Genomic DNA, 72,089 nt, shown 5'->3' with positions numbered 1-72,089 from the left:
ACATTTGTAGCATTTGTGACGGAGTGTTACTTTGCCAGGTACTCTCGAATTTCAATATTCTATTCTTCACTGGAGGCAATGCATTTTCCACTAATTTTGTCACAAATAAATGTGGATATGAGTCACTACTTGCTTTTATACCACTGTTTATACCAAAACATTTTTCAAATCGAGCATAATAATCGCTTGTGTCTTCATCTTGCTTTTGTTTGCAGGCTGTGATTGCACCCCAATCTTCCTTTTTTGTAGTTAATAGACGTGGCAGTACCTGTACTAGTAAACCTGGTAACAGTTTAACTTTATCCCCGAGCCCTGAACCTGCAGTTCGGGCCCTTTCTTCCTCTGCTAATGCTGTCCAGTCTATCTTTTGGTCTCCCACTTCCCACTCTTTTTCTTTCAGTTTTTCATAGATGCCAGCAGGCAAAAGCACCTTTAATATCGTCATAATATCAGGAAAGGTGTACTCTCCCATTAGTAACATGTCTTTAATTTCTCGGTGGAAACCCGCTGGGTCTTTGTCATGACTAGGTACTACTTTCTTCATTTCTAATAATTCCATTTTTGATATGGGTGTGTAAACAAATACACGGTGAAACTCATTATCTTCGCCTTTTATTGGGTGCACTTCTCGTAAAGGATTTTGTCTATCCATATAGTACGGCGTTCTTTCTCTGTGGGGCAGCGAGAGAGAATCCGGATTTACAAAAAGGACATACTGTTTACGTGACACTAATATCTCTTTAATTAGCTTGTTACTAGAACCTCTCCATCTGTTCGTGAGTAGTTCCGTTAATATATCAGGTAAAGGACCAGGGTCAGCATGTTGGCTCTTATATAATATAAGGAGTTGCTGAATCATATAGATTCCAGCTAAACGTTGTTCATCTGCACTGAGATTAAAAAACGTGTGTGCTACGGTCTCATCACCGTATATTTCAGGACTGTCAATCCAGTGAACAGCTGATCTGGCTAATTCTTGCTCATCCATGGAATCGAGGAGGTGGTAACCCCTTCGTTCTCGTAGTATTTTATCTGCGGCTTGAAACAAATGTTCAGGAGACTTCAGATTTATTACAGGCGTCGGATACGTTCTGCTATTATTTGGGCATACAGAGTGTATGGGATCAGAAAAACATCTAGCATTATTACAGGATCTTCCTCTGCCTACATAGGCTATGGTCTCTGACTGTCTTGCGGAATTCCCTGATTCGGACACTTCATCTTGCTCGAACTCGTCTGTTCCCAATCTTTCTTCATGAATACGCTCTATTTCTCTACGGATTTTTCGGCACATGGCTATTATACAATTTTGCTTATCGTGTCTCCCTTCTGATATATTCTGGCTCCATCTTGTAAGAATAAGCATTGCATTCGGGTCTACCCCCGGACGGTCTTGATTTCTGATCACACAGTTTATGAGGAAACGTAACAGTTCCCCCTGTATCTCTACTTTCTGGAATTCCATAGCTCTGTTAATACATCCTGGATCTCGTCCTGTTTGAACAAAATGGTATATGTTATCTAGATGCGTAGTCATTCCTGGTAACCTTGCTAAATACTCTGCGGCTCGCCTGATGCGTAATGATGCCAGGACCATTTCGTCCTCTTTACCAACCACCGGGTCATATCTACAATTTACAAGGAGTTCCTTTAACGTACGTTCACTTACGAATTTAGGTGTACGTGAATGCGCTGATTCTTGAAAGACAAGTTTATTTATTCTGGGTGGTGTAAAGGTATTGCTAGCACCTCCCGTGGCCCCATCTGGGGCATCGGGTGTGAATGGGTTCGTTGAACGTGACACAGCAACTATGGGTGTCGATACCACTGTAGAATCGACTGCGGGGACAGATGTGCTTGCCGAAGCTTGTATCGGGACTTGCTGTTGCACGGGGTCGGATACCTGATCCTGACGTTGAACCCCTCCGCCAGACGGTCTATGTAGTGTGGCGTTAGCATACTCGGGAGCTGTGTCGTCTAGATATGAGGAAAGAAAAACATCTTCTGCGGTTCTGGGATGCCCTTTTTGATGTACCTTAATTGGAAATAACGGGGGTGGCAAGTCTTTTGGCATCCCTGGAACAGCCTTTGGTAGTCCTTCGGTTAGAAGGGGATACATACCATTCATAAGAGCATTTCTTTGTCTATTTACTTGTTCTGACTTCACTCGGATACCTTCCTCAATTAATAGATCTTCTTGAACTTTATTTGAACTTTCTTTACTCCTCTCTTCTTGTCTACGTGCTTTTTCTGTACGTCTATGAGATTCTTTACGCCATAACTCAACAGCGTCTTTCTGTGACTGTCTGACCTTTCTTTTCCATAACTCTTCCTCCACTTTCATGATGCACTCTGCATCCCAGGTTCCCGCTGCGGGCCACCTTTGACTTTCCGGCAATCCCTTGGTATAATCTACCCATAGATCAAGAAACAATATGGCATCTAAGCCATGCTTGTGGTACATAAAATGCCCTGGAGTGTCCCTAGGAGGAATAGGAACTGCTTCTTCAAGCACCCCTTTTCTGGTAGTAATCTGTCTTAACTTCGAGAAGAGCGGCATATTGACAACTGATCTGATACTTACTCTTGAATTCACTTAATACGAAAAACACAATAATGAACAGCGAACAAAGAACAATCATTCATACCACAATATGCAAGACATTTGAACACTTTTAAACATTAAACATTAAACATTTTAACAATAACCGACAATGATGACAGTCTGCCTAACTAATCACCACGCTGAATTCTTGACAATAACTGAATACTTCGGAATACTTGATATACTGCTAAACAGTACATATACACTGCTAAACAGTGCCGACCGGATTTGTGTACCCAAATCCGTCTTGACCGGCACAACCTATGTGCGCGTCAACACGCCTCCTCGGCGATGGTACTCACCGAGTAGCTCCTTGAAACGGAAGGCCTCAGAGAATGGACAGGACTCGATAACTGCGGATAGCGGACCCTCTGGACATCGGGATTTCGAAAAACCTGGTGGGCTTCTGTATACCTCGGATCTTGCTCTCTCAGCTAGGCTCTGGTCGGGATACTTCGCACTTCTCACCGCCTCGTCTGGGTTGATCGCAGCCTCAGTCGCCCCCGCTTGACCGGAGGGAGCTTACAGGAAATCCTGCTGGTACGCGTTTATGGTCCGTCCAGCTGTGGCAGGAGACCGGGCCTGCAACGCACCGCCGGCGCGTGAGATGAGAAAGTGTCCCTATTCGGGCGCCATTATGTGGTAAATATTCTTTTTACCGAAACTGAATTTCATACGGAATCCTTAAAATAAAGTAAAATAGCTCAGAATAACAAGAGGCAGAAATCCGTGGTATAAGAGGTTTCTAAATGGGCTTTATTCCATCCAAAATGGCCGACTCGAGTCGCGGCCTTCAGGTTCCGTCACCACGAGGGTTCAGGAAGTGAAGTACAATACTTTATTGACAAGAAGTAACTTTTATAGGTCATACATTTACAATGAAACAAGTGCAAAAAGGCGTAACAATTGATAAGATAAATTAACATAGTGATACGTAATTGAAACTAGGCGTAATAAGGAGCAAAAAGAAACATGATTGGCTCTCATTATCTTACATAGGTGGATCTATACGATAATACTTAACATGGATGCGTGCGCAGCAGCATGACGTGTGATTGACGTGCAACTAGGGGGTGAAGGGGACTTGATATTTAGCTCTACATGTGGAGACGAGAAGTCTAGGGGGTCATGTCAACCTAATCCCAAATCATATCTAACATCCTATGTTTAGAGAACTATGTTATCCACAAGGAAGGACTCTCGGACAGAATCTATTCTATACTAACTGTATGTGCGTGTACAAGCGTCTAAGTGTCTATATGAGAAGCGAGGGGCAGAAAACTTTCCATGGCAACAGGGCTATGAATCACTTGCAGGAGGACGGAAAGGCTGAGTCCTTTGCTTGTGAGCTAAAGGAAATGTTTACCTAAATCACTAGACAGGAATGCATCGGCTGAAGAGCAAAATAGATAATTCGAAGGTGAAATACAGCTTCTTGGCAGGCAGGCGAAAACTGGCCGAGGCAGGCACCGTTAGCTGCACAGGGAGTAGGACAAAGTTCATGGATACAGATGCGAGCTCAAGCTGAAACTGTCAGAGACAGAGAGCAGGGAAAGGCTTTGAGGAAAGAATCGGGCCTACTTGCCTGAACTGTAAAAATGGAGTACCTTAGCCATATAAAGTCGGTGGCTTTTCATACTTAGGAATTGAATATCCAGCCCATTGATGGCGGATCTGACAGAGAACATGTCGACGGTAGACACACATATGTTTGCGTCTTGGAAACTGGAACTGGAGGGAACATACATGTACTTGTGACATGCACATAGAATCGTTGGGGTCCAAGATAGGGGACATAACTGATCAGGAAAATCCACATTTCCACATTCCCTCCTTGTCCCCTACTTGCCCTTCAAGAGATATCAATCTTCATTATTCCATCGATTTGCTCATGGAGCATCATTTCTTCTTCCTTCTTTTTCCGGTATTTTGAACGAGAACTTTGATATGGAATGCATGATGTGGCACACAGACCACAAATCGCTGGTCCACATTGCAGGCATAAACAACAACTAAAGAGCATAAGAAGGCCAATACCTAGGAAGGATAGAACTCTCCATCCCCAGGCTGATATCACACTCCAAAACCACCCGGACCACGTCCAAGTGCCTGGATTCTCGTGTATCTGGCTTACAATCTTATGAAGGCGTGTTATAGCTTTATATACAGATGGCGAATTTTCTGGTATGAATATGCAGCAGCTGGATCCGATGACCCTGCAAGCTCCGCCCCTATCGGCCAGGATGACGTCAAGGACAAGACGATTCTGGAGAACAACAATTCTCATCACTGATTGTTCCTCTGTCAGATTGCCTAGGGCGGTTATAGTCTCGTTTACTACAGCTTCAAGAGTCTTGGTGAGTCTGCGTATCAGCTTACTATTTGATATAGTACCTATATAGGGAAAGATACCTTTATTGAAATCTACATACTTGTCCCATGCCGTCTCAGTATAATCGACAACTGGGAGATCTCTACGCTCTCTTTTGTGTACTAAATGAACATTTCGATAATAATCAGGGGGAGCTAGGAAAACAGGTGGCAAAAGGAATGCTATGTAACAGGTACCATCCCAATCTAGAGGCAGACGCATATATGCCGTCTGACCACATATAAAGTAAGAATGGCGAGAAGCTCTAAATGAAGATTTCCCTTGATCACTATATTCTACTGTAGTAACGCATTTGCTATGGCCCATGTGTATGGAACCAACTTTTCTCACACATAATTCACCCTTAACTGGAAATACTGACATAGTGGGCAGAATTAATTCAACTTCGGATTTGACGTTCAAAATCATGAGGTTAGGCGTAAAATTACCTAATTTATACACTTCATTTTCTAAATCAGTTCCTGTTCTACTGGGGTGACCTTCCTTATTAGGGTGACAGACTTTGAATAAAACTAGATTCAGATTTCCCCATATCCAATGTTGTTGATAAACTGCTGTGTCTGGGTCTATGGAATTTAGTAAACTAAACCATGCTCCACAGGAGCCATTGTGTGTGAACGGATGTGGAAAGAAAGGCAGAACTCCTTTGTTATTCTGATAGGGAGGGAGTCGGCCACACACCCAACAATTGGTGGCATTACTAGTCTGATGGGAATGATGTAACATACTAATGAAGGTGTTATTGCGCAGCGCAAGTCTATAAGATAGTTCATGTGGCGGTAGGTCACTAAAAGAATGTTCAGCAGTAATATTATAAACATGTCTAGAAATAGGATGATATATGTGCAAAATCACACTCGTAATGATTATTAAAACACTCAATAAAAACAGAATTAATAATGTCCTCACACAGTAGCTACGCAGTGATTTACAATACGCCTGTCGTTTCAACATTTCTCTGGTATTTTCTCTACTCAGGTCCAAGGGATACATGTCAGAGACAATTCAACCGCTTCACCTTGGAGAGGACTTAAACAATCAAATTGCTCGACTGTTTGGGCCTAAGTTTTAATTTATAGTTCTGAGAGTCATTCCTTTCAACAAAGGGAAGTTTTGAATCAGTCTGTGAGGGAGTGCAGGGCACAGTGTCTATATCCGAGGATAGTCCATGAAATTTCTTAACGTGACTGGAATGTATCCATCCTTTGCGGCCCTCCACTTTCACGGCTGTTCTTGTGGTCAGCAGGACTAGCTTCGGTGTTTTCCACCTGGGCTCCAATTGGGTTTTCCGATCGAAATTCCTCACAAACACCAGATCCCCCGGAGCAACGTCATGGGGTTTCACCTCAGTGTTGTCAGGAAAAGCTGCGGCTACCTGTGAACGACAAGATCGTAGTGCAGACATCAAGGAAGCCAGGTAATCTGTCAGCATATTACAATTAACATCAGTTATTTTACGTGGTACAGGCGTCCCCCACATATTTGGTGGCCTTCCGAAGATCACCTCATACGGGGATAGCCCTGTTCGAGAGTGTGCTACCATTCTTATGTAAAATAGTGCAACTGGTAAGGCTACTATCCAGTCAACACCTTTCTCCTTACATATTTTAGACAATCTGATTTTCAAAATTTGATTATGTCGTTCCACGAGACCTGCTGCCTCGGGGTGTCGGACACAGTGGAACTTCCACTGATATCCCAACAAAAGTGAGACATGTTTCATTAATTCGGATGAGAAAGGCTGGCCGTTATCTGAATATACAACACGTGGTAGCCCGTACCGTGGGAAGAATTCTCGAACTAACTGTTTGGCAGTAGTCGGGCCGTGTAATCTGATACTGGGTACGCCTCAGTCCATCGGGAGAGAGCGCAGACAACTACAAGAACATATTTGAATCCTCAACATCGTTCCATCTGGATATAATCCATTTGGAGCACTTCAAAAGGATGATCAGGAGTCTGGAATCCACCCTGTTCTACGGGAACACTTTTTCCCGGGTTGAACTGACAACATATCATACAGGTACGGACCTTTTGTTTAGCTGCTGCTCGTAAATGTTTATTGAACCAAATGTGTTGAATGCTATCTAGCATAGCTTTTTCTCCTAAATGCGCCGGGCTGTGAATTGTAGCTATAATGGCTTGGACCATAGAGTCAGGAAGAAACCATACAGATTTCTCCTTCGTCATCCATCCCTGATCTGTCTGGATCCCTCCTAGTTCAGTCCATTTCTTTAATTCTTCTGCAGTAGCATGTGTCTGTATGTCAATTACGTCAAGTGCGGGATCCTTAATTGTCATACACTGTGTTGGTGTCTGAACTATTGGCTTTGTCATGTCTAATGTGCGATTCTGAGCAGTCTGTTTAGCTGTTCTGTCAGCTAAATCATTGCCTTGAGAAATGATATCAGTAACCTTCGTGTGTGCTTTACATTTCATAATCGATATAGCAGTGGGTAGATGTATTGCGTCTAACAAGGCATGAATGAGGGGTCCGTGCTGAATGTGGGCACCATGGGAGGTTAAATAACCTCTCTCTCGCCACAGTACGCCGAAGTCGTGTACAACTCCGAATGCATAACGTGAGTCAGTGTATACATTAACTTTCTTATTTGTGGCTTGAATACAGGCTTGTGTTAGAGCAATAAGTTCTGCTGCTTGGGCTGACAAAGTATCTATACAATTTGTCTCAATAACTTCAGTGTCTGTTGTGACTGCATACGCGGCCACTAAATCTCCTGTACTTGTTCTCATGCACGATCCGTCTACATACAACGTCAGGTCTGGATCTAACAATGGAACGTCTGTCAAGTCTTGTCTAGGTTTCGTCTTTATTTCAATGATTTCAACACAATCATGAGCTAGTGGGTCTGTTCCAATTACAGGTAATAGTGTAGCAGGATTCAATGTATTACACCGTCGGATCTCTATGTGTGGTTGAAACAATGTCAGTTCATAACCGGTAAGTCTTGCTATGGTCAAGTGTTGTGTTTGTGTTCGGTTCACAAGAACCTCTACTGCATGTGGTACTTGTACTGTCAATGGATGTCCTAATACTATGGCATCGCTTTGTCTGATTGCTAAAGCTGTCGCCGCCACTGATTTCAGGCATGCAGGCAAAGCCTGAGCTACGGGATCTAATGTACTGGAAAAATAAGCACATGGCTTGCGTGATCCTGCTTGATCCTGAGTGAGTACTGACAAGGCAGTACCTTCACGTTCTGTAACAAAAAGTGTAAAATGTTTGCTATAACATGGTGTTGCTAAAACAGGTGCTTGACATAAAGCTTCCTTTAGGCTTTCAAAAGCTTGTGTATGTTCCTGAGTCCAAGGGAGAACAGTCGATGTGGCTGCCTCCTGTGTGGTTAGCTGAATGAGTGGTTTTGCTAGAAATGCGTACTGAGGGATCCACTGCCTACAATATGAAGTGAGGCCTATAAAAGCCCGCACTTCCTTTTGTGTCTGGGGTATTGACATGTTAGCAATTAACTGGATGCGATCTGGTGTAAGCTGCCTTCCCTCCTTGGACAGCGAGTGACCAAGATAAATAACTCGCTGGACACAGAATTGCAGCTTAGAAGGAGACACCTTGTGCCCCTTGTCGGCTAGAAAATGTAAAACTGTCAGAGAAGCCTTTTCACATTCACGTTCGCTTCTCGCGGTGATCAGTAGATCATCGACATATTGAAGCAGTGCAGTATTGACTGGCATGTGGATACTGTCAAGTTCTCGTTTCAGTGCTTGGCTGTAGATGCTGGGGCTTTCTGTGAATCCTTGGGGAGCGCGTGAGAATTTAAAGCTGCGCCCATTTAAACTGAATCCGAACAAATATTGGCTTTCCGGATCTATTGGGACGCTGAAAAAGGCATTCTTGAGATCAATTACAGTAAAGAATGTTGCTTCGGAATCAATTGCTGTCAATAATGATGATATATCAGGGACCACAGGAAATTGTGGTACAATGCACTTGTTTAGTTCACGCAAATCAATAACCAATCGGTATACTGGTGGGGCAGTAGGATCAGTTCGTTTAAGAATCGGAATTATCGGTGAATTACATACATTGCAGTCTGTTTCTACAACTACTCCCTGGGCAATTAGCTCATCAATAATTTTCAGCAAAGCCACTACAGCATCATGTGGCAACTTGTATTGTCGCATTCGTGGTAGTACCACTCCTGCTTTCAATGTGACTCGGTATGGTGTAATGTTCATGCAGCCAACATCCGTAGGGCCTTGTGCCCATAGATGTACTGGTAAAGTCTGTAGTCGGGGATCCATGTCCCTAGACACATAGTGACCTTTAAAATCACGTAGAAACAACCTTACTCCTTCCGGAGAACAACATATTATGGCTCCTAGTGCTTTCAGAGTTTTAATTCCTAACAGATTTTCTGGGCATGATTTAGTAAGCAATAAATCTGTAGTTCGTGTCAAAGGTCCTATCGTAAGTGGGAGAGGCTGTGATACTTCATTAACAATAGGTTTTCCTGAAAAACCAAGGGAAACATTTTGAGAGCCTGAGAGGGGTGCCCCTGGAACTTCACTACGTTTTATAGTTGTTCGACTTGCCCCTGTATCGAGTAAGAATTTTCTATCTTGACCTAACAATTCACTATGTACATACGGTCCTTCTTGATCTACAGGAATCTCGATGAGCGGTAAGTCAACTTCCCTCTCTAGGCTTGTTCATGCGTAACGCTGATACTCAGGATATTCATATTGTGCAGTCTGATACATTTGTCGTGTTGTGGTTTGTGTGGCAGTAGCAGGCAACGGTGGTGCAGCTGGCACAAACTGTATGGGCTGCTGTGAGGCTGGCATGGACTGTTGCTGAACTGGCATGGACTGTTGCTGAACTGGCATGGACTGTCCATGCTGCATAGCTCCTTGTTCATTCTGATCTTGTCTAACTAATCGTGGTCTCTCTTTTGCAATACCTGTAGCTATATTACGTTTCAGGACTGGACAATCGTGTACATAATGGCCTAGTTGCTTACAGTAATTGCAGGTTCCTTTTACGGGAGCTGCAGAATCACCAGAATGTGTCACACCCTTTTTGTGACCCTCTGCTGGTACTGTCTGAGAAACTAGCATTTTCATTTTTGTATCCTTCATGCGTCTATGCTCGTGTTCTTGTTCATCCCTAATTCTATTGTGATGATACTGTAACATTTGTAGCATTTGTGACGGAGTGTTACTTTGCCAGGTACTCTCGAATTTCAATATTCTATTCTTCACTGGAGGCAATGCATTTTCCACTAATTTTGTCACAAATAAATGTGGATATGAGTCACTACTTGCTTTTATACCACTGTTTATACCAAAACATTTTTCAAATCGAGCATAATAATCGCTTGTGTCTTCATCTTGCTTTTGTTTGCAGGCTGTGATTGCACCCCAATCTTCCTTTTTTGTAGTTAATAGACGTGGCAGTACCTGTACTAGTAAACCTGGTAACAGTTTAACTTTATCCCCGAGCCCTGAACCTGCAGTTCGGGCCCTTTCTTCCTCTGCTAATGCTGTCCAGTCTATCTTTTGGTCTCCCACTTCCCACTCTTTTTCTTTCAGTTTTTCATAGATGCCAGCAGGCAAAAGCACCTTTAATATCGTCATAATATCAGGAAAGGTGTACTCTCCCATTAGTAACATGTCTTTAATTTCTCGGTGGAAACCCGCTGGGTCTTTGTCATGACTAGGTACTACTTTCTTCATTTCTAATAATTCCATTTTTGATATGGGTGTGTAAACAAATACACGGTGAAACTCATTATCTTCGCCTTTTATTGGGTGCACTTCTCGTAAAGGATTTTGTCTATCCATATAGTACGGCGTTCTTTCTCTGTGGGGCAGCGAGAGAGAATCCGGATTTACAAAAAGGACATACTGTTTACGTGACACTAATATCTCTTTAATTAGCTTGTTACTAGAACCTCTCCATCTGTTCGTGAGTAGTTCCGTTAATATATCAGGTAAAGGACCAGGGTCAGCATGTTGGCTCTTATATAATATAAGGAGTTGCTGAATCATATAGATTCCAGCTAAACGTTGTTCATCTGCACTGAGATTAAAAAACGTGTGTGCTACGGTCTCATCACCGTATATTTCAGGACTGTCAATCCAGTGAACAGCTGATCTGGCTAATTCTTGCTCATCCATGGAATCGAGGAGGTGGTAACCCCTTCGTTCTCGTAGTATTTTATCTGCGGCTTGAAACAAATGTTCAGGAGACTTCAGATTTATTACAGGCGTCGGATACGTTCTGCTATTATTTGGGCATACAGAGTGTATGGGATCAAAAAAACATCTAGCATTATTACAGGATCTTCCTCTGCCTACATAGGCTATGGTCTCTGACTGTCTTGCGGAATTCCCTGATTCGGACACTTCATCTTGCTCGAACTCGTCTGTTCCCAATCTTTCTTCATGAATACGCTCTATTTCTCTACGGATTTTTCGGCACATGGCTATTATACAATTTTGCTTATCGTGTCTCCCTTCTGATATATTCTGGCTCCATCTTGTAAGAATAAGCATTGCATTCGGGTCTACCCCCGGACGGTCTTGATTTCTGATCACACAGTTTATGAGGAAACGTAACAGTTCCCCCTGTATCTCTACTTTCTGGAATTCCATAGCTCTGTTAATACATCCTGGATCTCGTCCTGTTTGAACAAAATGGTATATGTTATCTAGATGCGTAGTCATTCCTGGTAACCTTGCTAAATACTCTGCGGCTCGCCTGATGCGTAATGATGCCAGGACCATTTCGTCCTCTTTACCAACCACCGGGTCATATCTACAATTTACAAGGAGTTCCTTTAACGTACGTTCACTTACGAATTTAGGTGTACGTGAATGCGCTGATTCTTGAAAGACAAGTTTATTTATTCTGGGTGGTGTAAAGGTATTGCTAGCACCTCCCGTGGCCCCATCTGGGGCATCGGGTGTGAATGGGTTCGTTGAACGTGACACAGCAACTATGGGTGTCGATACCACTGTAGAATCGACTGCGGGGACAGATGTGCTTGCCGAAGCTTGTATCGGGACTTGCTGTTGCACGGGGTCGGATACCTGATCCTGACGTTGAACCCCTCCGCCAGACGGTCTATGTAGTGTGGCGTTAGCATACTCGGGAGCTGTGTCGTCTAGATATGAGGAAAGAAAAACATCTTCTGCGGTTCTGGGATGCCCTTTTTGATGTACCTTAATTGGAAATAACGGGGGTGGCAAGTCTTTTGGCATCCCTGGAACAGCCTTTGGTAGTCCTTCGGTTAGAAGGGGATACATACCATTCATAAGAGCATTTCTTTGTCTATTTACTTGTTCTGACTTCACTCGGATACCTTCCTCAATTAATAGATCTTCTTGAACTTTATTTGAACTTTCTTTACTCCTCTCTTCTTGTCTACGTGCTTTTTCTGTACGTCTATGAGATTCTTTACGCCATAACTCAACAGCGTCTTTCTGTGACTGTCTGACCTTTCTTTTCCATAACTCTTCCTCCACTTTCATGATGCACTCTGCATCCCAGGTTCCCGCTGCGGGCCACCTTTGACTTTCCGGCAATCCCTTGGTATAATCTACCCATAGATCAAGAAACAATATGGCATCTAAGCCATGCTTGTGGTACATAAAATGCCCTGGAGTGTCCCTAGGAGGAATAGGAACTGCTTCTTCAAGCACCCCTTTTCTGGTAGTAATCTGTCTTAACTTCGAGAAGAGCGGCATATTGACAACTGATCTGATACTTACTCTTGAATTCACTTAATACGAAAAACACAATAATGAACAGCGAACAAAGAACAATCATTCATACCACAATATGCAAGACATTTGAACACTTTTAAACATTAAACATTAAACATTTTAACAATAACCGACAATGATGACAGTCTGCCTAACTAATCACCACGCTGAATTCTTGACAATAACTGAATACTTCGGAATACTTGATATACTGCTAAACAGTACATATACACTGCTAAACAGTGCCGACCGGATTTGTGTACCCAAATCCGTCTTGACCGGCACAACCTATGTGCGCGTCAACACGCCTCCTCGGCGATGGTACTCACCGAGTAGCTCCTTGAAACGGAAGGCCTCAGAGAATGGACAGGACTCGATAACTGCGGATAGCGGACCCTCTGGACATCGGGATTTCGAAAAACCTGGTGGGCTTCTGTATACCTCGGATCTTGCTCTCTCAGCTAGGCTCTGGTCGGGATACTTCGCACTTCTCACCGCCTCGTCTGGGTTGATCGCAGCCTCAGTCGCCCCCGCTTGACCGGAGGGAGCTTACAGGAAATCCTGCTGGTACGCGTTTATGGTCCGTCCAGCTGTGGCAGGAGACCGGGCCTGCAACGCACCGCCGGCGCGTGAGATGAGAAAGTGTCCCTGTTCGGGCGCCATTATGTGGTAAATATTCTTTTTACCGAAACTGAATTTCATACGGAATCCTTAAAATAAAGTAAAATAGCTCAGAATAACAAGAGGCAGAAATCCGTGGTATAAGAGGTTTCTAAATGGGCTTTATTCCATCCAAAATGGCCGACTCGAGTCGCGGCCTTCAGGTTCCGTCACCACGAGGGTTCAGGAAGTGAAGTACAATACTTTATTGACAAGAAGTAACTTTTATAGGTCATACATTTACAATGAAACAAGTGCAAAAAGGCGTAACAATTGATAAGATAAATTAACATAGTGATACGTAATTGAAACTAGGCGTAATAAGGAGCAAAAAGAAACATGATTGGCTCTCATTATCTTACATAGGTGGATCTATACGATAATACTTAACATGGATGCGTGCGCAGCAGCATGACGTGTGATTGACGTGCAACTAGGGGGTGAAGGGGACTTGATATTTAGCTCTACATGTGGAGACGAGAAGTCTAGGGGGTCATGTCAACCTAATCCCAAATCATATCTAACATCCTATGTTTAGAGAACTATGTTATCCACAAGGAAGGACTCTCGGACAGAATCTATTCTATACTAACTGTATGTGCGTGTACAAGCGTCTAAGTGTCTATATGAGAAGCGAGGGGCAGAAAACTTTCCATGGCAACAGGGCTATGAATCACTTGCAGGAGGACGGAAAGGCTGAGTCCTTTGCTTGTGAGCTAAAGGAAATGTTTACCTAAATCACTAGACAGGAATGCATCGGCTGAAGAGCAAAATAGATAATTCGAAGGTGAAATACAGCTTCTTGGCAGGCAGGCGAAAACTGGCCGAGGCAGGCACCGTTAGCTGCACAGGGAGTAGGACAAAGTTCATGGATACAGATGCGAGCTCAAGCTGAAACTGTCAGAGACAGAGAGCAGGGAAAGGCTTTGAGGAAAGAATCGGGCCTACTTGCCTGAACTGTAAAAATGGAGTACCTTAGCCATATAAAGTCGGTGGCTTTTCATACTTAGGAATTGAATATCCAGCCCATTGATGGCGGATCTGACAGAGAACATGTCGACGGTAGACACACATATGTTTGCGTCTTGGAAACTGGAACTGGAGGGAACATACATGTACTTGTGACATGCACATAGAATCGTTGGGGTCCAAGATAGGGGACATAACTGATCAGGAAAATCCACATTTCCACCAACGCAACTTGCTGAGGTCCATAGACTCCACACTGACTGCAGCAGTGGGTCTCCTGCAGCGCGACCTCCCCCCACCTACCCCTGCCCCATCCACACTTCCCACTTCCATGCCTGTCCCACGTACACCCAGACGTCGGCATGCACCCACCACAACAGACACAGGCACCACACCAGCAGGGAAGGTCCACCGCACTCCTCCTGACACGCACACACAGGGTGAGATAGGCACACCCACTGGGTCGGGGGGCAAACGTGTGACACGCAGCCAGAGTGGGAGTCCGCATTCCACACAATCCACTCCCTCCAAATCCCCTCCCCTCAGCTCTCCTGGCCACATCTCCCCCAAGGACTCCTTCATGGCCGCTCTGTCCCTGAGCCCCACAGTTCCACCACCACGCAAGCGGTCAAGGAAGTCCTCGGTCAGGGTGGTTGAGTCTCCCCCCCTGTCTCCACCCTCCCCCGGTGGCGCTGCAACCCATCCCTCTGACCCCCCCCCCCTCCTTGGGGCCTGAGGTCACTTCGGGTGCAGGGGACTCCCTGGAGGACCTTGCTAAGGTGTGTAGTGCCATCCTGGCCTCCGCCTTTGGCCATGACACACCCCCTGTGGTTGAGTCCTCCATCCCTGCACCCACAACGCCGCCCCTTTGCCCTGATGTCCCTGCGGTGCCTGTTGCTTCCCCCCCCCCGATGCCCTCACCAGTATGGAAGACGATGCCATTTGACTGTGCAGGCAAGGTAGGGGACACACATCCCACTGTGTCCCCCATCCAGCTGGGAATCATTGACTGCCCTATGGCCTTTGTTAAAATTGAACTGCCTGCGATCCATGGACATTGTGCTCATGCTGAATAAAGCTTAATTTTGTTTTCATTATCACACTCCTGCTATGGTGGTATTGGTGTTGGTGGGGCTGCTACATTGTTTTGGGTGGTGTTTAAGGCTTTGGGTGTGTGGGATTTGTAGTAGTGTTCTGCCCATTGGGGCGACCCTGGGATCTGTGTGCCATCACAAGGTGTTGGCTAACTTCCTTAGGTCATGTCAGCAGTTACTGCATGGTTCAATTGTCCCAGGGTGTATTCCTTCCTCTGTGTACCCAGATTTCTTCCCTGCAGGGTGTTCACAATGTTTAGCGCAGAGCTGTGTCTACATGAGCTGTGTGTGTGACGGAGCCCTTCTACTTTGGCCATGCATGCATGGCCATGTCTCCACCTGCAACAATCGTGGCATCCTTGGTGATCACTGTACTTGTGTGTGGAGTCTGTTGACATGAGTTCATGGGGACATGTTCCCTTGTAGGCAGTATGGATGTGGGTAATTACGGCCTCACACACATGTGTTACACCCCTCCTGTCTCTGGGCACTGCTGTTGGTGATGGGCCCCCACCCCTCCTGTCTCAGGGCACTGCTGGGAGGACTCCACACCCACCCCTCCTGTCTCAGGGCACTGCTGGGAGGACTCCACACCCACCCCTCCTGTCTCTGGGCACTGCTGTTAGTGATAGGCCCCCACCCCTCCTGTCTCAGGGCACTGCTGGGAGGACTCCGCACCCACCCCTCCTGTCTCTGGGCACTGCTGTTAGTGATGGGCCCCCACCCCTCCTGTCTCAGGGCACTGCTGGGAGGACTCCGCACCCACCCCTCCTGTCTCTGGGCACTGCTGTTAGTGATGGGCCCCCACCCCTCCTGTCTCAGGGCACTGCTGTGAGTGATAGGGCCCCACCCCTCCTGTCTCTGGGCACTGCTGTTGGTGATGGGCCCCCACCCCTCCTGTCTCAGGGCACTGCTGTGAGTGATAGGGCCCCACCCCTCCTGTCTCAGGGCACTGCTGGGAGGACTCCACACCCACCCCTCCTGTCTCAGGGCACTGCTGGGAGGACTCTGCACACACCCCTCCTGTCTCTGGGCACTGCTGGGTGGACTCTGCACACACACCTCCTATTTCTGGATATGTACGCTTGGAACATACACGGTGTGGGTGCGCTCCATGCATTCGAGGTGAGGGTACGGGTCTAGTTACACTGGTGTGGTAGGGGTACGGTGCGTGAGTCCGCGGTTGGGGGTACGGGTCGTACTTACACTGTTGGGGTGGGGGGTACGCTCCTTGCATACGCGGGTGGGGGTACGGGTCGTACTTACACTGTTGGGGTGGGGGGTACGCTCCTTGCATACGCGGGTGGGGGTACAGGTCGTACTTACACTGTTGGGGTGGGGGGTACGCTCCTTGCATACGCGGGTGAGGGTACGGGTCGTACTTACACTGTTGGGGTGGGGGGTACGCTCCTTGCATACGCGGGTGAGGGTACGGGTCGTACTTACACTGTTGGGGTGGGGGGTACGCTCCTTGCATACGCGGGTGAGGGTTCGAGTCGTACTTACACTGGTGTGGTGGGGGTACGGTCCGTGAGTCCACGGGTGGGGGTAGGAGTTGTACTTACACTGGTGGGGGTGGGGGTACGGTCCGTACGTCCGCGGGTGAGGGTTCAAGTCGTACTTACACTGTTGGCATGGGGGGTACGCTCCATGCATACGCGGGTGGGGGTACGGGTCGTACTTACACTGTTGGGGTGGGGGTACGCTCCATGCATACGCGGGTGGGGGTACGGGTCTTACTTTCACTGTTGGGGTGGGGGGTACGCTCCTTGCATACGGGGTGGGGGTAGGGTCCGTACATATCCGTCCCCACGCTATGTGATGCTTGTGCGGCCCGTACCCAGGCCTTTGCCACATGGGTACGATCCGTCCCGCCATTGTTGGGGTGACGTGTGTGTGGGCGTGGTACGAATCGTACCCACGCTCTTCAGGCGTGGGTACGGGACGTACCTGTCTGGTTGTGTTGCCGGTTCGCGTGGTGACGGACTTCCGTTGTGGCGGTCGCTGGCTTATCAGGACACGCCCCCACCCCCTCGTGGTGACCAGGGCATGGGAGTCAGGTATGTCCAGGCCATGTGTGGTGTGTGACTTATGTGGTTGTTTTGTGGCCTGCCCTGGTCGTGCCACCCCCACCCCACCCCACCCCACTTTCCCCCCTCCCTTAGTTATTCTGACCTTCTGCGGCGTCTGCGTCGTAACCTGTAGAGGAGGTGTACTGCTATGAGGGCAGGGATGACTCGTAGGTTCGGGTCCATGTCTGTCCGTCGCGTACTGGTACTCCTTGATCGCGTCGTCCTGTCGCGTACGGGTCCTCCTTGATCGCGTCGTCCTGTCGCGTACGGGTCCTCCTTGGTGGAGTCGTCCTGTGTGTCCGTCACGTACTGGTCCTCCTTGTTCGCGTCGTCATCTGTCCGTCGCGTACTGGTGGTCCTTGTTCGCGTCGTCCTGATTTCCCGGCAGTTTTTGGCTGCCGCAAAATATTCACCGTGCGGGGTGACGTCGGTGCGAATCGTGATTCCTGGGTCGTGAATGGCTGGCTGCGAGCGTCCCGACGTCAGGTCGGCGCTTTCCCGGATCGCATTGGTAGGTGTTTTTTTGTTCGGTCGGGCTTTTTTACGATTCGTACGGTAATGGTGTACCCGTGCGAATCGTAATTCCTTGTTTGTAAAAATTGACGACCGGGTACGCGTCAGGCGGAGATTGTGCTCCGTCCGACGGTTCGTACCCGGTTTTTGCCGGATCGTGATCGGCACCAAGATGTAATAAAACATTAATTAAACATATACATATAATATATAATATATATACTTACTTAATAATACATTTTAATAATTGTTTTAATAACTTATAACTTGTTAAAAATTATTATAAATTACAAATACATCATACACATAAAACAATAACATGAATAAAAATTAAATAATTATATATAACACATTTAAAAAATTACATTTAATTTGAATATTGTTAAAATTAATTATATATTACATTAGCTAAAATAATACAAAAAATATTAAATAGCACCGACAATGAAAACTACTACTCCAGCTCCAAAAAAAAACAGTAAAGAAAATGTTGGATAGCGTAGAGCTAAAAATTACTATTTCCACTCCAGGGAATGTAACAATAGGGAAAGTGTTGGATAGCGTAGGGGTAAAAATTACTATTCCCACTCCAGAGAGTGCAACAGTAGGGAAAGTGTTGAATAGCGGAGGGGTAAAAATTACTATTCCAACTCCAGAGAGTGCAACAGTAGGGAAAGTGTTGGATAGCGTAGGGGTAAAAATTACTATTCCCACTCCAGAGAGTGCAACAGTAGGGAAAGTGTTGGGGAGCGCGGGGGTTAAAAATTACTATTCCCACTCCAGAGAGTCCAACAGTAGGGAAAGTGTTGGATAGCGTAGGGGTAAAAATTACTATTCCAACTCCACAGAGTGCAACAGTAGGGAAAGTGTTGGATAGCGTAGGGGTAAAAATTACTATTCCCACTCCAGAGAGTGCAACAGTAGGGAAAGTGTTGGATAGCGTTGGGGTAACAATTACTATTCCAACTCCACAGAGTGCAACAGTAGGGAAAGTGTTGGATAGCGTAGGGGTACAAATTACTATTCCAACTCCAGAGAGTGCAACAGTAGGGAAAGTGTTGGATAGCGTAGGGGTAAAAATTACTATTCCAACTCCAGAGGGTGCAACAGTAGGGAAAGTGTTGGATAGCGTAGAAGTTAAAAATAACATGGTTATAAATATAATAATTATTTAAAATAATTAGTGATTTAATTATTAAATAACTCAAAATTATTTACAAATACCAATAAATAATAATTACAAACATAACTACCAAAGAATAATTAAATAATTAATTAACAATACATTAATAATAAATACCAATAAATAATAATTAATAAATAGTAATTACCAAATAATAAATATTAAACGATAAAATATTTTTCATAACCAAAAACATATGAATTATTAAAAAGTAAATACCAATTAAAATATATTTAACCATTTTAAAAAATATATACCGCAAAATAATAATTATGAAACATTAATTACCAATTAAAAAATATTGAACTGTTAAATATTTTTCATACGCCAAAATAATAAATATTACACATTAATTACCAATTAATAATTACTTATTAATATATTATTTGGAAATATCAATGCATTATATTTAATTCACAATTAATGATTAATCAACAATTAATTATTTTTCATAACCAAAATATTATAATTTAAAATATTTACCAATTAATAATTATTGTCCAATTAATTAATTATCAATACCCAACAACTAATTTAATAATTACTTAATTAGATTTCAATTACTTCCAACACTATTCCCCTATAAACGCACGACACACTCCACTAATAAAATAATACACTTAACATAATTATCAACGAATTGCCAATTAATAAACATTAATTACCAATTAATACTTAATTAACAATAATATAATTATCAATACCAATAAATGAAAATAAATTATTAATTAATTGCAATTAAATTACTTCCCACCCTATTCCCCTATAAACCCACAACCCGCTACGGAACTTAAACGCAAAAAATAATTAAAATTAATTTATAATTCCTAAAAATGTATAATTAATTCCATATAATTTAATTACTTCCCACCCTATTCCCCTATAAACCCACAACCCGCTACGGTACTAAAACACAAAATTGACTTAAAAAACCATTGTTAACATATAAAAATTGTATACATATATGATAAAACCAGTAGAACACTTAACTAAAAACATATAACACATACATATTAAATACATAATAAAATACATAACAATAATATAAATATCGATATTAGTAACATCAATATTAGTAAAATTGATATATTTGATGTCGATATTACTAACTTCGATATTACTAACATCGATATTCAAATACTTACCTTAGGATCGATATTCTGTCCATAGATATTATTGACATCGATATTCTGTCCCTTCGATATTTAAAACTCGATATTTGTGTAGGTAGATATTTTAGTTTCGATATTTTGGCTGCTCACGAGGACTCCTAATGCGACTTTGTCCCTTCGTGTTCTGCAAAGACTCTGCAACCTCCATGGCTGTGCATCCTCCAGGGTCACAAGGACTCTAAGTGCATCAAGGACAGCAAGAAGGAATCTTCTTGGAGTGAAGGAGTCATTCCCCTGCAGCCGCAGGTACCTCAACAACTATGACCAGTTTGTGGATCCTGCTGACTCACATATGCTTCAAGACTATACAACACAGGATGTGGTTTTCTGACTCTTTCGAGGCTGACCTTTCTTCTGGGCAACAACAACAACTAAGTCCAGACAAATCAAAACAGGCCTAAATCTCGTGAAGGATATTGAAGCCTTGGGATTACGAATACTCAATGGGAGATTCGTGACGGATTCACCTCCAGCATGGTCATTCTACACCCATAATGCGAAATCACAAATTGATTATACGATGGTATCACTGAACATCTTTAACAACATTACCTCGTATTATATAAGGAAGCTCCCGGAGAGCGGTCACAGCCAGCAAATAATTATGACATTCATAAAATCAAAACATCAACGATATTTGTCAATGAAAGGCCAGGTCGGAACCATTAACTATAGGAAATTAATTTGGAAACCAAATAATAAAGACCATACTAGTGCACTAGCACAAAAATTGGTTACTGAATGCTTATTAGAAAAAACCTCTATATCTGTAACTGATCAGTGGGTAAGCTTTACACGCAAATTAGTTAACCAACACGACCCCCCTATTGAAGCTAAAAATAAATATGTAACGCGACAAGGAAAAAAGGAAACAAAAATTAACTTAACATATACGGTACGGAAAATGAATCGGTCGCGAAATAAACTCAGGAAAGAGCTGAATAAGTTTCCTAATAAAAAAGAAATTATAGACAGCATAAAAACTTTAAACCAAAATCTAAGGAAATTAATCTGGAATGAGAAAACTGAAGCTAAAAATGATCTTTGGACAAAAAAATTTTATGCTAGTAACCAAACTAATTCAAGGGAGTGCTGGAAAATGATAAATAGCCTAACAAGACCAGACAAAATCAGAGTAGCATCAGTTTTAACTGAGACTGAATTGATGAATTTTCTGGTACACCATTTAAACCCGGATTGCAGCATAATTAAAAGTGTGAACAATTCTAAAAGGAAGGAAACATCAAACCCAGAACAGGATAATGAATGTGAAATAACACAAGAACAAGGTGCCGATCACGATTCGGTAAAAACCAGGTACGAACCGTCGGACGGAGCATATTCTCCGTCCGACGCGTACCCGGTCGAAAAAATATACAAACATGGAATTACGATTCGCACGGAAATACCATTTCCGTACGAATCGTAAAAAACCCCGACCGACGAAAATAAACAAACAAATGTGATCCGGGAAAGCGCCGACGTGACGTCGGGACGCACGCGGCCTGCCATTCACGAACCAGGAATTACGATTCGCACCGACGTCATCCCGCACGGTGAATATTTTCCGGCAGCCAAAAACTGCCGGGAAATCAGGACAACGCGAACAAGGAGTACCTGCACGCGACGGACAGACATGGACCCGAACCTACGTGTCATCCCGGCCCTCATAGCAGTCGACCTCCTCTACAGGTTACGACGCAGACGCTGCAGAAGGTCAGAACAACAAAGGGAGGGGGGAAAGGGGGAGGGGCAGGACCAGGGACAGGCCACAAAACCGCAACCAAAGTCACACAGCACACATGCCCTGGACATACCTGACCCCCAGGCCCTGGTCACTACGAGGGGGTGGGGGCGTGTCCAGCAAAGCCAGCGTCCGCCACAACGGAAGTGCTTGACGATGCGAACCGGCAACACAACAATACAGGTACGTCCCGTACCCACGCCTTAAGAGCGTGGGTACGAGTCGTACCACGCCCACACCTACGTCATCCCAACAATGGCGGGACGGCTGTACCCACGTGGCAAAGGCCTGGGTACGGCCCGCACAAGCATCACATAGCGTGGGGACGGATATGTGTGGACCGTACCCCCACCCCCGTATGCATGGAGCGTACGCCCCACCCCAACAGTGTAAGTACGACCCGTACCTTCACACGCGTACGTATGGAGCGTACCCCCACCCCAACAGTGTATGTACGGACCGTACCCCCACCCCAACCGTGTAAGTACGACCCGTACCCTCACCCGCGTACGTATGGAGCGCACCCCCACCCCAACAGTGTAAGTATGACCCGTACCCTCACCCGCGTACGTATGGAGCGTACCCCCAACCCCAACAGTGTAAGTACGACCCGTACCCTCACCCGCGTACGTATGGAGCGTACCCCCACCCCAACAGTGTAAGTACGACCCGTACCCTCACCCGCGTACGTATGGATCGTACCCCCCACCCCAACAGTGTAAGTACGACCCATACCCTCACCCGCGTACGTATGGAGCGTACCCCCAACCCAACAGTGTATTACGGACCGTACCCCCACCCCAACCGTGTAAGTACGACCCGTACCCTCACCCGCGTACGTATGGAGCGTACCCCCACCCCAACAGTGTAAGTACGACCCGTACCCTCACCCGCGTACGTATGGAGCGTACCCCTACCCCAACAGTGTAAGTACGACCCGTACCCTCACCCGCGTACGTATGGAGCGTACCCCCACCCCAACAGTGTAAGTACGACCCGTACCCTCACCCACGTACGTATGGATCGTACCCCCCACCCCAACAGTGTAAGTATGACCCATACCCTCACCCGCGTACGTATGGAGCATACCCCCACCCCAACCGTGTATGTACGGACCCTACCCCCACCTCGTATGCATGGAGCGAACCCACACCCGTGTATGTTCTAAGCGTACATATCCTGAAATAGGAGGGGTGTGTGCAGAGTCCTCCCAGCAGTGCCCAGACACAGGAGGGGTGTGTGCCTATCACTCCCAGCAGTGCCCAGAGACAGGAGGGGTGGGTGTGGAGTCCTCCCAGCAGTGCCCAGTCACAAGAGTGGTGTGTGCAGAGTCCTCACAGCAGTGCCCAGACGCAGGAGGGGTGTGTGCAGAGTCCTCCCAGCAGTGCCCAGAGACAGGAGGGGTGGGTGCAGAGTCCTCCCAGCAGTGCCCAGAAACAGGAGGGGTGGGTGCAGAGTCCTCCCAGCAGTGCCCAGACACACGAGGGGTGTGTGCCTATCACTCCCAGCAGTGCCCAGAGACAGGAGGGGTGGGTGTAGAGTCCTCCCAGCAGTGCCCAGTCACAAGAGTGGTGTGTGCAGAGTCCTCCCAGCAGTGCCCAGACGCAGGAGGGGTGTGTGCAGAGTCCTTCCAGCAGTGCCCAGAGACAGGAGGGGTGGATGCAGAGCCCTCCCAGCAGTGCCCAGAGACAGGAGGGGTGGGTGCAGAGTCCTCCCAGCAGTGCCCAGACACAGGAGGGGTGTGTGCCTATCACTCCCAGCAGTGCCCAGAGACAGGAGGGGTGTGTGCAGAGTCCTCCCAGCAGTGCCCAGACGCAGGAGGGGTGTGTGCAGAGTCCTCCCAGCAGTGCCCAGAGACAGGAGGGGTGGGTGCAGAGTCCTCCCAGCAGTGCCCAGACGCAGGAGGGGTGTGTGCAGAGTCCTCCCAGCAGTGCCCAGACGCAGGAGGGGTGGGTGCAGAGTCCTCCCAGCAGTGCCCAGAGACAGGAGGGATGGGTGCAGAGTCCTCCCAGCAGTGCCCAGACACAGGAGGGGTGTGTGCCTATCACTCCCAGCAGTGCCCAGAGACAGGAGGGGTGTGTTCAGAGTCCTCCCAGCAGTGCCCAGAGACAGGAGGGGTGTGTGCAGAGTCCTCCCAGCAGTGCCCAGAGACAGGAGGGGTGGGTGCAGAGTCCTCCCAGCAGTGCCCAGACACAGGAGGGGTGTGTGCAGAGTCCTCCCAGCAGTGCCCAGACGCAGGAGGGGTGGGTGCAGAGTCCTCCCAGCAGTGCCCAGAGACAGGAGGGGTGGGTGCAGAGTCCTCCCAGCAGTGCCCAGACACAGGAGGGGTGTGTGCCTATCACTCCCAGCAGTGCCCAGAGACAGGAGGGGTGTGTGCAGAGTCCTCCCAGCAGTGCCCAGAGACAGGAGGGGTGTGTGCAGAGTCCTCCCAGCAGTGCCCAGAGACAGGAGGGGTGGGTGCAGAGTCCTCCCAGCAGTGCCCAGACGCAGGAGGGGTGTGTGCAGAGTCCTCCCAGCAGTGCCCAGACACAGGAGGGGTGTGTGCCTATCACTCCCAGCAGTGCCCAGAGACAGGAGGGGTGTGTGCAGAGTCCTCCCAGCAGTGCCCAGAGACAGGAGGGGTGGGTGCAGAGTCCTCCCAGCAGTGCCCAAACGCAGGAGGGGTGTGTGCAGAGTCCTCCCAGCAGTGCCCAGAGACAGGAGGGGTGGGTGCAGAGTCCTCCCAGCAGTGCCCAGACGCAGGAGGGGTGTGTGCAGAGTCCTCCCAGCAGTGCCCAGACGCAGGAGGGGTGGGTGCAGAGTCCTCCCAGCAGTGCCCAGAGACAGGAGGGGTGGGTGCAGAGTCCTCCCAGCAGTGCCCAGACACAGGAGGGGTGTGTGCCTATCACTCCCAGCAGTGCCCAGAGACAGGAGGGGTGTGTGCCTATCACTCCCAGCAGTGCCCAGACACAGAAGGGGTGGGTGCCTAACACTCACAGCAGTGCCCCTGCAAAGAAAAGGGTGGAGTACCCACAGATCCAACGCCCACAAATGTCAGTCAGGTGCACAAAGATCCTGCAGTACATGTACCACATGTGTGCGAGGCTGGAAGTATACATATGCATAGCGCCTAAAAGAATACATGTACACATGAAGTCATGGCAACAGTCTACATACACAAGTACAGTGACCACCAAGGACGCCACGAATGATGCAGGTGGAGACATCGCTCAGCATGCATGGGCCAAGTCTAACGAGTCCGTCACACACCCAGCCAATGTAGACACAGCTCAGCACCACATATTGGAAAGACCCTGCAGGGAAGAAGTCATGTTACACAGAGGAAGGAACACACCTTGGGACGATGTCACCATGCAGTAACTGCTTACATGAACAAAGTTATGTAGCCAACAGCTTGTGATGGCACACAGATACCAGGATCCACCCTATGACCAGCACAAGACGACAATTCCTACACACCCAACACATAATCATCACCCAAAATGATGGGGCAGGTCGACCAACAGCAATACCAGACAGACAGTAGTGTACTAAGGAAAAATAAATTGCTTTAATCAGCATCCAAAAATATGTTTGTCCCTTGACAGTTCAAAAAGTACAATGCCCATAGGGCAATCCAAAGTTCCAATCCAGGTGGCGGACACAGTGGGACGCGTGTCCCCTAGCTTGCCTGCACAGTCAGACTCCTTCGTCTTCCAGAGCGGGGAGGGCATCATGTGGGGGGGAAGGACCAGGCAATGCAGGGACATGAGGGCGAAGGGTAGGCGTCGTGGGTGCAGGGATGGAGGACTCCACCGCAGGGGATGGGGCAGGGCCAAAGGCGGAGGCCGGTATGGCACTGCACACCTTAGCAAGGTCCTTGAGCGACTCCCCTGCACCCGAAGGAACCACAGGCCCCAAGGAGGGGGGGGAGGCGGAGGAATGGGTCACACCGCCACTGGGGGAGGGGACTCAACCACCCTGACCGGGGACTCCCTTGACCGCTTGCGGGGTGGTGTCACAGTGGGGCTCAGGGACAGAGCGGCCATGAGGGAGTCTTTGCCGGATATGTGGCCAGGAGAGCTGAGGGGAGGGGATTTGGAGGGAGTGGATTTGGTGGAATGCGGACTCCCACTCTGGCTGCGTGACTTACGTTTGCCCCCGACCCAGTGGGTGTGCCTACTTCACCCTGTGTGTGCGTGCCAGGAGGTGTGCGTATGACCTTCCCTGCTGGTGTGGTGCCTGTGTCTGTTGTGGTGGGTGCATGCTGACGTCTGGGTGTAGGTGGGACAGGCATGGGAGTGAAAAGTGTGGATGGGTCAGGGGTAGGGGGTTGGACGTAGCACTGCAGGAGACCCACTGCTGCAGTCAGTGTCGAGTCAATGGACCTCAGCAAGTTGCGTTGGTCAGCCTGCGATGAAAAAATGCCCTCCAAGTATGCCTCCATGTTGTTCAGCACTTGGCTGTGGCCATGGAGGACATTAAGCATCGCAGCCTGACCAACCTGCAACTGCCGCTGGATGTCCACAGACTCGGCATTGGCGGCAGCAGTGGAGACAGGGGCAGGGGGTGCGGTGCCTGGCAGGAAGGAGACATGTGGTGACCGGACACGCTGGGAAGGGACACGAGCAAGTGCGAGGCGGCTGATGGCAATGGAGGGGGCGGGGTGAGATGTTGTGCCGCTGTCAGCTGCTGGTGCAGCCTCCGCCCACTCGGAGAGATCATCCTCGGACCCGTCAGCTTCATATTCTGTCGTGCCAGTGGACAGGTCCTCGGCCTCACTCTCCTCCGCCTCAGTTCCACTCAATGTGCCAGCCACGATGTCAACGCTGGCACTGGTGCTCGGTCCCTCCGCTCCGTCTGTGCTCATGTCTCCCTCCGTGTCTCCCGACGATGCTGTGGGCAAGGTGAAGAGACAGCAATTAATCACACACCTGTATACATATGTCACATGAGTCCAATCTACATAGGTTACAGTGCATAGCCTGAAAAGAAAGATCAGTAACATCTACAAAACAAGGTACAGATGTAGGGCATGCAACACACAGTTGGTTGACCCACCATGCCACTGAAAATCCATGGAGAGCATGACACAATAGCAAATGACATGAAATGGAGTTTGACATAGGAGCCAGGCCCTGGGGACAATCCAGCACTGCATCTGCACCACACAGCGTTGCCGAAAATAGGGATGAGCAGGGACCATATCCATGAACTTGAGGCACATGCTGCATAGGTAATACTGAAAACATGCCCAACATGACTGGCTCACTGCACCTTGAGTGTATGTCCAGACAAACATCACACACTGGCCAGACCTAGCAAGGAGATTTCAGGTTTTGACATGTAGGCTTTGCCCGCACCAACCACCCCCTACATGAGACAATTTGTTGAGACACAGGAAGCACTTACATCTCTTAGTCGGGGTGAAATACACAGGGGCTGCATAAATGCAAGATTGGACGCCAAATACCCAAGGTGCGCCTGTCCAAATAATCATGTACAAATGGTCATCATCAGATGATTGTAACAAGACACACAGGCACTGGCCACCGTGAGTATGAACAAGGAAAATCAGGTCAGGCTGTACAGTGGACACTTGTACTACATTTTACGTCAATATACATGGTGCCAGGGGACAATGGCACAGAGCACAACCTATGCTGTAGACACTGAGAGTGTCCACGTTTTGTGATGACACACATGACACCTAGGAAAATATGCCCCAGGGGACAGTAGTGGCCACACAACTCAATGGTCCTGAATGGGAATGACTGCAACACATGCCACCATCCCTGCACTATGCGTATCGCACACTCATGCACATCATGTCACAGGCCACAACATAGGACATGCGTGCTGTAAGGCATGACACTTGAGAGACTAACTCCCATGTCTGGACTCAGCATCAGTGCCAACTGACATGGAACCCACATGTACTGAACTGGACAGGGCACAGGCAAGGTCCCAAAACCTGTTACACACCACCCCCACACATGATGCTACAGGCATAGTTCACGTGGAGAAAGCGCCAGCCTACATTACCTTGTGAAGGAGTGACTACACACAGATTAGGGAACACATTGCAAGGAGGGGAAGGGAGGCAGGAGAGCCCCGCTATACTGTGGGTAACTGGATCTGCACAGCACCTTTAAACCCTGGCAGTGTATCCATGCAACTGTGCACTTACAAATGCTGGTGACACAAAACAAACACACATGTACCTACCCCCTTCCTGCTGCTGCTTCTCCTGTAAGCGCCTGTCCAAGTCTGGAAATACCGCCGCCAGCACACGCTTGTGGATGTGGGTCAGACGGCGGCGCCCGCGGTTCTTATGGGTCTCAGGTGAGTCCCCCAGCAGGACCCGTGTGATCCTCCGCGTCCAGCACCGGATATCCTGCCAGCATTTCCTCACCTGGGCCAGGCGCCGCTTGCGACCCTCCGTCCTCCTCACGGCACTGACGGCGTTCATCCATATCTGCTTCTTGGCAGAGGCGCCTACCTGTGAGGATGAACAAGTGACACTACATCAATACACCAGGCACATTTCACAGAGAGACATTTTAGAACAAATTTGCTGTTTACAACAAGGCATAGTATGCATCCAACGCATTGCACCGTTGTCATAGGGACATGATCCTCTGGGGAAGGGCAAAAGCAGTACGTGCCATTGAAAGTACACAGGTGGAATGAGGGCAACAACACAATCAATGATCCAGGCTCACACTGTGCATCAGAAGGTACTCCAGGATAATGTGCAGCACCTCTAAGCAGTCACATGCCACAGGCCACTGACGCTACCGCAGCAGAGTACACAGACACACACAGGCACAGGACATTCACCTGCCATTGCCAAATGCAGCGACAAACCTCACTCTGCACATGTGCCACTAGACGGGGGGGGGGGCTCACAGGTGTGGGGCTGGCTCTGCACATCAGACACACAGCACTGCTCCCTGCTCACATCACATGGGCAGGGTATATCCATCCCTCATGCAGCCCGGGTGCCACACTCCACATATGCACCCACCCACATGACAGGGGACTTACACACACACCGATGTCCAGGGTACGAACACATCATGTGGACACTCTCAGCACAGGTACACAGAACTAACACACATCTGTGGGTACAGTCGCCTGTCACACTGGGCTGACCACATAATAAAATGAGGACTGTAGAGGCTACATTCCCAGGAGGACAAGACAGGCAGAATGTGGCATGCACCATGCAGTGATTGTCACAGTAAACACAATGCAAGTGAGGACGGCAGACATGCACCACAGCATGCACTGGCTGGGAGACATCAGGCATTCCCCCCCCTGGGACCCCCCTACAGTACATAGCATGTGTGTCACACCTGGACACAATGCCAGAAGTCACAGTCACAAACAAGGGACACAGTCTGTGCTAGTAGACTCTGCACTCACCTGATACCCTGGTCGCCTATACAGCAGGGGATACTGTGGGAGGATCACATCCAGCAAAGCCAGGTTCTCCTCCAGGGTGAAAGGCTGTGACCTCTCCACAGACCTTGACATGGTTCCAGGGAATCAGTAGCAGCAGCTGGGTCGTCGAATCCAAAGATGTGTAGGCAAGTGCTCCCTCATGGGACCTGGCTGCCTTATATCTGCCTTGCTGGCCTGTTTCATGCACAGGAGTACAGAGTGATTGGTCACTCACATTTGCATCCTATGTTTCCTTCAATCCCTTCAAACCTAGCACAGTCAGTGGGTTCTTATTGTGTTTTTTTCTTGAGCATGATGTCAACTCCAGAACCACATTGCAACAAAGTAGATTCATTCAAACTGACTACTGCTGTGTACCTGCTGAAAAAAATTCAAACTTTAAACTTGGTCTCCATGACAACCAGCATGCATGTAGGCCTTTATACTTGTCCCTCATGTGTCCCCTATGTAATTTGGAGTTTCACACACAGGTACGGTGCGTACCGGGGCCCTAGGGCACCACAAATGCATAGCAACGGCCCGTACAGGCGTGTGTACGGTCCGTATCATATGGGTGTGCTCGCGTATGCGTACCCATAGTGATAGTGAGCGTACGCACGCGTGTACGGTCCGTACCGCTATGAGTACGCATACGCGAGAACACCCATAGTGATAGTGAGCGTACAGGCGTGTGTACTGTCCGTATCACTATGGGTGTTCTCGTGTATACGTACTCATAGTGGTACGGACCGTACACACGCCTGTACGCTCACTATCACTATGGGTGTTCTCGCGTATGCGTACCCATAGTGATAGTGAGCGTACGCACGTGTGTACGGTCCGTACCACTATGAGTACGCATACGCGAGAACACCCATAGTGATAGTGAGCGTACAGGCGTGTGTACGGGTCCGTACCACTATGAGTACGCATACGCGAGAACACTCATAGTGAAAGTGAGCGTACAGGCGTGTGTGCGGTCCGTATCACTATGGGTGTTCTCGCGTATGCGTACTCACAGTGGTACGGACCGTACACACGCCTGTACGCTCACTATCACTATGGGTGTTCTCGCGTATGCGTACTCATAGTGGTACGGACCGTACACGCGTGCGTACGCTCACTATCACTATGGGTGTTCACGCGTATGTGTACCCATATTGGTACGGACCGTACACACGCCTGTACGCTCACTATCACTATGGGTGTTCTCGCGTATGCGTACTCATAGTGGTACGGACCGTACACGCGTGCGTACGCTCACTATCACTATGGGTGTTCACGCGTATGTGTACCCATAGTGGTACGGACCGTACACACGCCTGTACGCTCACTTTCACTATGGGTGTTCTCGCGTATGTGTACCCATAGTGATACGGACCGTACACGCGTGCGTACAATCACTATCACTATGGGTACACATACGGCAGCACTCCCATAGTGATAGGGAACGTACACAGGCCCTCTGAGCGAATGTACGGTGCCTTTCACACATCACAGTGGTGACAGGCAGCACACCGGAAGGAATAGGGCTGACATACTTGTCCATGGATGGACATCAAGGCATTGTCTGGGCAGTACTACGTTTGTGGGGCACAGGTGTGAAAGGCTGTGATGTGGCACATTACTCCTGAGTCGAGAAGGCACCAGATGTATGATGAGATGTGTACAGATGTTATGTGTGACGGTTCAATGTGTGCCAGGCATGCCCTTAACTCCTTTTACATGTGTGCATGTCGTACTGCACACTTGGGATGAGCGTCACTGGCATGGCACAGTCAACAACACACGCAGGTGTCCCCTGATGCCCGCTACAGGGGTTACCACACCAGACATGTCAGTACCCACGGTGCACGATGTGACTATGTCATGTATGTGTGGGGTGTCCCCATTAGCTTGATGTTGGTGCTCCCTCAAAAGCATCAGCTGTTGCAGCAACCAACATGTGTCTGTGTGTAGATGGACATGGCACACTGTTATGCACACCAGGCCACATGTGGTATCGGATGTGAGGTGCGTATGTATGCATGGGACACGGAGTAGCATAACAAGGACATGTCTGCATCCTCTCTATGAATGTGTGGTGAGTCATTACATGTACACCTTCTTGGCAAGGTGTGTGGGCTGTCCTAGTGTCATGTCATGTGACCTGTGGCTCTAGTGTTCCGCTACCAGTCTCTGAAATCGACAGCCTACTTCTGCTGATGTGTTGATGTATGTCACTCCTGTGTTGCGTCTGGCTGTTCACTTACACTGGGACACAGCTAATCCCATGCCATGGCATGTGGAGGTTCACAATCTCCGTGTGTAGCTGGGTCTTGGTAGGAGTGTCACCTGGCAGCCATACGTGTCCAGGGCATGTGGCACATACCTGACTCCGTATGTCGCATATGTATATTGACAGATTAACATGTGCTCAGCACCAAAAAATTGTTGTTGTAGTGCACTCACTCTTCCTTGTCACTTCCAAATTACTGCAGAGCGCCGCCTCTTCCCCGAGCAATTCCGGACTCGGCTGACATGCGGGAGAATGACTGTATCCGGTGCTACCGCTTCCCCCAACCGTTGATTGAGGAGTTGACGGCGAGGCTGGCACCACACCTGCAACCGCTGCACAGGTATCCTACGGCACTGACACCCAAGCTGAAGGTAATGGCAGCCCTACATTTTCTTGCCACGGGTACCTTTCAAAATACCATAGCTCATGTTGGTGGCATGTCCCAGAGCATGTTCTGCCGTGTGCTGCATGATTTCTTAGAGGCCATGTTGCTTCACCTGGATGAGTTCATCCATTTCCCAACCCCTGAAATTTTGACTGGGGTCAAGCGTGGATTCTATGCCCTGGGAGGGATGCCCCATGTCATTGGGTCCATAGATGGGACACATGTGGCTTTGGTACCACCACAGGCACAGGAGGTAGCGTACAGGAATCGCAAGCACTACCACTCCATCAATGCCCTTGTGGTGTGTCTGTCCAACATGGTGATTTCACATGTCTGTGCTCGTTTTCCAGGATCAGCGCACGATGCCTACATCATGAGGCGTAGCAGGGTGCCTGAGATGATGACGCAGCTGCGCAACGAACGAGCATGTGTTGTTGGTGGGTACACTCTGTCTGTCCTGTATTTTGCGTAGACTTCCAGCACGACCGCTTCTCCTGTCCTACTTCTGTCCATGTGCTTTCCATGTAGGGGACGCTGGCTATCCCAACATGCCATGGCTGATCACACCTCTCCGCAACCCCATCACGCCGGCCCAGCTACGCTACAACACCGCCCATGGCCGGACAAGGCGAGTGATAGAGAGGACTTTTGGCCTCCTGAAGAGCCGATTCAGATGCCTCCACAAGACCGGCGGCGCCCTCCCATATGCCCCGGCGAAGGTCTGCAAAATCTTCATGGTCTGCTGCATGCTGCACAACATGGCAGTTGAGAAAGCTGTGCCACTCATCCTGGATCAAGATGATCAGGACCATCCACCCGTGGAGGACCAAGGTCTTGGCAATGGGGCTAGTGATGTGGAGGATGTGGTTCCGCAAGAGGACATCCGGAGTCGGCTCATACGCGGCTTCTTTGCTTAGTGGTGAGTACCAGTGTCTGTGTGTGTACGCATTGGTCCCCGTGTGGCATGTGTTGCCATGTGTGTGTCCATCTGCATGTATGGCACGTGAGTCAGAGGTGTGTGTGGATGTGTCACTGGAGTGATGGTGCCAGTGATGAGTGTATTTCCCCAGTCATAATTGTGACCTAGCATGTTGTCATCCTTACATGTGTCGAGTACATGCACATGCAAGTGGCTGTGCTTTTTGTGGCTGACTTCTTGTGTGTCTCTCATCCCCAGGTACTTACGCATGCCGTCTGCTGGTTGCATTGTTGTGGCACTGCTATTCCTCATGGACACGTCATCGTGTGCTGACTCAGCGTTACACGCACGGACAAGTTTGGAAGTCTCCTTAGGGTAAGGGATGCATCAGGGGTGTATTGGGTGTGGCAGTTGTTTACGATGTGTGCACACTGCCCCTGTCGATGTTTGGTTCCTCTGCAGACATGTCGCATCACCATGGGACACATGACATGCAGCTGGGTACACCTGAATAGATGGTCAGACTTGTTGACAGTCATCAGTGATGGGATTGTGGATTGTGATGATGGCATCAATGTGTGTTACACTGCCCTCGGACACATACGGTTTGCATTGGCTTGACATGGTGTGGGACTTCCACATCAGCGGATCAATGGTGTATGGCAGCCTCTCCGTGAGCAGCAGGGGGTGTTTAGCTGTTAGCCGACACTTGTGTCCCAGTTCCCTGGCTATCACGCATTTGTGCTGCAGAAGGGGGGGTTCCAGTGTTGGACCCACATGTTACTCCACATGACCCGTTCATATGTACCCCTAGTTGCCTCTGCAATCCCGAATACATGACTAATAAAGGTGTCCCTATGCCTCAAAGGTGCCTCTTCTCAGTCAATGCTGGTGTGTTGCCACGGTGCATCCGGCATGTCTAGCATGGTTTTCCGTGATAGTGGCTATGTGTCTATGTGTAGAGTAGCAAGATGCAAGCTGTTTGTTTGGGATTAGACTGTGTATTGTGCATGATGTCCATGACTGTGTGGGTATTGTGACATGTGCCATCCCCATGCATCCAACGTTGGCCAGGCCACCATTCTCTGCATCCACCTGACTCAAGCTTGCGGGACATGGTTCTGCCACCTGTCCACACATACCTGGGTGCCCCACAGGACACTCCACATGATCCCTGACCTCTGCGCATGGCTGTCGCTGTACTCACTATGTCTGTCGGCACGGTTGTGCGGCCACCCCCTCAGCTGGTTGGGCCCATCACGGGTGTGTATGGTGCTCCATGTCTGTCTTGCCTAATACAATGTGACCCATGTGTGTCCTGTGCCAGACTCAGGCCCCAGGGTGTGGATGGTTGAAGTCAAATGAGAACTCAGGCATGGTTAGACTTTACAAGTCACATGTAAGGTAATAATGCAATATGTAGGCATCTTGGGGCCAATTCACAGAACTAACTTAAGATAAAATCCTAAACTTACTACTTTTGGTATTCACAGAAGTTAGGATTTTGTCTTAAGTTTGTCTTAAGACAAACTTAAGACAAAATCCTAACTTCTGTGAATACCAAAAGTAGTAAGTTTAGGATTTTGTCTTAAGTTAGTTCTGTGAATCGGGCCCCTTCTCTTTATGGTGTAACTTTTTATTTTGGTTGGGGTACGGGGGGGGTATGACATGAGGGGATTTCCGGATGTGTGGAATCCAAAGTTCACTAGGGGAGTTGGTGTCCTTGCCATTTGAAATCCTCAGAGTCCATGCCACAGTCTTTGTCAACATTGGTCAGACAGTGACCAGCAAGTCCATGTGGCAGAGAATGTCTTTTGCTGCTGTGCTGCTGTTGGTCCAGTGGGCCAGGTGCCAGCCAGGTGTCCTGGGAGATGGTGCTGTTGCGCTGACCCTCACGGTCTTTTCCGTGGACGACCCGCCCTCCTGCGGGGACCCTCAGAAGCAGGCCGTGACGATGTTTGGGATGCTCCGTCGGATGTCTCCTCCTCCTCCTCCTGATCCCTCCCTGTGGGTGGTGATGTTCTACGCCTGATGTCACAGGGAGGGTTGCCCATGTTGTCGGCTATCCGACGGAGTGTACTGTGAATTCCCCTGAACACCGTCACGAGCTCAGCCTGTCTGTCCTCCATCCGCCCTTGGTGTAGCAGTAGACAGGCATGTTGCTCCGCATGTTGCTGGGCCTGCTGGGTCTTGATCTCCTCGAGGATGGACACAACCTGGGCCATGCCCGTGGTGTCCTGCCGGTATGTGTCCAGGATGTTTCGGACATGGGAATATACCGGTTCCGCAGCCAACAGGTCAGGCTCGCGCCTCCGCCGTCCTCCACTCCCACCACCCCTGCCCACTTGCACCTGGCCTGCCCTTGTGGGCACATCGGGTCTCCGGGACCCCTGAGGGGTGGAATTGGCGTTGTCGCCTGCCTCCTCCTGGGTGCCCGGTACACCGTGTCCCTCCTGGCCAGCCTGGCTGCATTGTGGTGGTGGGGCAGGGATCCTGGGTGTCTCCTGGGATGTGGCAGGAGTGGGGGTGGTGGTTGGCCCAGTTGTACCTGACGCAGGTGCTGCAGGTGGTTGGACACCAGAGGGGCCAGGTTGGTCGGGGTCGGGTTCATCCACAGAGTGGTGAGAGTCGTCGCTGCCGGTGGGTCCGTCATCCCGCCGAGCCGGGTCCTGTGAGTCTTCCCCCCCAGTGTTGGGGGGTGATCCACGACGTTGACCTGTGTGTGAGAGAGACAATGTTAATTTTGTTCCATGCAACATCCATGTTTCATTCGTTTCTAAGTTGGCACATTTCCTCTGGGAATTTGGAAATGTCTTGCATTCCACTCACAGTGCACTTGTGCATGGGTATGTCCCTTGGCCACAGCTTTTGCTACTTTACCTATGTGTGGCACAGTCTTACTTGCTGCGTCGATTGTGACTGCAGTCAGCAGTGGAATGAGCAGGTGTGGCGAGCCATGCATTGGCACCTTCCATGTTGCACTGTACGTGGGCCCATGGAGTTGTTCCACACACTTAGATAATGCAGGTAGCTGGCGTTGTGCTCGTGCACAGGTTGACACATGGCCCAGTGTTTTGCCATGGAGAAGAGGGGGGATTCAGGCACTGGCCACCCTTGTCTACATGCACGCAGTCCACCTGCTGACGAGCAGACATTCCCACACCCCCCACGGCTGAATTGGTCTCCCTGTGTGTCCCTTTCTCACTCCCTCTCTGTCCCCCTCTCCCTCCCTCTGTGTGTCAGCCTCCTCCCTCTGTCCGTCTCCCTGTGTCTCCCTCCCTCTCTCTCCCCCTCTCCCTCCCTCTGTGTGTCACCCTCTGTCACCTCAGCCCAGCTTCCTAGGCACACACTTTTTGCAGATCTTTGACTGGCCCTTGGCTTGTTGATGTGAGTTTGTTTCTGATCAGCAGGCACCCATTGGGTGTAGTGTCTGTGTCTGCGCTGCTGCTGTGGTGGTGTGTGCTGCCACTCTTTCACAGTGTTGGCTGTTCATTAGCTGCTGTCATGTGCAAAAACGTGCCGTCACCCCCATGTGTTAATGCAAGGCGTCCGCCATTTGCTGGCAAGTCTTTCCTGTGTGGGGACACACTGTTTGTCTGGCTGTGACCTAGGCCATATGGGCAGGGGGCATTGCTGTCTGCTTCTGAGTTGCACTATGTGATTTTTGTGGCCCACACTCCCGCCATCCGGCTTACCGTGTCTTGTGTTGGTGTTTTCTGTGGCCTGTGACTTTGCATTGTCCAGCTGGGTGCATGGGGCATGGTGGCGCCAGTGGCATGTGCGTGTTCATGGAGTGTGGTTGAGTCATGCGATAGCTTGGGGTGGTTGCGTGCCTGTTTGTGAGTTTGGTTGTGGATGACGTTCCCCCTATGTGAGGTGAGTTGTTTGTGTACTCACCCGGGTCTCGGAGTCCGTCTAATCCGTCCACTGCCTCCACCGGCAGTATGGCCATCACCCTCTCCTCCCAGGGATGGTAGTGTACGGTTCTGCGGGGCAGCCCTCCTCCAGTGACGTTGGCCTGGTTGTGGTCGTCGGTCATTTTGGCTCGGACCCTCCTTCGCAGATCGTACCACCTGGCTTGGCATTCATGCCTGGTCCTTCTGGTGGCCGCAACAGCATTCACAGCATCAACAATACTCTGCCACATGGCTGTTTTTTCGGTCATGCAGGTCTGTCTGACCAATGTTCCAAAGAGGTGTGGCTCGACTCTGAGGATTTCGTCGACAAGGACCTCCAACTCTCGGCTAGTGAACTTTGGATTCTTGTTAGTGGGCATGGTGAGGGGTGTGGGTGTGGATGGTGGGGGGGGTGTGGATGGTTGTGGGTGTGTGTGTGTGGTTGTGCAGGTGTGTGTGTGAATGTGATGAGGGGGTGTTTGTGAAGGTGTGTGTGTGAAGGTGTGCAAGTGTAAGGTGTAGTAAAGGTTCTAGTATGGTGCTGTAGGTTGTCTGTGGGGTCTGGCAGCAGTGTGTCTGTTGCAAAGGCTCATGGTTTGTGTGTGTGGGCCCTTTTTATTGGTCCATTGGTGGGTGTGGCTGTGTTTGAAGTTTGAGTGGGTGTGTTATAAGGCGTGGTTGTGTTTTGGGCCTCTGTTTTGGATTTTGGCAGTTGCAGGTCAGTGAATGTGTTGTTTTTGTGCTTGTTGGACATGTTTTGTGGCTTTGTGCCATTCGAATGGTGTATTCTTGTGTTGTTTTGCTTTGTCCTGGTTGTGTACGTGCGTTTTTAGCGTGTGTACAGTGTGTACTTCGGGAATTTTGTTGTACAGTGCTGTCCTTGTGTCTGGCTTGGTACGACTCGTACATGCGCGATGTTGTGTGAAGGTGCTGGTGTTGGGGCCTGGGGTGCGCTCCGTACTTACAATGTTGGGGTGGGGGTACGCTCCATACGTACGCGGGTGAGGGTACGGGTCGTACATACACGGTTGGGGTGGGGGTACGCTCCATACGTACGCGGGTGAGGGTACGGTCCGTACATACACAGTTGGGGTGGGGGTACGCTCCATACGTATGCGGGTGAGGGTACGGTCTGTACATACACGGTTGGGGTGGGGGTACGCTCCATGCATACGCGGGTGGGGGTACGGGTCGTACATACACTGTTGGGGTGGGGGTACGCTCCATACGTACGCGGGTGAGGGTTCGGGTCGTACATACACGGTTGGGGTGGGGGTACGCTTCATACGTACACGGGTGAGGGTACGGTCCGTACATACACGTTTGGGGTGGGGGTACGCTCCATGCATACGCGGGTGGGGGTACGTGTCGTACATACACTGTTGGGGTGGGGGTACGCTCCATACGTACGCGGGTGAGGGTACGGGTCGTACATACATGGTTGGGGTGGGGGCACGCTCCATACGTACGCGGGTGAGGGTACGGTCCGTACATACACGGTTGGGGTGGGGGTAGGCTCCATGCATACGCGGGTGGGGGTACGTGTCGTACATACACTGTTGGGGTGGGGGTACGCTCCATACGTACGCGGGTGAAGGTACGGGTCATACATACACTGTTGGGGTGGGGGTACGGTCCGTACATACACGGTTGGGGTGGGGGTACGCTTCATGCATTCGCGGGTGGGGGTACGGGTCGTACATACACTGTTGGGGTGGGGGTACGCTCCATACGTACGCGGGTGAGGGTACGGTCCGTACATACACGGTTGGGGTGGGGGTACGCTCCATGCATACGCGGGTGGGGGTACGGGTCGTACATGCACTGTTGGGGTGGGGGTACGCTCCATACGTACGCGGGTGAGGGTATGGGTCGTACATACACGGTTGGGGTGGGGGTACGCTCCATACGTACGCGGGTGAGGGTTCGGTCCGTACATACACGGTTGGGGTGGGGGTATGCTCCATGCATACGCGGGTGTGGGCACGGGTCGTACATACACTGTTGGGGTGGGGGTACACTCCATACGTACGCAGGTGAGGGTACGGGTCGTACATACACGGTTGGGGTGGGGGTACGCTCCATACGTACGCGGGTGAGGGTACGGTCCGTACATACACGGTTGGGGTGGGGGTACGCTCCATGCATACGCGGGTGGGGGTACGTGTCGTACATACACTGTTGGGGTGGTGGTACGCTCCATACGTACGCGGGTGAGGGTACGGGTCGTACATACACGGTTGGGGTGGGGGTACGGTCCGTACATACACGGTTGGGGTGGGGGTACGCTCCATGCATAAGCGGGTGGGGGTACGGGTCGTACATACACTGTTGGGGTGGGGGTACGCTCCATACGTACGCGGGTGAGGGTACGGTCCGTACATACACGGTTGGGGTGGGGGTACGCTCCATGCATACGCGGGTGGGGGTACGGGTCGTACATACACTGTTGGGGTGGGGGTACGCTCCATACGTACGCGGGTGAGGGTACGGGTCGTACATACACGGTTGGGGTGGTGGTACGCTCCATACGTACGCGGGTGAGGGTACGGTCCGTACATACACGGTTGGGGTGGGGGTACGCTCCATGCATACGCGGGTGGGGGTACGTGTCGTACATACACTGTTGGGGTGGGAGTACGCTCCATACGTACGCGGATGAGGGTACGGGTCGTACATACACTGTTGGGGTGGGGGTACGCTCCATGCATACGCGGGTGAGGGTACGGGTCGTACATACATGGTTGGGGTGGGGGTACGCTCCATGCATACGCGGGTGAGGGTACGAGTCGTACATTCACGGTTGGGGTGGGGGTACGCTCCATACATTCACGGGTGGGGGTACGTCTCGTACATACACGGGTGTACATACACGGGGGGGTTCGACTCGTACATAGGAGGGCTGGGGGGGTGTTTGGCACGTATGCGGGCACATGTCTCCATGGTTGCTATGGGAGTTCGGTGCGGGCGGTGTTTTTTCCATACGGTTGTAACATCGGACGCACGGGATGGATCGTAATTCCGCGGTCGGACTTCACTTTTCACATTTGTACGGTAAATAGTCCGGGGACGTGTCGGACACATTTTCCGACCCGAGGACGTGTGGGGAATGATTCCCAATGCGATTCGTATGGACTTTTTCCCATGCGAATCGTGATTGCCAGTTTGTACGGCACTTGTACAATTCGTACGGTAAAAAGACCGGATACGATTCGTACGGGGAATTTTTTTACCGGATCGTGATCGGCACGCAAGTGTCTAAGCTAATAAGAAAACAAAAAGAAGGGGCTCCAGGCCCAAACGGGATCCCTGTTGCACTATATAAGGAGGATCCAGTTATATGGGCAGAACATCTAACCAAGGTTTTTAATGAAATAATTCAGATAGGGGTAATACCCGAATCATGGAGAGGGTTACTAATATCCCCAATCTTCAACAAGGGAAATTGGGCCCTGCCTGAGAATTACCGTTTAATAACACTTCAGGATACAGATGCAAAATTGTTTGCAGGGATTCTGTTGTCAAGTTTATCTGACTGGGTAAAGGATAATCGTATTCTCCCCCAAACCAAACAGGTTTTCTTAAAGGTTTAGAAACAACTACTAACATCCTAGCCTTAGCGGTACTAATGGACAAAGCAAACTTAAGAAAACAACCTCTGTACTTATGCTTGTTGATTTTAAATCAGCTTTTGATTGTGTGGACAGAGAACAATTGTGGGAAAAGTTACGAATGCAAGGAATCCCACCTCTATTATTACAGCTGATTCGTCTTTTATATACCGATACTTGGGTCAGAGTGCGCATCGAAGATGGTCGGTCACTTACCAACAAAATACCGACAACAGGTGGTTTAAAGCAAGGGTGCGTACTAGCCCCATTATTATTTAACCTGTTCTTAGTAGAATTGACGGAGGCATTGAATAATATTAACGCTCATCCACCCAAACTAGCAGATAAACATATATCAAATTTATTATACGCAGATGATGTTGTTCTTTTAAGCAATACAAAAGTGGGATTGCAACGTTTAATAGCACGAATATTTGAATATTCAAAAGAAAATAGGATGGTAATAAATGAAAGAAAATCTAATGTTTTGGTTATCTCCAAAAACGCAAGACGCAAATATAAATATAAATGGTTTTTGGGAAAGCAGCAATTAGAACAAGTCGATACCTATAGATATTTGGGTGTTATATTCAATGATAATGGAAATTTCCTCCCTCAGAAGCTTGAAATTTATAGGAAAGCAAATGCATTGACAGCTGCATTTAGGTCTATCCAGAAATCAATTAGTGACCTAACTTATCGTCCCTTTCTAAAGGTAATATCGGCCAAACTGCTGCCTTCTTTAACATACGGCAGTGAGGCCTTAAATGGAAAAGACGCAGTTATTATTAACAATGCTATCTCATAAACATTTAAAATTATTTTTCATTTGCCGAATAACGCATCGCAAGCTCAAGTTAGGCTGGAATTCGGTCTCAATAACCAGCTGTATGCACGAAAAGGTCATGTAATCAAAGTCTGGAACAGAATAAAAAATGACCAAGAAAATGTAATGTCCCAGTTACTGTGGAAAGAAACTAATGGAAATAGTAAATCATCCACCTGGAAATATTTGGAAGCGGCTTTAGAAGAATTTGAGGTTAGGCAGATATGGGACTCGACCATCACTCTGGAATCATTTAAGAAAGCTACTAATAAAATTGCAGATCACTTATCGATAATAAGTGACAAAGCCGCTTTCACTAAAAGAAAACATGTTTGGCCTATTGTAAATGGTTACGGCATGGTCGCAGAAAAACAAACATATTTTTATCAAAGCAAGATTTGGCGTACTTCCGGGCTTATATCGTGCACCACCTTGGAAAAAACTAGAAAATGACTTTCTATGCAGGCTGTGTAAATCTGGGGAGGAAAACATTATTCATCTATTATGTCTATGTCCTGAATTAAAAAATGAAAGAGTTATTATTTTAAAGAGATTATTTAATGAAAGAGGGATAAGGACATGCAGACAGGCATTGATTCGATGTCTTTCATCAGATGATATAGTCATGAACTCCGCTTTGGTAAAAATGTTAACAGAAGTATGGAAAAAACTTGAAGAGCATGAAACAGGACACTAAGATTGACTATATTTTCCTTTTAAAATCTTAAATGTATGAATTTTATCGTAAACACTAAAAGATGTATTGAAATTTATGGATTTGTTACTATTTAAAGTGTATATAATGGATTATTGTATGAATTTGTTTTATTGTAAGATTTTAATTAATCAAACAATAAAGATATCTATCTATCTGTCCAATTTGTAAGACTGCAATCCTGCGTGGAGCTGCTGGAACTGAACCTCTGTGCACCCCGTCTGTTTACAGTTGCCGAGGCTTGGTGGGTGTCGAGTCTGGAAGGCTCCAAGAAGCCTCAGCCTCAAGCATCACTCTGCTGCAAAAGTAACATCCTCACTGCATCTCCTGCGATGTGGGCCTCCATCTTCGCTGTGCTGCTGAGACCTCCCTGCGACTCCCTGTGCCTGCTGCCAGAGGATGCCTTTGGGGTCTTTTATCAATTTCTGCTGGCTCTCCTGCTTGCTGTCCTCTCTCCTGTGGGGTGTGAGTTTCCTGGACCTTGCTGGTCCTTCTTTCTGCAATTCTTCCTGCAATGCGTCCGCTGCATTTGTCAAGGCTTGTTGGTGGTCTTGCTGGCCACTGATCCTCCTACAATTCGCCTACCACCGTGGGACAGCTTGTGGATGGCTCCTGTGATCCTACATCATCTACTGGTCTCCACAGCTGCAACTTCAAAAACTCCATCCTTCCATGAAGTACCCTCAAGAAGGATGGGCATTGTGCTCCTGCACCTCCAGGACTACTCCGGGTGACTTGTTCTCTGTCTTCTCTCTCCTCATGTACCCCTTGTGAGGAATGCCCACTTGAGTTCTACTGATCTGGTTCACGGGTCACGGTAGCACCTGGATATCTAAAGATCTCCAACCTCCCTGGTTCCAAAGGGTTTCCTCAGGGTCCTCTGTGAAGGGTCCTGAATCCTGAAAACCCTAACCCCAACTTCCCCAACCTATCCTATGGACACTGACCCAGGGTATCACCTCTGCACCCAGATGACTAGGGACTCCTAGTTACTTAACTATGGTGGTTCTGTGCTTCTCCTTGCCAATAGATCCTTGGATGGTAGTCTTGGTTAGGTACTCATTTTGCATTCCACTTACTTAATATATGGTTGTGCCTCCCCCACCTCCCAATAGGAGCCCATGTGTTTTTGTGTGGTTACGTGCCTGTTTTACTGATTTATTGTTGTGTATGCATATCTCTGGGTAGGAGATATATACGGAAATAGTTTAGTGACTGGTGTTGTAACAAATAGTACCTAGTTTTCTAACTCCGGTGTGGTTCTTTTCTGTGTGACTCTCACTGACTGACTAGTGTGGTAAATGCACCTACTTTACACTCCCCTGAATAAGATTTAGCTGCTCTCCACAGCTACCCCTTGAAAGCTTTGGTTATCACGGACCTCTTACACTATCACTAAGGGTTGCCTAGACTCAGTGCTGGGTGTGTCACCAGTAGGTGTACACCATATACTGAGCCAACCTACTACATTGGTGGTGCAGGTGTGGGATAAAGACTTCCATTGCTTTACCACTTAGTCACAAGTGTGGTTTCCACAGGAAACCACTACTAACTGTTTTTTGTTAAGCTTTTTGGATTGAGTGTCAAGAGTCTAACACAACCCTTTGTCCAATCCCTTAGAAGTTTAGAACACTAAGGTAGGGTAGATACACACTAGTACCATGTCTTCTAATGGTGAATTTAGTCAGACTCAGTGTTTGGGTACAGTGCCCTTAGTTTACAGGAACTAAAGATCTTGTGTAAGGCTAGAAAACTAAAGACAGGTGGTAATCCTACTAGAGTCTTAGCTCATAGAGGTACTCCTTCAGGAAGATTTACAGAATCCTGATAGACAGGGACACCTTGGTGAGGCAGGTGAATCCACAGAACCGGGGCAAGGGTTTTTTAGTACTTCTGGATCTGGACATGGCCATGAGGATTCAGAGGTTATCCCCATGGATAATCCTAGGCCTGTACTGGTAGGTACTGCCAGTACAGAAGGAGGTCACAGCAGTAGGCCCACCGTTTTCTCCCCCTGGGTTGATAAAAAGTGTTACAAGGAACAATAGGTCCTCCTACTCATCCTCATTCTCCTCGGCATCTTCTGCTGGGTCCACTCACTCTAGCACAGAGGGGGAAGCCTTAGATAGAGGGTACAGCTTGCTTAGACTTGAGAAGGCAATGCTCAATTTGAAGAGGGAGCAGCTGGCTATTGAAAGGGAAGCCCTAGAGGTGGATAGAGAAAGGAATATTTTAGGGTTAGATCCACATGGTGGCAGCAAGAGAAACTCCTGTGTCAGGGAGGAACACTTTGACTCTAAGAATCTCAATAGCATAGTCCCTCCCAAGTGGGTTACCGCTCTCAAGAGAGCCTGTAAACTCCAAAAGGTCGCCCTGAAGCAGTGGGCAGCTACTGTGTTGCTTTCCTTTGCAGACAAAAGCCAGAGATAAACTTTTGACAGTTAGAGAAGAGGATGCAAACAACTATCAGGTCTTGAAAGAGGCACTCATTGATGGGTTTGGGCTCACTACTGAGGAATATAGGGTTATGTTTAGAGAAACCCTGAAAGAGTCTAATGGCTATGGCGGCCAACTTTAAGGCTGGAGAACCAGGTTCGAGTCTGGTGGGAGTTTCAAACATCTTGTGATTCTGGGCAAATTACGTAATCACCCTGTGCCTAAAAATGAATGTGTTAGTCTGTAATGCAACTGGTGCTCATGTAAAGTGCTCTAACATCTTCAGGACATCCTTAATAACTGCAGGTCTGAAAATCTGCCCCAGTACCTTGTACATTCTGAGCTGAACTCTCCCCAAGAATTTGGAAAGAAGGCAGACAAATGGGTATGCACCAGAGGGAGCAAGAAGTCTCATAGTAGGGATGACCAGAAGAAAAATAATGGTTCTAAGTCCAAAGAGAAGGATGGGGCGAAACTTAAAGATAAATAGAAAGAGTCTTCTTCAGATCCACAAACATCTTCCTCTGGGGGTGGGTCCATATCTTCCTCTAATAAGAAACCTTGGTGCCTTTCTTATAAAACAAAAGGCCATTGGTTATCTGATGCTATGTATCCTTAGAAAAGCACCAATATTGCTAATACTTCCCCTAGTGCCCCTAGCAATAGCAATATTAGCAGTAATACCTCCAAGGGTTTAGCTGGGTCCACCTTGGGAACTGCAGTGCACTCTGGCCTAGTACATGTAACCACTGAGGCTGTCCTAGTATCAGAGGGTGGCATTGACCTTGCCACTTTAGCGGCTAGGCCTCCTAATATGAGGACACACAGGCAGCATCCCCTCATTAATGGTATTGAGACAGAAGCTTACAGGAACTTAGGTGCAAGTGTCACCATTGTAGCTGAGAAACTGGTGTCACCTGAGCAGATTCTACTTGGGCAATCTTACCAAGTGACAAACACAGATAACATCACTAAGTGCCACCCCATGGCAGTGGTTAATTTTAGCTGGAGGGGGATGGGCGGGGGCATTACTGGCCTTAAATAAGATGTGATATCCTCATCCATTCCTGTAAAGTGTATTATGGGCAATGATTTGGAGACATTAGCCTGGGTTGAAGTGGAATTACAGAGCGATGCTGGGTCTCTCTGAAGGTGTTTTTGTGGCAACTAGAGCACAGGTTAAGAAGCAGGGAAATCAAGGAGCAGTGGATCCTGAAATAATAGCCCAGACAGCTCCTAAAACGAGTGGTAGGAAGGGTAAGAAAGTATCCTCTGCCCAAACTTCATTTTTTTAATGTTTTTCTCTTTTTTATTATTTTCCAGAAAAAGCAATGGTTACATAGAAAAATGGATCTAAATAAATACAAAGTCTAAATATTGCATATCAATGAGAAAGGGGAAAAAAAAGGAAGGTAACAAAACAGAAAAGGGACAACACCGGAAGGAGGGACAAGCGTTTGAACCAGCTCAATATTAATTAAATGTTTCATACTGCACTGGAACACAGATATAAAAATGAAGAGACAATTTATACGTCGGACGTAGTCCATCAAAGGGTCCCAGATTTTCCTACCCTTTCTTCTCCCCCTTCGTTCTTTGCATGTGTACAATGCCATCTCCAAGTTGTATATATGGAGCAATCTGGCATACCAAGCTTGATATGTCGGAGGGTCAGCATCCTTCCCTTTTGATGCAATCAGCAGTCTGGCTACTGCTGTTGCCATAAAGCAAAAATATACCTGTGTCGATTCTAATTGTGCCTTCTCATGGAATCCTAGCAGCATCATAGTTGACGAGATAAACACATCCTGTCTTAACACCTTATTCAAAAATACTTCAATTTCTTTCAAGGGATTTAGCCTAATGCAATCGGAAAACATATGAGCTAGATCTGCAGGGCCCTGCCCAAATCTCAGGCATTGGTCGTTTTCCCTTTTCCCCCAGCCAAACAGTTTTGCAGGGGTAAAATACAAATTGAAAGCTGAAATATTGAGCCTTCAAATTGGCAGAGAGAAACACTTTCTTGGATAGAGCCAGTGACCTGCTTAGATCCACATCCTGGTTCTCTAACTTGCCTGCCCAAACAGTTTCAGTTTTAACTAGGTCATCCGGTGTAACTTTAATCAAAAAACAATATATATCCTTGATTCAAGGTTTTTTATATAGGATGGTATCTAACAGCGGGATCCTGTCTGTAGAGGTAATCATTGATACAATGGGTCTGATGGTTTCCCTAATTTGGACATACTTAAAGTACGATCTTGGATCGATTTTGTACCGCTCCTATAGCTCCTCAAAAGAAACCATTCCATTCATATCTATGACATCCCCTATTCTGCTAACCCCTGCCTGTTCCCAATATTTACTGATTCTGTCATAGAGAGGGTCTGGAAATACCAGTGATCGCCAGAGGGGTAAGTATCTCTGAAACCTGGGAATTTCTAAAAGCTTGCAGACTTTCTGCCATACATTCCAAACTGTTCTAAGAGGCTTAAATTGTGTTTTTTGTAGTAGCTACCCTCAAATTGCCTTAGTAGAACCCCGGATGCTGCTCCACCTATTGCCAACTCAAATATTGAGGGTGGGACTTAATGTTCCTGTGCTCCCAAGCCAGTTTCTGCCCCCATTTTTGATTTGAACAAGATGGCCATTTATTTTAAAGTTATGGGCCAGTTGTAATATAGTAGATTGGGAGCTGAACACCGCCCCCCACCCCCCGATCTTGAGGTAGGGTCAGGAATTTCACTGCGCGCCTGATCTTCTGATAATGCCAAATTTAATTGGGAGAATATTCCATCCAGTTTTTTAAAGAAAGCCGGTTCCGGCTCCAATGGGATACAGCAGAATAGGTATAATATTTTCAGGAACATAGTCATTTTGAGCATGTTACACCTTCCTACTATAGACATGTGTAAACTATCAATTATTTTTAAGTCTCTACTGATCATCTCTATACGAGGAGCTGAATTGATTGCCCAGATAGAACCTACATTCGCCGAGATGTCAATCCCTAGATAGGTAGCAACCTCAGACCTGCGGAGATCCTGATAGATAATACTCTTGGTGCAGACAATCTTGCTCTTATCTGAGTTCAAGCGATAGCCCGACTGCCTGCCAAATTCCTTTGCCAGGACTTCAGTCCTCGTGTCTGCTCCCAGTGGGTTGGGAGTAACTATAACTATGTCATCAGCATATGCTAAAGCTTTGATGTTATACCCCCTGACCACTATAAGTTTGATGGAGTGATCTTGCATGATTGACTTAATAAACGGATCGATATATAACGCAAAGAGAATTGGTGAGCAAGGGCATCCCTGTCTTGGCCCTCAAGCTACCACAATCCTTTCAGACTCCTTGCTCATCAAGTGAATTCTAGCGTATGGCTGTGAATACATAGCTCTTTTAGCCATTAGGCTGCGTGGTCCAAACCCATTGGATTTTAAGTTATCCCAAAGGTATGCCCACTCGACTTTATCCAAAGCTTTTTGGGCATCTAGGAGAATCAAGGCCATCTTTTCTCCAAAGGCATCTGCTATGTCAAACAGAGAAATTACCCTATGTACATGATCTGTGGTCCCCCTTCCTGGTATAAAACATGTTGCCATGGACTGACCAAAGGGGTGATATATATATTTTTTTAAAACATATTTTATTTTGTCAATTTGACTATCACAACGCAGGGCTCTGTACTCCAGAGACGTCTGCCATATCTCTCATACATATACATGCAAGCAAATGACAGTTGTTTATGCGAGAACACTTAGTTTCCGCTCCCTTAACTCCCCCTTCCCTCCCCCAAATTCCTGTGATCGCACTACTTCCGCCTAATCTTGCTCTCCTACTCCCACCAACCAAATATCCCACCCGCATTGCTCACACCCCCACGTACCCCCTCCATGGCCACAGGACCCTACTAGAAACAACCCCTGGTCTCCTCCTCCACCGGCGGCTCTAACCATATTCCCCGATAGTCCGCCCACCGCTTCCAGATCTTATAATGTTTGCGTGGGCACCCCCTGGCCACAAAGACGGGCTGCTCTAGTCCCATACAAAAATCTAATCCGTTCTTCCATACCGTCATGGAAGGGGCTCGTGTCGCCTTCCACTCTTTAGCAATATCCCGCTTAGCCAGCATAAACCCCAACAACATAAGGTGTCTTTTGTAGATATTGCCCCCTATGCCTTCCATGACATAAAGTATAGCCAGCCGCGGCGATCGGGGGAGCTCCCACCCCAGCACCTCCGAGAGGCACGCCAACACTCCCCTCCAAAAAAGATCTAAAGACGTGCACTGCCATATAGTGTGCAGGAAGGTGCCTTCCTCCCTACCACAACACAAACACTCCGGGGATGCAATCAGTCTCGCCTGCCACACTTGTGTTCTTGTAAAATACACCCTGTGGAGGTACTTAAACTGAACCAGGTGGAGCCTCATGGCTATAGCTGCTCCCCGCGGCGCTGCCTCCATCCAGTCCTCTTCCCCTAGGGCGCCCACGTCTGCCTCCCAATCCCCAGAAGTTTGCTCAGTGTGGAGGAACTGTGTGTGACCAGACATTGATATATCTTGGAGATCTTTTTATCCTTTAGGTCCCCCATAAAGACTTTTGCCTCCAGTGGGCTAAATTCCGGGAGTGACTCCAGGCCCACCAAACTAGGTGACAAGGCATGCCGGAGCTGGAGATATCGAAAAAATTGCTCCTGTGGCATATGGAACTCCCTCTGTAGATCCTGAAAGGATTTGATTGTCTTACCCCTTATTACATCGCCCAGTGTTGAAATGCCAATATCGTCCCATCCCTTGAAGCCCTGCAGTGCCGCCAATTGGGGCAGATGCCCATTATGCCACAGGGGGTCTCCCGGGTCAAGGTGTGCCACCATCCCATGCGGCGCAAAGCCTGCCTCCAGATTTGAAACACTATCCGTGTGACTGGTGGCAGCGCACCTCTCAATGGCGCTGAGAATAGGAGCGTATGTAGTGTGTGACGCCCCATAAGCTGCCACTCCAGCACATACGCCGGATCTCTCCTATCCCCATGCCACCATTCATTAAGAACTAGCAGGTGCGATGCCTGGTAGTATGATAGGATGACCGAGGTCGCAAGCCCTCCACAATATGTGGACAAAAAGCATGTTCGTATTGCCACGCGCACCCTACCCCCTTCCCACAAGAATTGCCCGAGCACCGAATTCACCAGCCTAAACCAGCCAGGCTGGATCCGTTATGGGTGGTTCTGTAGCTGATAAAGGAGCTGAGGGAGCGCCACCGTCTGGAATATTGCTGATCTTCCAAACAGGGTCAGGGGCATACGAGACCAAGATTTAATGTCTGAGCGGACTCGCTCCCACACCGGAGCCACGTTCCGTTCCCAGGAGACTGCCGGCACATCCAATAGAAATACCCCCAAGTACTTCAGGCCCCCCACCGCCAACTGAACCGAGCAAGCCCACGCATCCACTCTCGTGCGCTCTCCCAGAGCCCACAAGGTGGACTTGTGAGGGTTCATATGCAAACCCGACGTTTCCCCAAAAATCTGCATGATGCTCAGAAGCCACGGCCCTGTGCTGTCCACATCCGTAAGAAAAAATAGGACATTATCTGCATATAACGCGATCCGGTCGGACAGACCCGGGGCCCACTCGAATCCCCGGACCTGCGCATCTATGCGTACCCACATCGCCAACGGCTCCATGGCCAGGGCGAAGAGGTACGGAGACAGGGGGCACCCCTGCCTCGTATACCACCCTAAGGAGAAGGTGGGGGAGGACGCACCAGCCACCCGAACCGACGCCGTGAGTTCCGTGTAGAGGAGCGTTATGTACGAGAGGAAGCGGGGACCAAGATTAAGTCTACGTAGCAATGCGAAGAGGTATACCCAGCTGAGGGAATCAAACGCCCTGTCCATATCTGCCAGAAGTAGAGCCGCCGTCTCTCCCGTCGTCCATATAGCTGCCACTGCCACGTGCGCCCTCCGTATGTTGTGTCTGGTCGCCCGCTGGGTCATAAATCCCGCATGATCCGGGTGCACTAATGCAGTGATATGAGGCAAAAGACGATTTGCCAATGCCTTCGCCAATATTTTAGCCTCCACATTTAATAGGGATATAGGGCGATACGAGGCATGCTGATCTGGGGGTTGACCTGGCTTATGAAATACCACCATTCCGCGTGCCTCCAATCCGCCGGGAACACACCCCTTTCCCGGGCCTCCTCCACAACTGCTCGGTAATACGGGGCCACTTGCGTATTGTAACGTCGGAAGAATTCGCTAGGAAACCCATTGGGTCCCGGTGCCTAACCCGAGTTGAGCTCCCCCAACGCCACACCCAGCTCCTCATCTGTCAAAGGGGCCTCCAACTAGTCCCTCACCTCATCTGACACCATTTTGGGAGGCAAGTCCGCAAGGAACTTATCAATGGTGGCTCCTGGTAGACATTACCGCGGGGAGTACAATTCTGCAAAATAGACAGCAAAGCTCTCAGCTATGGCTGGGGGATCCGTAATCAGCCTCCCTGCCGAGTCCAGGTTACCCGGTAGATCCTGGGCATGGAAGGTACCCTGACAGAGACGGTGCAACATTTTACTAGACTTGTCCCCCCATTGATATACTCAGCTACGCGTCGCCAACCAGACCTGACGTGCCTCATCCAGCAACAGGGCTGCACAGGCCTGTTGTGCATAGAGCAATTGCCGCACATTCTGATCCCTCCCAGCCCCCTGACACCGACGCTCAAGTGCCTCCACCTTCGCCTCTGCATGAATGTTAGAAAAGGTAGACGGACCGGGAGGGCCGGCCGGGGTCAGGGGGAGAGGTCTCCGGGGAGAGCCGTCTCCAGCGATCGTACAGACAAGTAACTTCCCCCCCACAGACAGATATCACACACGGATAAGGTTCAGTGTTCTTTATAGGCACTTATTTAAGATACGGTAGAATGATACAAGGAGGTCTGGACTCAGGGGTCCCCTCGATTCAGAGTCTCGTAAGGTAGGGAAGGGGGTAGCGGGTCAGTCTATTTACCAACCAGGTAGTTCGGATGAGATGATGATGAGCTCACAATCCTCGAGCTTGGTGGTTAGGTGGTACGGTCCGCGGCAGCGCCAGCAGGTCCCGGTGAGGATGGTCGATACAACGGGCCGCGGCAGCGCCAGCAGGTCCCCGGAAGATGTACGGTCCGCGGCAGCGCCAGCAGGTCCCGGTGAGGATGGTCGTTACAACGGGCCGCGGCAGCGCCAGCAGGTCCCAGGAAGATGTACGGTTGCAGAAGGCCGCGGCAGCGCCAGCAGGCAGGACGATGGTTCACAAGAGCGGGCTACGGCAGCGCCAGTAGTCCGTCAGGGTTGAGTTCACTCGGTGTCTCTCGACTCCAGGATACAACTGCCTTCCTGCTCCGGAGCTGCCTCAGTTATAGGGCTGGTGCCCTTTGATGTCCGGACCCTCGCACTTGGAGGTCGGGGGGTCCGGGATGAAGGTGTCCAGACACCCAGCAGGGGGTGGAGCCAGTGCCTGGGGGAGCTGGGGGCGATCGGCACCTGGCGGGGGAGAGCCCTTGACACTTCGTTCTCCCATTGACCTGCCAAGTGGTCCGCTCACCTCCTGGGTGGATGGTGGTGCCGGGATGTCGGGGCCGGCCAGGCCCGGGGTTAGGGTCGAGGGGAGGCCATGCGGCCGCGTGGTGCAGGGTCCAAGATGGCGGCTTGACCCGGCCGGGGAAGCTGGTGGGGCTGGACCCCGTGATGAGTAGGGGTCCGAGGGCAGAGGGTCCGTCGGGAGACGGCGTACAGGTGCTTGTCGCGGGGATATGCCAGGTGGGCCGGAGTTCGGGCCCTGTCGAGCGGGGAGGGAGCAAGCCGTCTGTGAGGCCTGTCCAACATGCGTCCCCCCCAGCTGAAGGCGGGGAGAGTCACCCATCTCCTTGGGGACTCTCTTCGTCGAGGCGGAAAAAGCGGGACAGGCCATCCGCGTTGGCGTGGTCTTGGCCGGGTCGGTGCTCCACAGTGAAGTCCATTCCCTGCAGGGAAATGGACCAGCGCAAGAGTTTTGGGTTCTCCCCCCGCATCTGCATCAGCCATTGCAGGGGTCGATGGTCGGTTTGTACCCGGAAGTGGGTACCGAAGAGATAGGGTCGGAGCTTTTTGAGGGCCCACACTACTGCAAATGCCTCCCTCTCGATGGTGCTCCAACGCTGTTCTCGGGCCAGGAGACGTCGACTGATGAAGGCCACCGGCTGGTCATGACCTTCGGGGTTCAACTGAGAGAGGACGGCTCCGATGCCGTGGTCGGAGGCGTCGGTCTGCACCACAAATTCCCGACTGTAATCGGGGGCCTGGAGCACCGGGGCGGTGCACAGGGCGGCCTTCAGCTCCTCGAAGGCCGCTTGACAATCAGGAGTCCAGTTGACCCGCTTCGGTTGATTCTTGGATGTGAGACCCGTGAGGGGCCCCACGATGCTGCCGTAGTCCTTCACGAACCGCCGGTAGTAGCCGGTGAGCCCCAAGAAGGCTCGGACCTCGGTCTGGGTGACGGGGGGCTGCCAGGACTGGATGGCAGCAATCTTAAGTTGTAGTGGGGCCACCAGCCCGCTTCCCACTTGGTGCCCAAGGTAGGTCACAGACCCTTGGCCAATTTGGCACTTGCCGGCCTTAATGGTGAGGCCGGCCCGCTGGAGGGCTTGGAGGACCTCTTGGAGGTGACGGAGGTGGTCGGACCAGTGGCGGCTGTATACAGCGATATCGTCCAGGTAGGCAGCGCTGAATTCTTCGAGCCCCGCCAAGACCTGGTTCACAAGACGTTGGAACGTGGCGGGGGCATTCTTCATGCCAAAGGGCATGACCTTAAATTGATAGTGGCCATCGGGGGTGGAGAAGGCTGACCGTTCCTGAGCCCTGGGTGTGAGGCCGATCTGCCAGTAGCCCGCCGTTAGGTCGAAGATACTAAGGTAGCGGGCGGCCCCCAGCCGGTCGATCAGCTCGTCTGCTCGGGGGATGGGATGAGCGTCGGTCCGGGTGACAGCGTTCAAGCCCCGGTAGTCGACGCAGAATCTCAGTTCAGGGGCGGTGCCGGGGGCAGCGGCCTTGGGAACTAATACAACCGGACTGGCCCAGGGACTGTCCGAGGGCTCGATGACCCCGATCGTGAGCATCTTGGCCACTTCCTCCTGTATGCAGGCCCGTACCCGATCTGGTACGCGGTAGGCCCGGTGCCGGACAGGGGGACTGTCCCCGGTGTCTACGTCGTGCAAACACCAAGGGGTGACCCCGGGGGTGAGGGAGAACAGGGCAGCGAACTGCAGCAGGAGGTCCCGGCAGTCCTGGCGTTGCTCCGAAGTGAGGGCGTCAGAGAGCCGGACCCCATCCACGGAGCCGTCCTTCTCCTGAGTCTTTAGGAGATCCGGGAGGGGCTCGGAGTCTTCTTCTGTACCACTGTCTGTAGCCATCAAGAGGCTCAGTTCGGAGCGCACAAAGTGTGGTTTGAGCCGGTTGGTGTGGAGGACCCGCAGGGGGTTCCGGGGGGACCCCATGTCGATGAGGTAAGTGACGGGGCTTTTACGCTCGACCACTTTGAAGGGCCCCGTCCACTTGTCTTGCAGGGCACACGGTTCAGTGGGGGACATCACCCATACTTGCTGCCCAGGCTCGAATTCAACGGAGGAGGCGTTGTGATCATACCACCTCTTCATGTCCTCCTGGCTGGCCTCGAGGTTCGCCTTGGCCATCTCCCTGAAGCGCCGGGTCTGGTTTCGTAAGGCCAGGACGTATTTGAAGACGTCTGGAGGGGTCGTTAAGGGGGCCATCTCCCAACCTTCCTTGACTAGGCTGAGGGGCCCTCGCACAGGGTGCCCGTACAGGAGTTCGAAGGGGCTAAAACCGAGGGACTTCTGGGGAACTTCCCGGTAGGCGAAGAGGAGGCACGGGAGCAGTACATCCCACTGGCGACGGAGAGGCTCTTCCAATCCCCCAATCATCCCCTTGAGAGTGCGGTTAAAACGCTCCACTAGTCCGTTCCCTTGGGGGTGATAGGGGGTCGTGAATCTGTAGGTGACCCCGCATTGTTGCCAGAGGGACTTCATGTATTTAGATATGAAATTCGTACCTCGGTCGCTGACGACTTCTCGGGGGAAGCCTACCCGGGAGAAGATCCCCATCAGGGCCCGGCCAACCACCGGAGCTGTCACTGTCCGCAGGGGCACCGCCTCGGGGTAGCGGGTGGCGTGGTCCACTAGTACCAAGATGAACCTGTGTCCTTGTGCCGTGCGGGGGTCCAGAGGCCCCACAATGTCTATCCCCACCCTCTCGAACGGGGTGGTGACCACAGGGAAGGGTTGCAGAGGGGCCTTCAGCTTCCGACCACTCTTCCCGCTGGCCTGGCACGTGGGGCAAGATCGGCAGTGGTTCAGGACGTCATTCCTCATTTTCGGCCAGAAAAAGTGGGTCACCAGGCGACTGTACGTTTTGTCCTGGCCCAGGTGTCCAGCCAGGGGGACATCGTGGGCCAGGTTGAGCAGAAAGTCTCGGAAGCGGAGCGGTACCACCAGAACTCGACTGGCCCCCAGCTCGGCGATTCTTTGCTCGCTGTAGAGCAGGTCGTTATCCCAGTAGACCCAGTGGGTCCCGGTGGTGTCCCTGGCGTTTTGGGTATTGGCTTGTTGGCGGAGTCCCTCGAGGGAGGGACAGGTCTTTTGTTCCTGGCGGAACTGTTCTTGGGTGGGCCCCCCCTCTTGACGCCACTGAGCCAGATCCGGAAGGTCCTGGTGTGGCGCGTCTTCTTCGATAGTCGGGTCCGGGAGGTCGGACTCGCCGTTGTCCTCTACGGGGGCAACCGGGGGCGGAGGTGCTGGCCATTCGGCTTCTTCTGATCGGGGGGGGGCACGGGCGGCCATGGATCGGGTGGTGATGCAGGCCCAGTCCGGGAGGCCCAGCATCCCCAGGTGTTCTCTTTTCTCGACGGTGGCCCACGGGGAACTCTCGAGGTCATTCCCCAGGAGGCAGTCCACGGGGGCATCGTCCCGGACCGTCACCTTCAGTAGGCCGGAGACCCCTCCCCATTCAAACGGGACGCAGGCCATCTTACACATACTCTCAGAGTTATCTGCCGAGCGGACGGGGCAGAGAATGTTCGGCAGGATCTGCTCGGGCTTCACCAGATGACAGCGGACGGCCGTCACGCTGGCGCCGGTGTCACGCAAGGCTTCGGCTCTCTGTCCATTAATGGTCACCCACTGACCGTATTTTCTGGTGTTGGCGGGTAGGGGAGCCCGCGGAACCATGTCTCTTCCCCCTAGGCATGCCAGGACCATGGCGGCCGGTTCCCACCCTTGCTGGGCCGGCTCGTACTCTTCGGGTCCTTCCGATGATTGCTCTTCCCCTAGGGCAGCGGCCGCTACCTGGCGGGGCTTGGGTGTTTGGTTTAGCGGGCAGTTCGGGTCATTGGCGTAGTGGCCTAGTCGCTGGCACCGGTGGCACGTGACGTTGGCTCGGTACCCAGGCCGCAACGGGGGGTTGCCCCGGCCGGCCGGAGGCGGGGTGCTGGCCACGGGTGTTGCTGGTAAGGCGTCTCTCCCTCGCCCCTGGCCCCCTCCTCCTCCCCGAGGACGGTGCTGGCCTTGGTTGCCTCTGTTCTGGTCGTGGGGCCCTCTCCGGCCCACTCGGGTGCTTTCCCACCGGTCAGCTTCGGCGGCGAGCTGCCGGGGGTCAGTCAGCTTACTGTCGAGTAGGTGCTGCCTGAGCTCGACGAAACAGTTGTTTGACAGGTGCTCCCAGACGATAAGGTTGAAGAGTTGTTCGTAGGTGGTGACCTGACTTCCCTTGATCCAACCTTCGAATGAAATAGTTCACGTATTCTACCCAAGTTGTACCTGGGATCCTGGTGCAATCTCTGAACCTCTGGCGGTACATCTCGGGCGTGAGGCCGTAGCGGGTGAGGAGGGCAGCCTTCATGTGGTCGTAGGACGACATTTGGTGATCGGGGAGCTGCAGCAGGGCATCGCGACCCTCGTTGATAAATCTCCCCCAAAGTCCGGCTCCCCAATCACTCCGGTCGATCCGGTGGGAGGTCATTGCGATCTCATAGGCTTTAAACCACTGTTGTATGTCGTCTTCTCGGACATATTCGCGGACAACATCCTTGGGGATGTGAACTTTTTTCTCACTTGGCCCCGGGGTGTGTGGTCGCTCAGGCACCCCCAGTTCCTTATTCTGTTTGCGCAGTTCTATTTCCGCTAGTCGGCGCTCGTGCTCGAGCGTTATTTTTTTCTCTTCCAGCTCTCTCTGTCTCTGCTTTTCTTCTCGTTCCTCTCGAAGCCGCATATGCTCGAGGTTGAGTTTCTGTTCAGCTAACTTGAGTTCCCCATCCATCTTGAGTCGTGCCATCTCCAACTCGTGTAATCTGACTCTGTCTCTTTCTCGGATCTCCTCTTGCGGGAGGCCCGTTCCCCGCTCCTCGGGAGCCGTGGCGTTCCCCTCTGGTGTGACGCTGGTTTGGTCTGGTGTGACGCTGCTTTGGTCGGAGGGTCCTGTGACCCCCGTTTCTGTCCATGACTCCAGAGCGCGCTTTAGATCATCCTTGGTACTCAGGCCGGTGGTAGCAATGCCAAGTTCTATGCAAAATTGTCTCAGTTCGCGGTGGTTGTATTCTTCTAATTTCTCCATTCGGAATTTCTCGGTGGAGCTGCTATCTTTGGTCGACATCGTGCTTATGTCGTGGGGTGAGCTACTTTCTGTACGATTACGCGTTGATTCGGATCGCGCCGCTGGCCACCAATGTTAGAAAAGGTAGACGGACCGGGAGGGCCGGCCGGGGTCAGGGGGAGAGGTCTCCGGGGAGAGCCGTCTCCAGCGATCGTACAGACAAGTAACTTCCCCCCCACAGACAGATATCACACACGGATAAGGTTCAGTGTTCTTTATAGGCACTTATTTAAGATACGGTAGAATGATACAAGGAGGTCTGGACTCAGGGGTCCCCTCGATTCAGAGTCTCGTAAGGTAGGGAAGGGGGTAGCGGGTCAGTCTATTTACCAACCAGGTAGTTCGGATGAGATGATGATGAGCTCACAATCCTCGAGCTTGGTGGTTAGGTGGTACGGTCCGCGGCAGCGCCAGCAGGTCCCGGTGAGGATGGTCGATACAACGGGCCGCGGCAGCGCCAGCAGGTCCCCGGAAGATGTACGGTCCGCGGCAGCGCCAGCAGGTCCCGGTGAGGATGGTCGTTACAACGGGCCGCGGCAGCGCCAGCAGGTCCCAGGAAGATGTACGGTTGCAGAAGGCCGCGGCAGCGCCAGCAGGCAGGACGATGGTTCACAAGAGCGGGCTACGGCAGCGCCAGTAGTCCGTCAGGGTTGAGTTCACTCGGTGTCTCTCGACTCCAGGATACAACTGCCTTCCTGCTCCGGAGCTGCCTCAGTTATAGGGCTGGTGCCCTTTGATGTCCGGACCCTCGCACTTGGAGGTCGGGGGGTCCGGGATGAAGGTGTCCAGACACCCAGCAGGGGGTGGAGCCAGTGCCTGGGGGAGCTGGGGGCGATCGGCACCTGGCGGGGGAGAGCCCTTGACACTTCGTTCTCCCATTGACCTGCCAAGTGGTCCGCTCACCTCCTGGGTGGATGGTGGTGCCGGGATGTCGGGGCCGGCCAGGCCCGGGGTTAGGGTCGAGGGGAGGCCATGCGGCCGCGTGGTGCAGGGTCCAAGATGGCGGCTTGACCCGGCCGGGGAAGCTGGTGGGGCTGGACCCCGTGATGAGTAGGGGTCCGAGGGCAGAGGGTCCGTCGGGAGACGGCGTACAGGTGCTTGTCGCGGGGATATGCCAGGTGGGCCGGAGTTCGGGCCCTGTCGAGCGGGGAGGGAGCAAGCCGTCTGTGAGGCCTGTCCAACAATGAACCAGTTCCTCCCTGCGCTTCCTACGAGCCGCCGCGCACCAAGATATATCGACTCCACGCAAGGTGGGCTTCATCGCTTCCCACAAACTCGCGGCACTAGTGACAGATCCCTCATTGTCCGACAGATACCGAGCAATCGCCTCGCTCATATGGGACCCATACACTGCATTTTGCAAGTGCCAAGTAGATAATCTCCAACGAAACGGTAGCTTCCCCCTACCGATACATATCTCAATGGACACCGGTGAGTGATCCGAGAGGCCGCGAGGCATAATTTCAGCTGTCACCACCCTACCCACTGCCGCCCGAGGAACAAAGACATAGTCAATCCTAGCTAGTGAGTGATGAACCACCGAGAGGTACGTGTATCCCCGCCGATCCCCATGCTTTCGTCTCCATACATCTATCCAATCCAATCCCATAACTAGCGAGTGTAGTTTCTTGGGAAGACCACTCCCTGGGCTACCCCCAACTCTAGTCCTATCTTTAGTCAGGTCCATCACATCGTTCCAATCCCCACCCACCACAGATAATTCATCCGGCATATCAGCCCACAAGGAGAGCAGTTTCTCAACCAGGTTCCATTGTAAAGGAGGGGGAGCATAGACACTGCCCAGGGTTAGGAAATTCTCCCCAATACTGCCCCTGATAAATAGATACCGCCCCTGGATATCGGCCCACTGTCGTATGTGTACATATGGAACCCAACGATGTATCAAGATCGCCACTCCTCGCAATCCCCTTGTAAAGCCAGCGTGAAATACCTGCTGAAAGCCATACCGCTGTAAGCATAGGGCCTTTGTACCCAACAAGTGCGTTTCCTGTAGCATTAAAACATCCCCCCCTGCCCTATTCACCTGATGAAGTATCGCCCCACACTTGGTTTTGTCCAGGGCCCCCCGCACATTTCAACTAATAATACAGAGACAGCCCGGGTTTAAGTGGCTATCTTTTGATGTTCCTGTCATGAGATGGCGCACGTGCCAGCCCAGCGAGCAGAGAATCGTGGCGGTGCAGTGGAGAAGAACAAGTGTCCAGCAGAAGTGCGATCTGAGAACTGAAACAACCCCTCCCCAACAAACCCCCACCCCATACCTCAAAAAACTCTGAAGCATCTGTCGCGGTGGGGCCGGGCCCCAATCCCCAACAGGGGGATGAAGCCCGCCCCGACCAATGGATCCCCAACTCACAGCCCATATCCTCTGAGTAAGTTTCCAACCCCCACTGTCGCGGCTGAGAGACCCACCCACATCATAGCTCCCCCTAATAAAACAGCTACCTTGTCCCCACAACGCCCCATTAACATCCTATGTTAGGGTTCAAGAGTTTGGCGCCCTGAGACAGAGCCCCCCCGAGAGGAGACACTGCAGGACCTGGAGCGTCTCTGGGATCTAGATCTTCTGCTGCTTTTCTGGTGCAGTCCCCGAGGGCCTTTCCTAGCCACCCCGCTCGATGACGAGTCGGACTCCCTTCCTGGCAGGGTATGTGGCCTTACTCGCACCGTCTCATCTGTCCACTTGAACACCTCCTCCGGGGTGTCGAAGAAATGGGTGTGGGAGCGGAATACCACCCTAAGGTGCGCCGGATAGAGCAGGGCATATGGGAGCTTAAGGTCTCGCAGGCGGGCCTTCGCCACAGTGAACGATTGACGCTGCTGCTGAACCAGTCTCGTGTAGTCTGGAAATATAAGAATGCGGGCATTATTATAATGCAAGGATTCCTGCGCCCTAGCTTGCTTCAGGATAGCGTCCTGGTCTAGGTAATTTATTAACTTGGCGATAATGGGCCGCGGGCGAGACCCCACCGGGGGTTTCTGCACTAGAGCTCTGTGAGCCCGCTCCACCATAAAACACCGGGACAAGGTCTCAGGAGGTAGCCAGCTCTAAAGCCATTGCGTCAGGAATCGTTCCGTGTTGCCCTCTTCGCAGCCCTCCGAAAAACCAACAAATCGAAGGTTTTTGCGTCGAGCCCTCCCTTCCGAGTCCTCCACACGAAGTGCAAGACCCTTCTGGACTGTCTCCATTTTAGCGACCTTCTGCTTCAAAACTGTGACTTCGTCCTCCACCCCGAGATCCGGGATTCAGCCTCCGTAATACGAGTCACTGCAGAGCGCAGATCCTGCCTCAACAACATGATATCCGCCCCAACCTCCCTAATTTTCGCATCCAGCATATCGCTTGACTGGGTGATGGCTGCCAGGAGAGCTGCATTGTCCGGTACAGCTCCCGGTGAACCCCCGGAGGCCTCTGCCACCAACCCCGGACCCGTGAACTTGTCGATAGGGCCTTGCTTGCTCGATCCGCCCCCCCCTTGTCTCTTGTCATGATTGCTCCCGAAGCCCCTGCGCAGTACCAGGGAGAGCCGAGCAGTGCACAGGCGCGAATACCACAAGCTCCCGCGGTCCGACCCGGCCGCCAAATGGGAGCCTGCCCGCAGACTCTACAGTTCCCCCCTGCCTATCAGCTCTCTGTAGGGCTCCACCTCTCCAGGGACCCCAGGCTCATATATGACTTTGGATCCACTGCCAAGGCCCGGTCGCTATAGTCAGAACGAATGGGCGCGCTAGCACTCCTGCTGTGCGGCGCAATATCAACAGTCCCTGTGGTCCAATATGAGCCCACGCGGCACCACTCCGGGGGGGATAGAAGTCACACATAGAAGGTCAGTCCGCAGCCCCCCCTCTCGTCTCGACGTCACCGCCAGTCCCCCACCATTAGTACACGCTCGGGAGGAGTGTACACTAGGGGACACAGGACCTCAGTCCACCGGCGCCTCGAATAGTCCAGCGCGGGGGGGGGCAGCAACCAAGCTCAAGCCACCGGAGGCCCGCTTCAGCCACCGATCCCCCACCAGTCCACCAGAGAGTTGAAGGTACCCCCAAGTCTGCAGACCAGCCCCACGCGGTCCACCCGACAGCCGATGTGGGATTCGCGCTGGCCCTCACCAAGCCCAGATGGGGGAAAGGAGCTGAACCTGCGGCGACGCCCCTGCCCCCCTCCCGCGGACCAACCGCACCGCCGATCTCCCAACAATATACAGTCGTACCTATGGGGGGGGGAGAAGGCCCACACCTTGGCACACAATCCTGGCTGTCAATCCTCCGCGCCACCAGACTCCCTCACCGGCACGAACGTAGCGCGCACCTCACAACTTCCCTGAGCTCAGTCCTACCAAACGCCGACTCGAGGGATGTTCCAGCCCCCAACAGTCCCAAGTAGGGAGGCAGGTAATGAGCACAGAAGAGGAGCCTCCCAATCTCTACCCCCCCCGCGGGCCGACTGCACCGTCGGTCCCCCGCACAATGGAAGTAGTGCATAAGGGGGGGCACTCCTCCGGGCCCGCAAGCCGGTGCGGCGATCGCCAATGCCACCAGCCGCCTACACCACCACAGGGCCCGATCGCAGCTCCCCGCCCTCTCCTTACGAGCGTGGACCGATCCGACCGCCGAGGCCCCGCTTCAGTCCGCGTCCCGGGCACCGCCGCAGTATCTCAGAGCCACCTCCAGCTCGCACGCCGGCCAGCCCGGTCCTCCGCCACCATTAAGGCCGGCCCACTCTGTCATGCGGCGATAGGCGGGTCCCGTAGGCCGCGCGTCCCCCGGTCGTCTCCGGCGGAACCAGATGCGACACCCCGGCTCCACCGCTCGCAGCTAGGCCGCTCCCAGGTGCCACTCGATCGATCCCCTCAGGATGTGCTCGGGCTCCCAAATACCTCTCGGGGCGATTGCAGGGACAGTGCAGCTTCAGAATATCGTCTCCTCTACATCGCTGAGCACGGGGAAGGTAGGATGAATGTCAGATGATGGGTGGGCTGGACGGAGCACACGTCCGCCATGTTAAGCTGCCAAGCCACGCCCCCACAGGGGTAATGTTTTGCAAAGGCGAAGCACGATCCTCTTAGAGTATAGTTTCTCATCGACATTAATCAGGGAGATGGGTCGATATGAGGCAGGGTCTTCAGCAGGTTTCCCTTTCTTCAGGAATACGACTATGTCGGTACCTTACCAGGATTGAGGTGGGAGCCCCTTCTGTTGTACAGCCAAGAACAAATCTAGGAGCAAGGGGGATAGCACTGACTCAAGTGCTTTGTACAATTCCATCGGAATTCTTTCGGGGCCTGCCGCTTTCCCTGTAGCCATCGCCTGGATTGCCTCGGTGACCTCATTTATCAAGATATCTGCCTCTAATTCCTGCATGACAGAAAGATACATATCACCTTCAACCCCAGAGGTTTCTGGAGATTCGTCCTCGGTCTGGTAAAGGTGCCTATAAAACTCTGCGAATACACCAAGAATTTCTTGGGGATCTGTAGCCAGGGTCCCGTCTTTCCTTTTTAACCTCAAGATGTTATTTGAGACTGCCTTTTGTCTTAGACGCAGTGCTAAGTGTTTACGTGATATCTCCCAGAACTCATAATTATCCCTGGTGTGAGTTTGAAATGCTTCCGCCACTGATTTATTATAAAAGCCATTAATTTCTGTCTTTATCCTTATGACCTCCTTTTGCAGCTGAGTTTGTAGCTTTGCCTGTTTTTGCGCAATGGCAGCCATGTGTTCCTCCTCACACTTCATCAGCTGATCTGTTAATTGGAGTAATTCCTCTCTCTGCATCTTCCTGTGTAGATCAACAAGGCTGGCAATATCCCCCTTAAGCCAGCCTTAAATGTATCCCAGACTATTTATCTAGAGGCACTGAACCCGTTCATATTGAAGATCTGTTGGGTCCATCCTCTAATATGCTCTATGAATCCCTCAGTGACCAATAGTTTCCTATCAAAGGTCCACTTTATTAGAGAACGTTGATGGCCCTGTACCATAACTTCCAGGATCAAAGGGTTGTGATCCGACAGTGCCTTCGGCATCTTCCTTATAATAACATCATCCATAAGAGCGACAGAGACAAAAAAATAGTCAAACCTAACATATTTCCTGGGGGCGCACGAAAAATACGTATAGCCGGGATCCCTTGGCTTCCTACTGGACCAAATATCAACTAGTCCATGGCTAGAGGTCAGAGCAACTAATTCTTTATACACCTTTGGCTTTCTCCCCTGGTATTCCTTGATAAAGGGGCCACTTGCTTCCAAGTGAATATTGAAATCCCCACAGATAATAAGAGGGTCAGCCAGGAGGCTAGCTCTAAGTCCAATTCCTCTAGCATCCCAATATCATCCAAATTAGGCCCATAAACCGTGCAAACAGTAAGCCCAACTGATAATGAAACTATTGCCCATCACCCCCATTTGTCTGATAGTGTTCATTTTGCAAGGGAGATCCGATTAGAGAAATGGATTGCTACACCTCTAGTCGTAGTAGTCTGGGAAGAGCTGGCTACCTGTGAATATCCGGGTATTACATTGAGCCCTCTCTTTTGCCACGGGGTGTGGGATTCTTGTTGACAAATTATATCTGCCCCCAGTGATCTAAGTACCTCGCTTACCCTACCCCTCTTCCCCCTGTCATTTAAACCCCCAACATTAATTGAACAAATAGATAACCTACCCATTATTAAAGCATTTTAAACATCCAAGGTGATTATTATACAATTTTAAATTATGCATGCTGTTCCCTGCCTTCTTCCTTAAGTTAGACCGATCACTCTGCTTTTCTGGGTTTTTTCTTCCCCCCAAAGCCCTCCACCCTAACCCCCCCATCCCGCTCACTGCCCCCCTCCTCCCGTATCCTCCCTACCCCCCCAATCTGGAGGAAAAACAGACCTGAGTCGGTCTGTGGAGGATGATAGGTGGTGCCCCATCCAACTAGTGGCTTATCTATGCATGAGTGTGCCTAGCTGGTGTCTCCGTATCCCATCCGTTGTCTCAAAAGAATAATGGCTTATGATGTGTGAGCATTTTAATCCCCTTCTCCCTCCTTTTTTTTAATCACTTTTGTTCTCCCCTCCTAAAATATAATAAAAATAAAAATCCATCCCCGGCCCGCTGAGCCTCTGATCTCGCCTTTTCAAATATATTCTGTCGCAGCAGGAAGTTGCCAAAATACACCAGGGGCGCTCGGGGTTTGGCATCAGGGCTGACTGGTTGCCGAAGAGTAAATGGGACTCGATGCGCCCTTTGAATTTCATGGGGCCAGTTCTAACCTTCTAGTTCTGGGAAGGATTTTTGCAGTAGCTGGACCATGTACATCCGGGCGTCTGATCTCTCTTTCCCTTCTGTAATTCCTACGAATCGCAAATTATTCTGTCACTGACAAATTTCCTTGTCCTCGAGCTTCCAATGGATGTCAATCAATTATGCCTCATGAGCTTCTGACTGACCCTTGGTGCCGGCGATGTCCGTCTCGAGAGCAGCTGTTCTTGTCTCGAGGTCCGTCATCTGGTCGCTAATGGCATTGCAGGTCTTAGCTACTTTCCTTACTGCTCTTTACAGTTTACGGGCTGCGGTTTGTGAGCGTCTACTTTCCAAGCGGGCCTCTTCCCGGTTGCGCAATTACACATTGCAGGATAGTATCCAATATGGGAGGTGCTGCAGGCTGGCCGTCAGGGGAGGACTTGGTTTTTTCCCCTATCAGTTGGGCAGCCGGGTAGTAGTCCCATTTTAGGTCCCTGTACCTCTGGTTGTCAATTCTGCCAATTTTATTATGAGTCTTCCGTGTAGTAGCTGTTGAAATCACACCACTGGTGCCTGGTAAACTCTCTGTTTCACTTGTATCTGTGTTGGACCTTGTGCCTGATCCCACATCTTACCACGTGGTGTCCGTTAAGGAAAAAAAGAAATAATTAGCCTCTGAGTCCTGCTCCCTTTCACTTCGTGCACCCATTTCCCTAAGGCTTCGTACCCTGTGGGGATTTTGCTTTCCCCGACTAACTCACACGGGTTCACCTGTCTGACAAGCGTGCCCTTGAATGTGACCCCTGTCCGCATTCTTGAACACATCTTGTGGGATTGGACCACCTTTATTGAGAGCATGGGCAGCTTGAGGAGCTTCCTGACCCTGTATCTGTGGCTGGGAGGATAGCCCTGAGAAACCCCCCTTGCTGCTTCTATCCGTCTCCCCATTATTCATTCCAATGTTACCAGGCTCTACAGGCTCCAGGGTTTCATCTTCCTTTCCATCCAAATGCTGCCTTTGCATAACCATTGTTCTCTCCCCAGTTTCTAATGGAAGAATTTGGATTAGCTCATTCACTGCCTCGTCACCCCTGCTGCCCTCACTGCTCCCAATGCCCAATATGGTCTTGCTGGCCTGCATGGTGCTCTGGCCGCCTACCTGAGCTAGGGTACAGTCCTGCTCCATGCTTCCCGCAGTCAGGGATCCAGTCCCGGCGCCTCAGAGCATCTCGAGCACCGAGGTACCGGACCGCTGTTGCTGGGGATGCGTGATAGCGCTTCTCGCCTTCCCATCCGGTTTTGTTTCCGGCAAGGTCTTCTGCCGCCGCCCCATTTGCCCTAGTACAGTGGCTGCGTCCAGTGCGGGGGTCTGCTAGGCAAACTGGTGGGAGGTCTGTTGGATTTCACTTCTTCCCCTCGCCACCTATTTGGGCCCCATTATGGATGCCGCTCCGCCCCGACAGCTGGTGTCCTAGAACGAGGGAAAGATCTCTCTCCAACCAGCTGCACCTAGCTGTCAGCAATTCTACCAGACGCACTACTGCTTGGATCCCAGGTAGGGCCCAGCCGAATTCTGATGGCCTACCGCTCTGCGTGGGTGTGTTCATAGTCCAGCTCTAGGCGCCATACAAAGTTCTTGCTGCCACTATTGGAAGCCGCCTATGGCCGTTTCAAGCGGCCGCCATCTTCATTCCACTCCTGTTGCCTACTTAAACAATTCAAGCACTGGTGCCCAGGACAATTTTTTCGCCCACCCTCTCCCCAAACTTCAAGTGAGGATCAGTTTCCTCAGGGAGATGATCTTGCCCCTTGTGAGGGAACTGCCCCAGGGGAGCTTGGGCCTGACACGGCAGAGCTTCTGGGAGCAGGGCGCCCCTCCAGGGTGGAATTGAGTCTGGAGCAGAAATCCTGTCCCTCTCTTGAAAGCCTCAGACAGCAGGCTGCTGCAGAAGAGGCAATGGATGTCAGTGTATCCCATACGATTTGCTCAGAAGATGGACTCCTTTATTCTGAGGCTAGAGACCCCAAGCCTGGTGCCACTAAGAGGCTGGTTCTTCCTCAGATGTTTAGGGAATCCCTTTTAACCCTAGCATATGACATCCCCCTTGCAGGACATCTTGGACAAAGTAGGACTTGGGACAGACTTGTTACACACTTTCACTGGCCCCACATGTCTGAATACACCAAGGCGTTTTGTTTCTCCTGCGTCACCTGCAAAGCCTGTAGCATATCAGTTGGCACTGCAAAGGCCCCCTTAACCCCACTAACAGTGGTTGTAGTTCACTTTGAAAGGGTAGGGGTTGACATAGTTGGTCCCCTAGACCCTCCAATAGACTTTGAAAGTAGATACATACTAGTGGTGGTGGACCACGCCACCAGGTACCCAGAAGCTCCTCTTGGGAATCTTTTCCAGAGTGGGTTTTGCTAAGGAGGGGGTAACGGACAGAGGTGCAAACTTCATGTCTGTCTACCTGAAAGCTATGTGTGAAGAGTGTGGTGTAACTTATAAGTTTACCACACCCTACCATGTATAGGACAATGAGTTAATTGAAAGATTCAACAAAACCCTCAAAGTTATGATTATGGGACTATCCGTAAAACTCAGGAGTAGATGGGTTGTCCTACTACATTGCCCTCTCTTGGTCTACGGAGAGGTTCCTCAGAAGGGAGTGGGCTCATTTTATCTTCTGTTTGGACATCCAATTAGTGGTCCACTTTTTCTGGTGAAGGAGGGATGGGAGCAGCTTCTCAATTCTCCCAAGCAAGATATTGTGTTAGGTACCTGCCCTACTTTCACGTATGACTGAGTAAATGAAGAAGGCCTCTAAAAACCTGGAGGCCAACCAAGAACTACAGAAGTTATGGCATGACCAAAAGGCTGTTCTGTTTACCAGCCAGGACATAAGGGGTGGCCCCAAGAGCACTCCAGGACAAGTGGAGTGACCCAGACATCTGTGGAGAAGAAAGGTGAGGTCACCTACTTGGTGAACCTAAGCACTCCCAGAAGCTCCCCTGAGGGTGCTTCATGTAAACTACCTGAAGCCTTAATTTGACAGGGCCTTCTTGAGCTTGCTCATGGCCATTGATGAAGGACAGGAGGAACAGAGTGGCATGCTCCCTGATCTTCTCTCACACAACCCAGTTGAGGGTTCAGTACATGGTGTAGTCTTTTCTCTGGCACCCAGTCAGACTTCCTGGAGTGGCCATGAGATGGACATAGGTGACCGTCTGCCTATGAAGAGTAAAATCCACAGGCAACCTGACAATGTTAGAAATTGCATTAGAAACAAAAATCTAGAAGATGTTAGAGTTGGGGATAATTGAGCCTTCAAACAGCCTTTGGGCTAGTCTAGTATTCATTCTACCCAAACCTCATACACAGGGCAGAAAGAGATAGATGAGGTTTCTGTGTGGAATACAGGGATCTCAACACAGTAATTAAGATTGATGCCTGTCCAATCCCTAGGGCAGATGAGCTTGTTAATTCTCTGGCTGCCGCCAAGTATCTCAGCACCTTTGACCTGACTACAGGCTTTTTGCAGATCAGGCTCACTGATGTTAAACCCAAAACTGTATTTTCAACTTTTGGTGAGAGTAAGAAGCTGAGGAGAACAATGGGAGAGCTAGGGAGGCAAGGGTGCGTCCGTATCCCCTGTAGTATATATTAGATCAATCAAAAATGGACAGACCCATTGGTGTTGGTACGAACACTGGCAAGCAGTGCTTGGGAACCCACTAGGTGAGTAAAAGGCCCCTCACACACCAACCTAGTTGGTGTCATGCTTCATCATAGGGGCCCCAACCGGGTGGCCGAGCGCCTCCCGGTTGTGCTGCGACGCCTGACTACAGCGGAGCTGGTGTGGTGTGATAGTGTGATGTTGTGAGAAGTTAAAAATATCTCTGAGAGTCCTTGCCGGGGGAACTTTAATGGTGGCGGCTCAGGATATATTAAAATTAAAAATTATGTGTGGTAACTAAGAAAGGAATTAGATTTCGTAGTTAACTATGTGTGTGGTCTACATGTTTCAGCCTGCTAAAATTGTGTGGGGCTTTCTTCAGGACCAGAGAGTGCAGTGAGTGGCAAAATAGTGCCACGTGAGTAGTGAAAAGAGAAAAAGAGGGTAATTTACCTACACACGCGCTAAGGTGTGTGGAAGCGATATCAGCTTAATGGCAGACACCGCAGCGAAAAACACTATGGCTGAGTATTGTTCGCCGATCAGGAAGGGGAGGAGTGCGCTCCTCCTGACACAGAATTTGGTCTGAGAGCAGCACCCGCTTGGCACCTACTGAGGTCTCCCGGCTCCTGGATGCTCAGTAGGCGCACTCCTCCCCTTCCTGATCGGCGAACAATACTCAGCCATAGTGTTTTTCGCTGCGGTGTCTGCCATTAAGCTGATATCGCTTCCACACACCTTAGCGCGTGTGTAGGTAAATTACCCTCTTTTTCTCTTTTCACTACTCACGTGGCACTATTTTGCCACTCACTGCACTCTCTGGTCCTGAAGAAAGCCCCACACAATTTTAGCGGGCTGAAACATGTAGACCACACACATAGTTAACTACGAAATCTAATTCCTTTCTTAGTTACCACACATAATTTTTAATTTTAATATATCCTGAGCCGCCACCATTAAAGTTCCCCCGGCAAGGACTCTCAGAGATATTTTTAACTTCTCACAACATCACACTATCACACCACACCAGCTCCGCTGTAGTCAGGCGTCGCAGCACAACCGGGAGGCGCTCGGCCACCCGGTTGGGGCCCCTATGATGAAGCATGACACCAACTAGGTTGGTGTGTGAGGGGCCTTTTACTCACCTAGTGGGTTCCCAAGCACTGCTTGCCAGTGTTCGTACCAACACCAATGGGTCTGTCCATTTTTGATTGATCTAAGAGAGTAAGAAGCTGGCTTAGTATATGGTGCAGTAGTAAGTGGGCACCCTGCACGAATCTGGACAACCCTTATGGTGATTTTAGTGGTCTTAGACAACCTTAGAAAGCTCTCTAAGTGGTAGCTGTGGAGAGCAGCCTTCAAGCTTAGTTCAGAAAGAGTGTAAAGCAGCTTGTTTTACCAGAACATAATCTTATTGGTATAGATTAAGTGAAAAAGAATCACACAGTGTATTTATAAAAAATATATATTTATTATAAGACACTCGCTAACACATACAGATAACTCCTACCCGGAGATATACACAATGCACGCAATACTTTGCAATAAAAACAGGTAAGTAGTCAAATATACAGTGATCTCCAGGAGGAGACCAAACCATATACTAAAATAGTGGTATGCGAACCATCACTCAAGTCAAGACTATACCCAGGAGAGGTAGAAGTGGCGGGAACCCAAGGAACCACCCGAGGTAAGTAACCAGGAACCCCACGGAGGCATTGTGCAGAGTGGGAACACGACCGGGGGCTCAATACAAGTCAATTGGTAAGTTGTGCTTGCAATTTTAAAGATGAAGGACCCTTCCCAGTGGACCTTGAAGAAACCCCGTGGAAGACAGAAGGTTGGAGAGCCACCCCACCCGTGGATACCTTAGGAGCCAGGATACCTACACCAGGGAAGCCGGGTGCATAGGTGTGAGGTGGTGTCAGAAAACCACCTTCAAACTCAGTGGAGCACTTCAGGAAGATGTTCCTGCTGGAGACGATGAAAGTGTTAGGTGGAACCCAAAGGTGGATTCAAGATGAGAAGTACCTGCAAGTGGAGGGGACAGAGTCTATGCCACTCACGAGTGGCCAGGAGGCACGGAAGACGAATGCCCGCCGATGTTGGGTGTTGCAGGAAAGCTGACGGTGACCGTGGAGCTGTCCCAAATTGGATGTTGAGAGTTGAGAGATCGTGTCGGGAGCACCAACAAGCCTTGGCAACTGCAACCAACGTAGAAAGCAAAAAAGGTGCAGTGTCGGGACCACAAACAGGGGAGTCAGAGCAGGCCCTGAGCAATCAGGGGAGCCCGCTGTACTTAAAGAAGACGGTCAAGAGGACCCACAGGCCGGAGGCACTGGAGTCGCAAGAGGACCTCGAGCAACTCACCAAAGATGCAGGCCCACGGTGCAAGTGATGCAGTGAGAACAAAGATCTTGGTCACAGGAGATGCTTGAGGTTGGAGCTACTTGGAGCCTGAAGATCTTGGAAGAAGGAAGCAAACAAGCCTTTGCAATGGCAAGTCGACACGGTGTACAGGGGTTGACTTCCTGCTGCTCCAACGAGGGATACTGGCCTCAAACTTGGTGAGAGGACCCAGCAGGCCTTGAGGGATGTGGAGAACCACGAGCTGTGTTGCTGAGCCTTTTGGAGTGTGTGGAAGCCTAGGATCAGCAGATCCCATCAGCTGGGTTGCGGTGCCTGAAGATGCATAGAAGTGACTCCTTCACTTCAAGGGAGATTCCTTCAGTTGTCTTGGATGGTCACAGGACTTGGAAGGTTCCTGTATGGAGCACGGGCACAGACATTGCCGCAGTCTTGCAGGACAACAAGACCAGGAGCAGCAGGATTCTTCCCAGTTGCTGTCTAGGAGCCCAGAGCAAGATCCAGCAAAGTTCAGAGCGCCCAGGCGGTCGAATAAGAAGTGGTGTCTTGAAATGAATCTTGTCCCACAACGAATCTAGGGACCTACCTACAGGTAAGCCCTTAGGTACCCTAAGGAAAGGTTTGGGATGATTCAGGGTTCCCTCCCAGGGAGGGGTTTGACAGTAGGGAGGATACTTCCATGGCAGGTGTCAGTCCAGTTCACAATCTTTGGCTGCTTCTTGGAAGTTAGCTTAGTCAAGGGTGCAATAATGTTGCCATACCCCTTGACAAACCTCCTGTAGTACCCCGCGAGTCCTAAGAAGGCCCTCACCTGCGACTGGGTCCTTAGGGGCTCCCAAGCCAGGATGGTCTCAATCTTGGGCTGCGGGGGTGCCACCTGGCCACTCCCCACATGGTGTCTTAGGTATACCACAGAACCCTGCCCAATCTGGCACTTACTGGCCTTGATTGTGAGGCCTGCTCTGCGCAGCGCCATCAACACTTCCCAGAGGTGGCGCAAGTGATCCTCCCAGGAGGAACTGAACACTGCAATGTCGTCCAGGTAGGCGGCACTGAAGTCCTCCAGCCCAGCCAACACCTGGTTGACCAACCTCTGAAATGTGGCAGGGGCATTTTTCATCCCAAAGGGCATCACACGGAACTGGTAGTGCCCATCTGGGGTGGAGAATGCTGACCTCTCCTTTGCCTCATCAGTCAAGGCGATCTGCCAGTACCCAAACGTGGGATCAAACGTGCTGAGGTACCGGGCAGCCCCTAGCCGATCAATGAGCTCATCTGCTCTGGAGATGGGGTGCGCGTCGGTCCTGGTGACCAAATTGAGACCTCGGTAGTCCACACAGAACCTTAGTTCAGGGGCCTCACCAGGTGCGGCAGCCTTTGGTACCAAGACCACTGGGCTGGACCAAGGGCTGCTAGAGGACTCAATCACCCCTAGGGCAAACATTTTGGAGACTTCCTCCTAA

Source organism: Triturus cristatus, chromosome 4_2, assembly GCF_964204655.1.
Source record: "Triturus cristatus chromosome 4_2, aTriCri1.1, whole genome shotgun sequence".
Classification (NCBI taxonomy): Eukaryota; Metazoa; Chordata; class Amphibia; order Caudata; family Salamandridae; genus Triturus; species Triturus cristatus.
The sequence above is the reverse complement of the archived record's forward strand: the minus strand, read 5'-3'. Positions refer to the sequence as shown.